General features: G+C 46.8%; 3 protein-coding genes, 1 long non-coding RNA gene and 2 other non-coding genes across 6 annotated transcripts in view; 5 read left to right on the forward strand and 1 right to left on the reverse strand.

Moving 5' to 3' along the window:
- The window catches only part of LOC115805917 (UDP-N-acetylglucosamine--peptide N-acetylglucosaminyltransferase 110 kDa subunit-like), a 14,812-nt gene extending 609 nt beyond the window's left edge, over window positions 1-14,203 (reverse strand). The window contains 23 exon segments of the mRNA XM_030766623.1: window positions 1-678; window positions 785-908; window positions 1,014-1,266; window positions 1,625-1,777; window positions 2,836-3,000; window positions 3,115-3,231; window positions 3,399-3,569; window positions 3,802-3,927; window positions 4,042-4,131; window positions 4,304-4,462; window positions 4,678-4,857; window positions 4,966-5,067; window positions 5,237-5,390; window positions 5,537-5,637; window positions 5,750-5,890; window positions 6,235-6,430; window positions 6,693-6,763; window positions 6,765-6,773; window positions 6,882-6,998; window positions 11,112-11,180; window positions 11,423-11,666; window positions 12,672-12,822; window positions 13,744-14,203. The exon segment at window positions 1-678 is cut by the window's left edge and continues 609 nt beyond it. Coding sequence (XP_030622483.1) covers window positions 498-678; window positions 785-908; window positions 1,014-1,266; window positions 1,625-1,777; window positions 2,836-3,000; window positions 3,115-3,231; window positions 3,399-3,569; window positions 3,802-3,927; window positions 4,042-4,131; window positions 4,304-4,462; window positions 4,678-4,857; window positions 4,966-5,067; window positions 5,237-5,390; window positions 5,537-5,637; window positions 5,750-5,890; window positions 6,235-6,430; window positions 6,693-6,763; window positions 6,765-6,773; window positions 6,882-6,998; window positions 11,112-11,180; window positions 11,423-11,666; window positions 12,672-12,822; window positions 13,744-13,780 — 3,111 coding nt within the window. The 5' untranslated portion in view covers window positions 13,781-14,203 and the 3' untranslated portion in view covers window positions 1-497.
- A 15,597-nt stretch (window positions 14,204-29,800) lies between these two features.
- fhdc2 (FH2 domain containing 2) lies at window positions 29,801-42,666 on the forward strand. Its single transcript, XM_030765587.1, has 12 exons — window positions 29,801-29,878; window positions 35,142-35,666; window positions 36,057-36,118; window positions 38,244-38,346; window positions 38,770-38,855; window positions 39,100-39,200; window positions 39,575-39,645; window positions 39,849-39,956; window positions 40,146-40,216; window positions 40,401-40,518; window positions 40,700-40,864; window positions 41,017-42,666. The coding sequence occupies exons 1-12, from the start codon at window positions 29,801-29,803 to the stop codon at window positions 42,664-42,666; spliced, it is 3,138 nt and encodes a 1,045-aa protein (XP_030621447.1).
- Window positions 42,667-49,404: 6,738 nt separating this feature from the next.
- Window positions 49,405-50,448, forward strand: LOC115806070 (uncharacterized). The gene is made up of 3 exons (XR_004025110.1): window positions 49,405-49,514; window positions 49,967-50,041; window positions 50,377-50,448. It is a non-coding gene; the product is annotated as an uncharacterized LOC115806070 (long non-coding RNA).
- On the forward strand, window positions 50,094-50,296 carry LOC115806225 (small nucleolar RNA SNORA74). The gene has a single exon (XR_004025128.1). It is a non-coding gene; the product is annotated as a small nucleolar RNA SNORA74 (small nucleolar RNA).
- A 43-nt stretch (window positions 50,449-50,491) lies between the features above and the next one.
- Window positions 50,492-50,561, forward strand: LOC115806234 (small nucleolar RNA SNORD63). The gene has a single exon (XR_004025136.1). It is a non-coding gene; the product is annotated as a small nucleolar RNA SNORD63 (small nucleolar RNA).
- Window positions 50,562-64,700: 14,139 nt separating this feature from the next.
- fgfrl1b (fibroblast growth factor receptor like 1b) overlaps window positions 64,701-70,375 on the forward strand; it is a 12,755-nt gene continuing 7,080 nt past the window's right edge. The window contains exons 1-2 of the mRNA XM_030765588.1: window positions 64,701-64,719; window positions 64,827-65,099. Of these exons, the coding sequence (XP_030621448.1) occupies window positions 64,701-64,719; window positions 64,827-65,099 (292 nt within the window). The remainder of the gene's footprint in view (window positions 64,720-64,826; window positions 65,100-70,375) is intronic.

Here is a 70,375-nt window from a genome sequence, read left to right on the forward strand (position 1 = left end):
TTCAACTAAAAACTCTTCTTCCAATTATGAGAAAAAAAAATCACAATTCATTGGAAGGGACTCACTGGTCATCAGGTCCCCTTATAGATCCCACACACAGACAAAGAAGAAAAAGAAAAAAACAAAAACAAAAACAAAAAAAAGCCAGGCCGTCAGGGCCGAGCGTGAATATGTTTCATTCAGAGTCTCAGTGGAGGAGCCAAAACAATCCACAGCTCCTCTCTGGCTCCAGAAACAAAACAGAGAGAGAGAGAGACTTTCAGTCTATGGTGATGGGTGCACAACTGCAGGCTCCATGGAGTCTCTGTGATTTGGGTGAAGATGTGGGGGTGGGGGATGGGCTCAGAGTGGGGGGGGGGGGGGGGGGGGGGGGGGGAGGCGGGGTTAGATGATGCTAAATAGACGACTTTCAGGATGAGGCAGAGCGGTGGGGAGGGACGGGTGACTGGGGGGGGGTTGGGGGGCGGGGCCAGGGAAGAAGAGGCTGACTCAAGAGTTCAGGCGCTCTCGCTGCTCTCGATGGCGGGCAGTTTGACCAGGTGCTCGGGCTTGCCCCCGCTGGCGTGGTGCTCCCACATCTCCAGGTACAGCTTCTCCAGGTCCACGGTGTACTGCTTGGTGTTAAAGAGGGGACTGCAGATGCGCTGCTTCCACACACGGGCACGGATCTTCTTCAGACTGGGGGGGGGGGGGGGAGAGGACACAGGTCAGAGGCACGGTTACAGTCTGGTTCACATAACAGATCAGATATGACACGTCAACCAGAGTAAAACTGTTCACTTACTACTCCATGTCTGTCCCCAGCTTCACGGCCACATCCTCGTAACCCTGGCGACTCTGTGCGATGAGCTCTGGGCACCCAAGACACGTCAGCTGAGACGCTGCCACGCGGGACGCAAGTGTCTCACCTGTGGGGAGGTAAAAAGAGGCGAAAAGTTATGAGCGTTAGATTATAAACTCCTGGTGCAAGGCAAAGCCTCCTGGGCCTGTGGGTGTGACTTAGTGGCGCTGACCTGGCATGGTGACCATGGGGGTGCCAGCCCAGAGGACGTCCATGCCCGTGGTGTGGCCGTTACAGAGGGGCGTGTCCAGGCACACGTCGGCCAACTGGCCGCGCCTAACGTGCTCCTCTTTGGGAGCCACGGGGGAGAAGATGATCCGAGATGCGGGGAGGCCCATGTTCTGAGCGTACTGCTGAATGTTGGGTTCACCCACGGCAGGGAAACGCAGCAGCCAAAGCACGCTGTTGGGCACACGCTTCAGGATCTGGACGACAACAACAACAACAACAACAACAACAATCATCATCAGGGTTTGGTGGATGTTTCCAAGAGCTATTAGTCCTGCCTGTGTATATGTATTAGACTGATATGGTGCATTCTCCTAGAGGTCACTCCAAACATGCGGTACAGTACATCCAACTGTTTCTGAGAGGCAGTGTTTATCAGTTTTACACACTGGTGTCCCCGCCCAAATAATTCATGTTAAACACTCAGGCTCTCCCGAGGCCGCCTGCACTCAGAAGGTCCCAGTTGGACACATCGATAGAACGCTGAAGTTATTTCTGAGATACGAGAGGATTCCCATGTATGGGAAGGAGAAAAGAAAGAAACCCTGCACTTACATTGGCCCACATCTGCAGGGTGGGCGGGTCAATCTTGTAGAGCTGATTGAAGTTGCAGTAAACGATGGAATCCTCAGGGAGGCCGTACTGAGAGCGAGTGGTCACGACAATCGTTCGAGGAACTTCCTCGCCCGTGGCGGCTTTGTTGTTGATCTAAGCATAAATAAATACATATATATACACATATAAAAGCAGGAAACATTAGCTACACAAAGCCCAGTTTAAAAACACAAACACAAACACACACAGAGAGGGAAGGCATGTGCTTTGCTTTGTGATTCTGGTGCCCATTTTTAGACATGCCCTAGTTCCTCCACCTCTAAGCGGCTGAGTGTGGTGTTAAGAGGCCCAGGTGAGGTGAGGGATCTGGGGGGAAGAGGTCGGACAGGGCACGGCCCGTGTGTGCTTCTGCCAGCCGGCCAGAGTGAGCCATACCTGCAGAGCTACAGTCCCAGACACTACAACCTCCTCCACTGTAAAAATCTGCAAAAACAACAACACGGTGTGATGTTCCATCCCCGCCAACTGGCACCGCAGGTTTGACAAGGGCACGCGGGACAGAGAAAGAGTCAGGTTTGCACATTAGAAACGAGTAAAACTGGCTCCCACAAACTGCAGACTGACAGACCGACAGACCAATCACGCGTCATCACCCAACACTCCCACCATCAGCTTGCTTCCGGTCTGTAGCTTTCGGCGCTCGGCTGAAAACCAGTTCGGTTCAATTCGCTCATGGATTAAGGAGAGGCAGACCTCACCGAGTGATTGAGAAACATGAGGACACTGAGGATAAAAGGGCAGTGGAGTTTGATGACAATACTGAGGCCCGTGCAAATTAAGAAAAAGATCACTGAACCGCATTACAACCACAGCAGAGGACCGTGATCACGAGGAAAGAGAAAAATCAATAAGAGCAGATAAAAAATAAAAAAAAACCCTGTAAGGCTACTTTGATCCCAACGGATTATGATTTCCCCCCTCATCCATTTCTGAGCCATGTCCCAACTGGTAAAAAAAAAAAAAACACACACCTGCATCTACTACAATTACTGAAACTGATCTGGTGTTTTGACAAACATGCTGCAAGTGGACAGCAAAGGACAGAGCCATGACCAATGAGAAACAGGCAGAGGACAGAAGAGCCCTCCCTCCTCTGGGCTGTGAGAGGTGATGGTTTGGTGCTGTGCGAGGCTGAAGCTGGCGAGTCGTACCTGCGTGGTGGCCAGGCCGTTGCTGACGGTGAAGCCGTTGATGGTGACCTGGATCTGACCCTGGTTTATCATGTTAATGATGGCTTCAGCGGCAGTGTTCATGGGGATGACTGGCATGGACAGAGCTCCGTTACCATCTGAGCCCTCCTGGTTCTCACACTCCATCTGCACACACAGCGCAAACCACAGGAGAACAACCTTACACACACACAGGACAACTCGCAACGCATACTAATTGCCTTCTGTCTTTTTTTTTTTTTTTTTTTTAAATTCCCTGACCTTGATCACTTTGACGTCCGGCAGGCTGTCCAAGAAAGCTTTGAGGTCGATTCCATTTAGCACGATACGATTGTCGAAGATGTGTCCGTTCGACTTGAAGTCGATCACTGCTTTTTTCTGTGGAGGCAAGTACAAAAGCTCATTTCAACTCAAAGAGGCGGGGACAAAAGACAACGTTCTGAAATGACGCGGAACAGTTTTCGAAACGGCACGCTCAGAATCGATGCGGATCAGGACAGAACAGTTAACGAGGCGGTACAGGGCAGAAGCGGCGCCAGCCTTGCCTTGAGGTGGGGGAACATGTTGGCGTGGTCTCCGATGAAGAAGGTGTTGGGCATGTAGGCCAGTTTCTCAGAGTACTGCTCGCTCAGCTCGACGGGAGACGTCTCCTTATCCGAGATGATGTAGTCCATGAAGGGGGCGCCGCTGGTGCCGGGATAGCCCAGCCACATCGCCTAGGCAACGGGACAAACGGCAACGGGCGATTTTAAAACCCAAAGCATTTCCAAACAAAATGTCACCACAGAAAAAAAAAAAAACAACTCGTTTCCCTAGACCATTAGTCTGGGGACCCTGGGCAACAATGCCAGTATGTCTTGAGCCCCTTCTTCAAGAAACGCTTGCTTCAAAGCTTTACATTACTAAATGAGAGCGTTCACGCAGTGCTCCTGTTTCTGTCTGACGTACCTGAATGGGAGCTGGCCGCAGGGCGAAGAGCTCGTTGCGTGCGCCCTTGGTGTAGCCGTTCATGTTGACCAGGATGTGGACCCCGTCCTGGTGGATTCTGTCGGCAGCCTTCCCGTTACAGGGGATCTGCGGGAACAAAAGGGACCGCAGACATCCGCAGGATGAAAAACACCTGTAACTCTGTGGTTGGGGAATGAGCAGAAAAAAAAACAAAGCAAGAGCAGTGAAACTCCTCCTCACCTGGGACAGGTCGATAAAGTGATGAGCCTCAGCCATGACTTTGACTCTGAAGTTGGTGCTGTCGTCTGGGCTCAAGGCGTAGCAGAAAACCTGAAACACAGAACAAATCAGCGTAAAAAAAAAAAAAATTAATAATTCAACACAACACTGAATCACTGACTGCTCAATCACTGTGAGTTTACCCAAAGAGACAGAGAGTCTGGCCGTTGATAAAAAGTAAAAACGTAAGACCCATCGAGGGTCGGCGGTCAGACGGACTCACCTCAAACTTCTCAGAGTTGTGCATGCCGGGGATAGACTGCATGAGGTGAGAGGTGGGGTGGTTGCCAAAATCCGAGCTGACGTAACCCACACGCAGACGCCCTCCGCTGGACTTCAGGTCTTTAGGATGCTCATAGGGAGGTTTGTGCAAGGCATTGATCTGTGAGGCACCAGCAAAACGTCACATTAACCAAAACACGTACGAGAATAACCTTCCACGACAAAACTGACTAACCGCTTCGTCTAAGAACAGGCATTTCCACATAAAAACACTAGTACACGCTTCGGGGGGAAAAAGGGGCAATGTTTCATGAGATATTAGCTCACTGGGGGTGGATGGAAACAGGGAACAGATTCGGGGTCAGAGGGTCAGACCTTGTCCAGGCACAGGTTGCCGTGTCTCTCGGCGATGGCTTTGCGGAAGCTGTGAGACAGAGGGTAGAGCATGCTGTGGTGAGGGTGCACTGAGGGCAGTCTGTTCTTGTCCAGCTGGTCGGCCACGATGCTCACCAGCTTCTTCATGCGCTCGTCATAGTCCGTCCAGTCGCACACGATCTGCCGAGGGGAAACAGATTCACGGTTTTAAGACTCAAGGCCTCATTCGGGGAGGGCGGGGCGAGGTTTTTTTTTTTTTTGGGACGAGCTCTCGTGAGCAGCACCCACCTGGAGACAGTGGGCCAGATTACAGTAAGCGTCGGGGAAATCGGGCTTGAGCTTCAGGGCTGTGCGGTAAGATGCAATAGCTTCTGGAATGTTCCCGGAGTCCTGCGGCAACAACAAAATCCCACATTTGGTACATGACCAAACACAAACACAAACTTAAAACACGAAACAAGGTCTGGGTTACTGTGTTTCAAATGACGGGCTTGACCTGTGACTGGCTTGTGTGTGTGTGTGTGTGTGTGTGCGTGCGCGTGGGTGTGCGTGGCAGTACCTTGTGTATAGAGGCGAGGTTGCTGTGGGCGTCGGCGAAGGCGGGGTTTATCTGAATGGCGCGTGTGTAGCACTGAAGAGCCCCCTGCACATCCTGCATTTCCTTCAGCGTGTTGCCCATGTTAGAGTAGGCGTCGGCAAACGTGGGGCTGATTCTGAGCGGAGAACAACGCGCACACACCCCGATTACAAAACAATTACAAACAATCAGCTACAATCCATCATCTCAAAGCCACATAAAGAAAAAAAACACCCCACACCAGTGTATCCAGTGAGAGAGAGGATGGATGCTTTAACATACCGAATGGCCTCCTTATAGTGCATGAGAGCCTCCTGCAGCTTGCCCTGCTGCTGAAGGACACTGGCAAGATTAGAGTGGGCTGCAGCAAACTCAGGGAACACCTAAACACACACACACACACACACACACACACAGACAGACAACACTAGGTCAGTCACGGCTTAACATGAGGGATGTTAAAATGCCCTGAGCGTAGTGTTGACGTTTTCTGACCTCCAGGGCTTTTCTGTAGAGCTGCACAGCCTCTTCGATGTTCCCCTGCTCCCGTTTGATGTTGGCAAGGTTGTTGAGGGAGTCGGCGTGTGTGGGACACAAGCGCAAGGCAGTGTTGTAGCATTCTTCAGCCTCAGACACCTGAGAGAACAGACAGGCCACCAGCGTTAACACACGTACCTCCACAGACACAGGAGAGACTCGACACAGCCTGATGAGGGAGGCCGGTTAAACCTAATCACACTACATCTCTTTCCTCTGATCATTTACAGCCAGTTAGTCCATTCAAAGCAGCTAAAAACCTTTCAAAAGACACACTGTATTTCACCGTCAGATCTGACCTACCCTCGTACAACAACACAGCAATACAAACCGTCTTTTATGCTACCTATGGTGCACGTTTAAAACACAAAACATGGTTCTGTCAAGACGGACACACACACACACACACACACACAGACAGACTGAGTATATTAGGGGCTTACATTTCCCTTCTCCTTCAGGGCATTGGCAAGGTTACAATAGGCATCGGGGAAGTGAGGCTGGAGCTCAATGGCACGGCGGTAAGTGTCGATGGCCAGGTCGATCAGGCCCTGTTCGTAGTAAACGCACGCCAGGTTGCCGTGGACGACAGCATGGTTGGGACTCAGGCTCAGGGCGCGGAGGTAACCAGCAACAGCCCTGTCACCGGGAGAAGACCAATAACAATCCAGGTCAGCGATGAAAACGCAGACTAAAATGAGTTAAAGACACACTGCCCGTGACCGTGACCTGGGGACCATGGGTCACACACTAAAAAGAGGGCGGGGCCAACCCCTGCTGGTTTTCATCAATGTGGTATCTAATTGGTTAAGGCATGCGCACACACACACACACACACACACCTGCTATCAAGCCTACATTAAGAGGTGATGACAAAACACACATTAAAAGGAGAGCTCACCTGTCAAAAATGCGGGCTTCTTTCAGAACGTTGCCCAAGTTGATGTACGCATCCAAGAAGTTTGGGTCCAAATGTCACGGCCTGGAAAACAAACGTACAGAGTATTACAATTACCAAAGCCCAAAACCCAACCACTGAAGACAACACGCTACAGCGTTCACTCAACAGGCGTTCAAGAAGCACACTCACCTTCTCAAAATGGTGGATGGCCAACCAGATCTCTCCCTGGGCATTGAACACACAGCCCAGGTTGCTCCAGGCCACGGCAAAGTTAGGCTGCGTCTCAATAGCCTTCAGATAACAAGCCTTAGGTGGGTTAACAATGAAAACCAGAGGAGGAGGAGGAGGAGGAGAGAGAGGCAGAGTGAAGTCGAGGGAGGAAAGGAGGGGAGGGGGCGAGGGAGGGAGGGAGGGAGGGAGGTTTGTAAAAGAATAAAATAAAAAGATTGAATAAAAAGGAAGAAAAGAAAACAAAAAGGGGCAGATAAGACATAGTTAGTGTTCGTTCTCCGCTAAAGCAAAAAGTGAGTCTACAGCGTGGGCTCGCGGGCGCCGAACTCTGCCGCGCTAAGCTGCACGCTTATCCCTACGCTGCGCCAATCCGACCCGCTCCCACACTCAGACCGCCACGGTTCAGTTATGCTCTCCTCCACACCAAGCCTTTGCCACGCTAACAGGATCCCGTCGCTACACCCCTACCTTACCGAATGATGCCCCGGCGGAATCTGCCAAGTTGTGAATTTCGACAGCGACTACGCGTAAAAAACGTCTTGAGACGTCCGAGACCGGACCAGAGCGCTTTGCTCTCTCACAACCTCGCGTGCCGAGTGCTGAGTGCAGGTGAAGGTCCCTGTAATGCCAGCGCAAAATGCCACGCGGGCGGCGGCGGTGGTACCCGCCGCTCCGCGGTCGCCGCCAGCGCTAACTCCGGCTCAGTGCGCCAACCGCAGACCTGGTGCCCGAGACCCTGAGAACCCATCAGACTGGCACACGCTCGGATACCCGCTGCCCTTCAGGACAACCAGGTTAACGAAAGGGGAGGGGGTCGAAAGCGTAAGTCCAGGATCTCATTATCATTTTGCAGAGGGGGGGGGGGGCGGGGTTAGAGAGGAATGAATGATCTTTATTAAAGATGACAAAAACGTGGAACATGCCAATGATGTCCTCTACAGGGACAGGGGTCCGCTGGGTGCCACGCTGGCTGGGGGGGGCAGAGGGGCGTGTGAGGTCTACGGCCGGCAGGCCGGGGGGGGTGAGGGGGTAAAGGGGAGGCATGTGGTGAGCACACGCGCATGCGCCCGCGCCCGCGCCTTTGGTCACGTTTGAAGGTTTTTTGTCGCTGCGCAGCCCTTGCGCCACTGTAGACTCACAGCGCATCATCTGTTCAGCAGAAACGCTGCAACTCCAAATAAAGAAGAAAACAAAACTTCATAAACCCAAAAATCAACAGGACCAAAAAAATAAACAAATAAATAAATAAAACAATAAAAAAAAAAAAATCAATCAACGAGTAAGAGAGTTAGAGGGATCTTACTGTTTGTTTGTTTGTTTGTGTTTTTTTTTTTTGTACTGAATCCAATCCATTTGTCTTTTAATTACTTCTAGAAAAAAAGCTGGCCGATGTTAAAGTTGTGAAAAAAAGAAAAAAAGGAGTGTTTATCATACTTTCTTTCTCTTTTAATTACTTTCTCTCGTTTTTCTTTTGTTCTTCAAAGGTAGCCACAAGACAGAAGAACTCAGGCATGAAGTGTTTTTCTTTTGTTGTCAGTTACAAACCCGTTACCATATTTTGGGACTTTGTCTGGGGGGGCGCCCGCAGCTGGAAGAGGAGGAGGAGACTGTGGCTGCTCTAGTGTTCCTGTCCGCCAGGCACCTACGCGGGGGAATTGTGTCACCCACCTGAAACCTTCTAAATAACAATATCAGTGGTGGAAAAAACCAAGAGAGACAAAATAAGAAAAAAAAAAGAGCGTTAGTAATAGTTGGCAATCAATACATTTGTTTCACATGGACATAAAAAGTATTTTATTCAGAACAAAACAAAGCAAAATAAAATTAAAAAAAAAAAAATAAAAAAAGAGGAAAAAAATGAACTTAACCTATTCTTAGTTTCCAGTCATGCAATGTAAAGGGACTTACTTTACCTTTTTTTTTTTCTTTTTTTTTTAAGGAGAGATCAGAAAAAATGCTAGGGGGACAGGAGAGAAGAAAGGCTTCAAGTGATACTTTTATTTTGAAACCCAAAGTGACTGATTTTATCTTCCTGTTGGGAAAAGGAGGGAGGCTTACTGGCTTGATCTTTCCCCAAATGAACTGATCAACATTTCCTTGGGTATGATAATATTAATAAATCATGGCATACTCAGAGAGAAAACCATAAAAAAAAAAAATATATCAATGATTCTTTTATTTTTTTAATTCTTCTTACTTGGATGAAATTAATACCTTTGTTTTCTTTATCCTGTCCTGTTTTCCTGAATCCTGGCCAATGGGTAAGGGGGGGAAAAAAAGGCTGGGGTTTAATGATTTGTATCTAGAAGCCTCCACAGCTCTGAAATAAAGAGGTCAATGCTTTTGCTGCGCGTGCGTATTTCTCTCTCTCTATCCCCACCTCTGACGCGTGCAGTGGAGTGCAGATTTGGAGCTGTCTGCCTGGCTCAGCCTGGGGCTAACTCACGGTCCTAAAATAAGCAACCGCTCAAACACTCTGTCACTGACCCGGCCGCTCTCACTGGAGAGGCTGGCGGGGAGTTACGGTGGGATGGTGGGATGGGGCCGAATTGAATGGGATGTCTCGTATGAGAGAGGGGGGTATAATGTGGGATGGGGGTGTTCGGGGATGGGGTGTTTCTTGTTTTTGAAGGGGGGGGGGGGGGCGCGTGGTGAATGAGGTTAATGTGGAGCCCCTGTACAATGTGAGCGGGTTTGGCTGGAGGGGGTCAGGCAGACAGCTCTTGAGCGCGCACACTCCACGGTCCCTGTGCGAGCGCGCGGGGGGGCTGGAGCGACCGGGTCATGGGGGGGGGGACACTGCTCGCACCCAGGTGATCCTCCCCACTCCTCCCCCCTCAGGCATCAAATAAGAGGGCTTCTAACCAGCAGGAGGACAACACTGCCGACCAGGTCAAGCTCAATCAGGCCGAAGGACAGAAGGTCCATGCGAGGTCACGGAGAAGCCGAGCCAGGGGGCCGTTTCTTACTGTTACAGAGACAATGCAAATCTGCACCAACTGCTTACAAAACAGCTTTTCTTTTTCTTATTTTGAGTTATCGTGAGTGATGTGGAAGAGTAGCCGTTTATGATTTGAGAGGGGGATAGAAAGTAAATAAACAAATAAATGGAGACATGTTAGAAGCCATCTTATTTTTTGCAGAGCAAAGATCAACTAAACTCCATCAGTCCACTTTTTTCTCGCAAAGACCGAGCCAGCTTTATCCCTCCAGAGGTGCTACAGCACAAGCATGCCAGTCTAACAGTAGGTGTTTTCAGGTCCCCGGTGGGGACAGACTGAGGAGGCCAGCCTTTCTTCCTGTGTGAGGAGGCGCTGACTGACAGCCAGGCCTGGGAAGGGGGGGGGGGAGCACAGTGTATTTCCACTGAGAGAAGCAGAGGAGGAAGAGGGAGGGGAGGCAGAATGGAACAAGAGAATGAAGAGAATGGAGATGCCTCTAGTCTTCACAAAAATAAACAAAAAAACAAAAAAACAAAAAAAGGGAGGTATGACGCTTTCTTCAGACATTATGACAAGGGGGGGCGGGGGGGGGGGGTGTGTAGTTCAGAAAAAAAATAAATAAGTAAATAAATAGATAGATAAATAAAATTCTAAAAAGCAACAACTGGCCTTATCTAGATAGGAGTATCATACCAGCCCATTGGCTGGGGGAATGTTAAAGTGGAGATGGGGAGTTATTCTCTACTCTTCTTCATGTCTGTGTGAGAAAGACCTCCGTGTGTGCGTGTGCGTGTGTGTGAGAGAGAGAGTGAGTAGTGTGTACCTGTCTGTGCTGTATGTCAGAGTGAGTGGAGAGAGAGAGAGAGAGAGAGAGAGAGAGAGAGAGAGAGAGAGAGAGAGAGAGAGAGAGTGAGTGGAGAGAGAGAGAGAAAGAGAGAGAGAGAGAGAGAGTGGGTGTGTGTGGTGAAGGCAGGTGGGGGGTGGGGAGGGACAGAGAGGAGGGGTCAGCAAAAGGTACCACGCTCAGCAGAGCAGGTGGACAAGAGGGTCTACGGGCAAAAAAAAAAAAATTCTCTAGAGACTTCGAGCCCAAAAGGACAGTAAGGGCCAGGTTAGGATGACAGAAAAACACACACACACACTCACACACACAAATAAAAAGAAGGAAAAACAAAAAAAAAAAGAAAGAAAGAAACTAAATAAACACATTACACATGTTCATAGCCGCCGACCGGTTGCAACATACCTTAGCCTCTTCCAAGCGCCCTAGCGCTTTGAGCAAGTTTCCCAGGTCGCTGCGAACACAATACAAATCCTGCACCAGAAAAACAAACATATCACAATTATCAAACACAAACAAGCAGTGCTGTTTTAATTCTATATAAACAAGTGTCTAGTGCACAAGACCAGAGATCCGGGGCCGTAAGCACCACACGTCTCTGCTATGACAACGTGGGATCGGTTTCCCTTTGGGCACAAACAATGGGATGCATGTTGTTTTTGTGGGGCAAAAAAAAAAAACTGATCTCAGATCAGCCTCGTTCTAAGAGCACTCACAGGGTTATACTGTAAGGCAGACACGTAGGCCTGCACGGCTCCCTCCATGTCCCCCGCCGCCACCAGCGCCGCGGCCAGGTTGATGTATCCGTCGATGAAGTCGGGTTTGAGACGAAGGGCGTGGCGGTAATGCTCGATGGCCTCCTGCAGCTGGCCCCGTTCCTTGTACACGTTGCCCAGGTTAGAGTAGGCCTCCGCCAGCATGGGGTTCTGCTTGATGGCCAGAGTGCTGAAGTGAGCTGACCTGTAGGTCAGGACAAAATAAAAAACAAGAACACGAGTGAGTCTAATCAGACGTGCCCCCGAGGCTGGGGAGGGTCTTATCTCCTGCTCCACAAAACTTTCCGCAGGAGAAACAAAACAGATATAAAAATAAACAAACAAATAAAAGCGAGACGCTGCGCTTAAAAGCAAATGAGGGCAAGCGTACTGGAACCAGATTAGATACGATGCTCTTCCCACTAACTGGATATACCCAACTGATGAAATCACCATTTTGGACTGAGTAGCATCACAGGTAACTGTACCATTTCTGCAAAGTCATCCACATTTGCTTACCATGTCACTGAGAGATGCACTGTTGAACTACATCCTTCTGGAAAAACTAACAAGCTCTAATGTTTAAATATTGTCTGACTGGAGTGTTTTGTGACAGGTTGTCAAGACCCAGTTTGACCAGTCAGGTACTCAGTCTCTCAGAGGATTCATGATGTTTGTATATAAACCAAAGACATCACCAGGATCCATTTCCTGTTCATCTGTCCACTTTCAAATTAAACTTTGCTTTACAGACAGGTTACATCCAAATGCAGATTTTAGATATACGTGTCTAACACAATCCATTCACTTTACCAAATAAGGGCATATCCATGCAAGCTCATATCAGATACTACAATAAAGCCAAAGACAGAGAAATAAATTTCCACTTCGTACTAATAACAATAACACCCAACCAGTAACACCCAAACAGTTATATTACACCCACACCCCCCCCCCCATCAAAGACCATTTCAGAACAGCAGAGATCATGACCACCACCGAAGTACAATTAGAACATGGACGCGTGTTGCCAGTGAACCCTGTGGGGGACGGAAGGAGAAGGAGGGGAGGAACTGAAAGTGAAACATCCAACAGACGACTGAGCCATTGAACACCATTCGTTAGCGTGAGCAGCTACAGCCGAGAAGCAGCAGGCCCCTGCACTGTCCAGGTGGCCCAGCCAGAGACTGTGCCGCCCCGCCCACCTCACCTGTCGAGCCTACGGCACTGGAAGTGGATGGAGGAGAGCAGCAGCAGAACCCCGGTATTGTCGGGTTCCTGTCTCCACAGCTGCATGCAGTGCCGCTCTGCCGCCTCAAAGTCGCCCGACTGATACTCGCGGTGCGCCAACTCTGCCAACCCTTGGAAGGAAAGCATACGTTTTGTTGGTTCTGGAGCACCAACGCGAACCCGAGGAGGGGGGGGGGGGAAACAACATGTTAGAAGAAATGGAAATGCAACAAAACATGACTCAAAAATAAAAAAAAAAGAAAGACCAAAATAAGGATGAAATGATATGAAACTTAATCCACTGTCATGACGTATACATTTGATCAAGATCATACATACAGACCAAAGCCTAATCCACTCACAAGAAAGTAGTGCACAAAGTACAGGATGTATTCATGAATTTTAATCGTGCAAATCAGCAATTCTATACTTAGTGTGAAGAAAAACGTGTTCCATTAAGCCGTATATACCCGGGACTGTACACACGTGTAGATTTTAACGCGTTGGTCTCTCTCAAGCATGTTCAGCTTCTACTACTTGCGGCTACGTCAATTTAGCATTTTAAATGCTGTTTTGATGAAAAGCGCGTGGCTAAGCAAATGACATGAAATGCATGAAAAACAGGAAATGTGTTGAAGCACGAATGATGGAGCCCAAATGATGACAAAACAGGGGAGAAAGAAATACCGCAACATTCTTAGACTTATGCCAACAGCTCGTGATGAATTCATAAGTGTACACGCAGTACTTGATTGAAAATATATGATACAAAAGAACTGTCCAATTGACTACTGTGATGTCTCTTTCCTTAAGCATCTTACCTATGCCTATGCAAAAGACATGCTAGTTATGTGTCTGACTACCTACGACAGCTAGCGTTAACATCATAGATATATGACAAACAGGCCCGGTAACCTAATCTTTCATCATGTTAACTGATTAAGGGACAAGAGCGGATCATTCGGCCGAAAACTGACTTAATAAGTTAACTGATTCGTGATTGGTGTTAGTACATTAGCAAAGCTAACATTAAATGTATCTGTCACGTTTACCTGTGCTATCAGCCACGTTTCCCACTGAAGACGCCATCTCCCCTTCAGTCTTCGAGTCTTGTACAGTGGTCGTCAGTGTGACTAAATATACGGTTCGAAGAAAATTAACAAGAGACACAGACTTGCACTTGACGATAAATTCGACGAAGGGATCCGAAGTGGAAGCTACAATATAACATATGCTAGCTAGCTAACTACGCTCCCACTGTTTTCTCTAGATAAGCGACCAAGGGACGTCTCGATACTTGCTAAGCTAAATAGCTAGCTTCGGGTTACATATACATATATCAGACGCCACTGATCACGTTTGGTCTTCTTTTTGATCTTTGGCGTTCGCTCGATAAAGAGAGACACGAGTCTACGAAACAGATAGGTCAAATCTATCGGTATTAAATTCAAATGTCGGGCGCGTCTGAATGTAGCGCTAACACCATCGCAGTGTTTCTGCTAACAAAGCGAATACTCTGATCTGAAATGGCGCATATGAGCGGGACTTCTTTTTCTAGAAAGTTAGACCCATCCCACTACACACTACACTGGCGCTTTAAACAGATAAGATAGCGAATCCCTCGTATAATTTGTAGAGCACTTGAATTTCGAAGATCTGCGTATAACTTCAAGTTTTCATTATTGTAACTGATTCTATTGTTTACGTGAAATTGTTTTTGCTGGAGAGTCTGCCGTGCTTAGGTCTTTTTAGTTGTGTTACTGCGCGAGCCATTGCGGCAAACTGAACACCCTGCCAATCAGAGCGGTAGAAAAAACAACAACTCTGCTAATCTTGCCAACAGCGCCACCGTGTCACGTGTGATTGGACTAGCTGGTGTAAAAGGAGTCGAGGTTGTAATGGTTATGTGTCTGAAGGACGCCTGAACTTAAGTATATATTTTTGACCATTCGAAGTCAACGAAAGTTCCAGTATGACGAAGAGCTAGTGCACTGAGCTAGTGCACTGAGACTTCAAAAGGGAGAGCTGGTTTAGAACCTCTTTGTGGCGCTCTTCCTTGGGTTCCTCCGCTGGGGCAGTCTAGACCGCTTTTGTCGGCGGAACACAAAGTAATGCAAAAATTAGAGCGAGTAATTTATAGGTACAAAGAAGAGACATATCGCCGAATGATATATTTTTGTCTCTGCACGAACCTATGTTAACGTTAAGACGTAAATAGACAGTAGAGGGCAGCTAAACACTCTTGAAGAAAGGTACCCAAAATAAGTACTGTCAATCTTAGACGTGAGCATGGCGCTTTCTGTGTTTTCGGCCTAGAGGTTGTTATTGAACCATCATGACTCCACACATAGTACATTTGAGAATGTGTTATGAACAAACAGGTAAAGGGACGGTTGTCTGCCTAGGGGACGTTTTATACCCGTAAATCGCAGTCGGTTTTTTAATCTCTTCAAGTGCCCGGGTACTGTAGAATGCGACTCAGTCCCTTGTCATCACTCTCTGCATTTACCCTTTAATATCCATTCGCATTCACAACGACGCACGTGTAAATGAACAGCCGAGAGAGCAAACACATCGCAGTCAATTCACAGTCTCCCCCACACAACCTCTCAGATTGACTGACAAGTTGGAAGAGCCCCTGAAAGCGCTGGCCTGAGATATTAGTCTCATTAACTTCCAATTTTGTTCCCAAGAAGCGCAGCGCAACTGTTTGCTTCTCAGTGGTCTGTATGGGAAAGGGCTGACATCATTGCCCGTGATAGTGCTGAACTGTGGGGTTTTAGTGCATCAGGGCTCTTTCTGTGTGTGTGTGTGTGTGTGTGTGTGTACACGCATGCCCCACTTCCTCAGCAGCCCTGGCTTGGCTGTTGCCTTGGGAAATGTTGGCATGGAGAATGATGTCAGGGCCGTTTCTGTGGAGATCTCATCTGACATCTTTTATCTTTGTGCAGGCCTCACTCTGGTTAGGCAGAGCGGACACCTCTGTCCTCTGATCAGCCAGCACTATATTCCCACAACGTGCCCGTCTTCTCACAAAGGCACGAGATATTTTAGGCAACACGCAAAACAGAAAATAAGGGTCAGTCTGACAGGGTGCCGTCCTAATAAAGCTGGTTCCCAACAAAGTGATGTCTGGGGGTTTTTTTTGGGGGGGGGGAGGGATATTCTTTTTTTTTTTTTTTTTTTTGGAAAATAGGGTGGTCAGAGCAAAACAAAACAAAATAAAAAAAAGTTGTTACTTTACCTAAGTCACCCAGAAAAGGAGGCAGCCAAGAAAATTGTTCACCTTTATCACGGAGATCCAGATACTGCGGATATTAGGTTGATATGTACCTGTGCGCTTGGCCCATATAAATTCACCGTTATAGCACTGAGTTTTCAAGCTTTTGCATGAGTCTTTTTGTGCTCAGGTCAACATACCCGCTGTGTGTTTGGTCTGGTCAGTCATATTTTCCACCATTGTTCTTTGTTTACACTGTCTGGGGCTGTTCTAATCCCTCTGGGACTGCTACTGACAGCACTTGGCTGTGAAATCCAACTGAGGAGTTCGCCATTACAATCAAGTACTTTGCAACACACACACACACACACACACACACACACACTAAAATCAAAATCATAACAGCTATACCAGTCGTGAAAACAAAGAGGAAGAAATCAACACAGATTAATCCAAACAAGCAGATATAGTTGTTATCCTAATCCACCATCAATGTTTGCTGTCCATTAAGTTGGATATGATTACTGAAGTTTTCAGCAGTTTTTGTTTTAAAACATTAGATCCAATTCCACCCTGCCAGTACAGGCTCTGGCTGTGCCTGGCCGATTGTGTTTGCCTTCCAGAGTTTCCTTCCCCTGGTCTCAGAATCAGCAATGCCAACATCCTGCGCTCGGATTTGCCTGGACTTGCACGCCGCTCCATTCACCACGCTACCAAGTGCCAGCATAAAACCCCTCGAGCTGTCTGTACAGTGTACCTGAATGTTCCTCTGACACACTTGGCAAATGCCGAACAGGCGATTTGTTTTGAACAGCCAGTTCAGGTCACAAAAAGAATACTGAGATTTGAGGTCAGAGCTCACACAGAGGAAATAACCGTCTTCGGGTTACTCCGGCTTTATTAGAGGATTTGGTCATTGAAACGTCAGCCTCAGCGGAGTCTTTTGTACGGAGCTGGCGTCCTAAACATTCACGCTCATTGCACTTTTCATGCATTAAATGTCATTCAGATTGTGTTGGTAGTAATATGGGTAATACCTACAACTTGCTTGTGGTTTCACATGGAGCATTAATTGCTTTCACTGTTACAAATGATCATTCCCACGATTAGGACGCTAAATTAACTGACTGGGCTCTGCAAATTGAAGCACTGTTACCTGCTTACATTATCATTGATATAAGTATTCAATACAAATATAGAAACTGAATATTCTCATTGTCAACTGTAACAGCAGAAAAAACATTGTTCTGGTGATTTGTACAATACCCAAAAGAGCCTCTAGAGGGGGCACAAAGTTACCCGCCTGTTTCTCACGCTTGAAATGCTCCAACCACACAACCTGTCTGAACAGAGAATGAATCTCTCAGTGAAATCAGATGGACGTATGAGGATTGCACTTTTCTCATGCCGTTAGTGTGTAAACATCCGTTTTCACCGTAAGGTGAGGAGATGTCTCTTTCTGTCTCATACATTCTTATACATTCGTCCAACTCCTATTGAACAAAGGGTTTACACTCAGTGCCAGGTCCGTGAGCTGTGATTTTAGTCAGCGAGTCAGAGCTGTGTTAAGTGCAGTTTTTTAACAGCCGTGCAGTTGAGCTGCATTAAAATGATAGCCCCCTCTGACGTTACCCATCAAACGTGCGCTCGGTCATTATTGGCAGAAACCACTTTGTGAGTGACACATAAAAACACTCAGAGAGACCGCAGAAGCGGCCAGCTGAGACCCTTTAAACATCAGGTGCTGCTCATTTGACTGATGCCTGTAGCTTCAACTTAATGTGTTCGTCAAACATAGCGGCGAGAGAGAGAGAGCAGTGTACGTTTTATGGTCATACATTCTGTGGTTTGGTTTGATTTGCCTGAACAAACCAAGAATGTGGTGGAGAAAAAAAAATCATCCTTTATACCCGAGGTGACTTTGTTTGAAGTTTACAGCTGTTTGCTGGTTTAAAGTGGGGAAACTGGGCCACATTTCCGGAAAATGCAGCACGACTCATAGATTTCAATATGTGTGCCTTGGGCAGTCAGTCAGTCGGAGAACTGAAACTGTAACCGGTACTTAAATTTCCCTCGACTGAAAACACTTGACACTCGTGTGAGGGTCGACGCCTCTCTTGGGGAGAACATCCATATGCCTGCAGAACAAGGCTAAAAATGATGCTGAGGAAAAGCTGTTAATGGTGACTGGTCAGTTACACAGTTCAGGCACATTGCCTCTGTTCTGGATCCCTGGGAAGCTGAATTGTCTTGTGGTGGTGCAGAGGTCCGCGTTGTGGAGGTTTTGCAGGGTCATCCTCGGGTGTCAGGGCCTGGGACCTAGCCCCTTTTAAATCTCTCCATTCATCACTTGCCAAAGCCCTGACTCCCAAACTGCCACCTCCTCCTCCTCCTCCTTCTCCTTCTCAAGCTCCCCCTCCCAAAGACCCACTCGTGATCTTAGAGTGCAAGACAGACTCCACTTCTCACAACAGCTGTCAGTGCCCCCCCCCTCCCCCCCACCCCCGACCCCAGTGGGTTGTCACACTGACCGACGCTTTTGTCACCAAATCCTCAGCTTTAATTCCTTGCCTCACACCTGCACCACAAGTACAGGCCAGGGATGAAACAGCTAACCCCCAGACTGCAGTGATGGACAGTTTTAGCATCTTCACAATCATCATCATCATCATCATCATCATCATCATTTTCATTTTTACCTCAGGAATGCTGTTCTTCATATCCAATCTGTTGTGTTATTTTTCCTTTTCACTCATGTTCTTTTAACAAACAGAGAGAGAGGGAGACAGAGAGAAAAAGAGAATCCTGCTCGTTATTGTGAACTGCGCTTAATGATTAACGTGTGACTCTCTCTTTCATGCTGAGGTGTAAATCCGTTGTGTTTTGAAGTCTCCTCGGTTGGGAACCTCTACTGATCCTGGCTTTGCCATATCTCATTTATGTCGCCCTCTGAGGAAGGAAGACTGAACAGCGTAAACACTGAGAAACGACCGGACTGACATGAGTGGGATTAGAGGATTTCCTTGGATCTCTGAATTGCTTTCTGTATGTGTGTGTGTGTGTGTGTGTGTGTGTGTGTGTGCGCGTGCGTCTACGACTGATGACGTAGAGACTATTGTGGAAATTTCCCGTTTGATGGATGTCATGTCACTCTGACTTCTGGCCTTAATGAGGAGAACGGCTGAAAACTTTGTCACAGGGAATATTGTTTTGAAAGAGCGCTGCCTTTTCACCGTTACTCATCTGAACATAATAGTCTTACCATCTTCGCCGAAGCACTGATGCAGTGACAAATGTTCTACTGGACTCTTTCACACTGTTTGGATAATTGTGTATTTGACACAGATACTAAAAATAATATTTATAATACATCATGAGAGCTGTGTAGTCGACTCTGCACTACATCGTGATTTTTTCATTTAAAAAACATTTTGTGTGTCTGTGTGTGTGTGTGTGTGTGTGTGTGTGTGTGTGTGTATAACAGCTGACATTCCAGAACTTTTCCCAGTTAGAAAGTTCTGGAAGACGGCTTGCATCGAGACTGCGCACAAACATGTCAGGTGCCCTGCCAATGGAAGTCGGGGAATATTTGACCCAGGTCCAACCTTGTGCAAATAGAGCCGTGTTGTCCCTCGTTCTCACGCAGGAGTCGTTCATTTTGCTCCTCTTCCAGAAAAATGGATCACCTCCTAAGCTCGCCCTCCCCTTTCCCCTGTCCGTTGCATAACGGCCCGTACCTTGTGAGTCAGGAGGGACGGGGGGGAACATTGTGTTCAGTAAGCGGGTCATCCTGGTACTGCCCGAGCAGAGAAATCGCCCCCTCAGTTTGACCAAGTCCACAATACCGCTTACTGTTCGACCCGTCCAAATGGTTTCCCCTACACGCCCACTTGTCAGGGGTTTTCCTATTCTGTGATCCATAGTTACCTGTTCCCAACTTAAGGCAATATTGTAAACACACCTACCTTAATGTTTTGAAAACTCTAAAAATTGTGTCATATGAACGTGTTAGTGTTAAAGAGCTGTGTGTTGGGTGTAAGGGCATTTGAATGTTATTTCATGCTGTCGGTGGAGAAAGCAGCTCCGTCAGTCATGGCTTCTCCATTTTTTTTTCTTATTCCTTTTCTCACTCTCCACCCTTCTCCCTTCCTCCACTGGGATCCTGTTTAGATTGCTGTGTGGAAACATAAGGAAACTGGCTCTGAGCTCGGGCCGTCAAAAGCCAGATGTCGTCCAACTGTCAATATTCTGTTAAACATACTACGCAGTGATGGAGCAAGCCTGTTAGTTTCAAAGAAAGATACATTGACCAGGTAGGGAGTCCCTCCACACAGTGCCAGGGTATGAGACTGGTAGAGAGTTATCACTGAGTGTCTGTGCTATCTGTTTTGGTGGGTGTGCTTTGTTAATGCACTGGGCAGTGCAGCCCAGTTCTGTGTGCATGTGAGAACGCTTCGGAACGGAAACCGGGTTGACCGACATCAGCCGTGGAAGTGAATGAATAGGAAGCAGCAGGAAAGGGCGTGTCTACAGCCTGACAAACAGCCAGCTCCACGGTCAGGTTTAAATCGCCCATCTACAACATCAACAAACACCTTAACAGATCATATCTCTCGAAACGCCATGCAAACCTACTGTCGAGACATTTCAGCACAGTTTTATGGACAAGTTACTCCGATTCTGCCGTCCCTGACAGCGTCGATGATGATAAATTCTATGCCGAAGAATGTGTTTGGAAGAGGGGGTTACGACATCTTCCCCAAATCTCATGCTGTTCTGTATCCATCAGAGTGTTCTGGAACGCCTGCTGAGGGGGGTGTCTTTTTTGGGTGTGTTGAGTTTTATTTTGGATTTGTTGTTAGAAATGGCTAAGAGAGGTTAAGGCCTGAGAGGATGGGGGGGGGGGGGGGGGGGGCGCAGAACCAGCAGCCAGCGAGCTATAAGTAGGATCCCAGGGTGACAGCTGTGTGTTTGGACACATGAAACAGGGTTCCACCCTGAGCTGGAAGAGCTTGTGCAGAGTGTGCAAAAGAGGGAGGTACCACTCTTATTTTGACTGCACTGAAATGAGAACAGATCAACTCTTAAAACTCATCTCTCAACTCTAAACATCAACCCTTAAAACTCATCTCTCAACTCTAAAACTCAACTCTTAAAACTCATCTCTCAACTCTAAACATCAACCCTTAAAACTCATCTCTCAACTCTAAAACTCAACTCTTAAAACTTATCTCTCAACTCCAAAACTCAACTCTTAAAACGTATCTCTCAACTCTTCAAATCTATCTCTCAACTCTAAACCTCAACCCTTAAAACTCATCTCTCAACTCTAAAACTCAACTCTAAACCTCATCTCTCAACTCTTAAAACTCATCTCTCAACCCTTAAAACTCATCTCTCAACTCTAAACCTCAACTCTTAAAACTCATCTCAAGATTCAGTTTGACACACAGCAAGTGGAGCAAAAATAAGTGTTTAATGTGGCTACATATAGTTTGTGACGTCTGTGTAGCCTGCTGTGAAAACGGCTGACACATTTTCATGTTGACTATATTATAGGTTATATCACTGTTTACTCAATGTCAAATCAACTGTATATGAAACAAAGCGTATTTATGTTTGGTTATGTGTGGTCAACAGCCACAGTAAAAAAATGGGTTGAACTGTAAATGATCGGTGAAAAGTGATCTGAATCGTTTAAATAATTAAATAGAAAGACAGTAATATTTGAGAGGTGGATTCAAAAGTGTCTGATCATTTTAATGCAAACCGGATTGCTTTTAAATCTCGGAAAAAACGACAGAACTGGTAGAGACAATAATTCCGAACTTGACAAGACAAGTTGAGACCTTGATACAATCTCAGAGGACATTTGATACAAGCCCTAAAGTTAAAAAAAAGGCTCTAAGTGTTTCTGGGAAGTCCTCAGGATGGTGTGTGTCAGGTGGCTGTTGAGAAAGCCAGGACATAGCAGTCCCTACGCAGTCAGTGAGGAAAACCTCTTTGTTGGTGCATGTCTGTCTATGTGGCTGATAAACGCTCTCTGGTCATATGATCGTTCAGTCCATTTAACGGGACAAATGAATTTGTTTTGGGAGAGTAGTTGCTTTATTGTGTAAAGCAGTTGAGAAATACCGGGAAGCCGTCAGCGAACCGTTAAAGTTGTGAGTGTAGATCTGTTTGACACAACCAATACCCTTGACGACTACTGGTATTTTAGGGACTTTCGTCACCTCTCTCTCTCTCTCTCTCTCTCTCTCTCGCTCTCGCTCAGTAACGGCATGACAGAGTGGAATTTAAGGGGATTTTTTTTTTGATACATTTTTTTTTTGGTTTAGTCAGTTCGTTCGGAAACTTCTGCTTCTCATTCACTCATGTGAAGAAATACTTCTGTCATCACCACTAAGCTCGATGCCTCTGTGTGCCAAGGCTGACTGAACACTTTCGCTTTTGGTTTGACCAGAAAAATAAAGCTGATCAAGCAGAGAAACCCGCTGTAGAAATAAATAAATAAATAAATAGGTAAATAAATAGGTAAATAAATAGGTAAATAAATCAGACTGTTGGAGGGCATCTGGGACATCCTGCCTCTTTTTCTTTCATTCATTTGTCAGTGATGAAAAATAATGAACAATCAGCCTTTTCAGTGTGCATCTTCTATAGCGATTACCTGCATGTTCTCACTTGTAAATTTCCATTCTGAGTAATGGATCTAACTGTTCTCTACTGTGACTCTCCGTCATAATTGCAGATACGAGGAGCCCAATACACATCTATGACTACACAGCACAGCTCTGCTTCCTGCCCAGTGGGTGCTGGGATCTCGAGTCCAGACAGAGGAATGAGGAGAAGTCAGGGGGATCCTTAAACCTCCAGGGGTCACAGAAGCATTAGCAGGGGTCGCAAAGGGCTTAGGGAAGGAGATGACCTTTGATCTTGGAGTTTCAAACTTGCAGACAGCGGGTCTGGGTTTTGACAGACTTCAGAGATGTTTTCCTGCTGCTTAAAAGCAGTGCAGAGGTAGATTTCAGAGACACACACCCCCTTCCCCCCAAGCACTCAGATTTGAATCTGTTTAGATCAATTTATAGACTTGTAACAGAAGACCTGTCTTGCATTAAAAACCTCTTCTTTAAACGTTGAGGTAACACTCAGCTAAAGCCAACAAGAAGAAGGTGGAGACTGTCCTATCGGTGCTAATCGATGACATCTACGTTCACGAGAGCAGAGCTCTTGTATAATCCCTGTATTCCACACGTGAGGGCCACACCAGCGACAGCAGATTAGTGCAAGCCCAGAGTGGTTCCTGTTTGCCAAAAAAAAAAAGGCCCCTCCTTACCCCCCCTCGTTTGTTTAATTGCTTGTCTCGGGCTCATTAAATAAACCTGTTCTCCTGAGTGTGTTTGTATCGTTCGGGCCATTCTTCATGACAGCCTGGGTGGAGCGGGTTCTTTTTTTTTTTATGTGTCAGAGCTGAATGAGAGAATGAGAGGCCAAACAGGGAGACCTGTGTAACCAAGGCCGCGCTGGCTGGCTGAAAGTCAGAAAAGGCTTTGTTTTGACAACAAAACACAGAGCACTTTAAGAAATGCTGTTATGACATTATAAAAAAAGGACAACATAGATTTTGTGCGTGTGTGTGTGTGTGTGTGTGTGTTTGTGTTAAATAATACATGCCTTTCAAACAGATGGAAATGCTTACATTGTGACACTTTCTTTTATCAAAGTTGACCTGTCGGAGTACAGAGGATTGATGAGGTCCTTCAGCCTGAATACGCTGTTAAAATAACTATAGGCTCTTCATCGAGTGAGTAAACGCCTCTCTGCTATATTCTGACTCCTCGCATCACAGAAGAATACCTTACAGGAAGTTCCCTTTATGGCATGAGAGTTAGAACAACAAATAGACAAGACCAATGAGCGGAATCTCCCACGGCAACCTTACCTCTGCCGGGACAAAAGCACAACACAGCAAACTCTTTGAGGCTTAAGCCCTCCAGTGACCAGTCCGTCGGCGCTGGTCTCTGCACGTTTGTTCTTGAGTGTCATTCACGTGCTGCAGATGTGCTTTTCAGCCGAGCAGGCCAAGCCTGCACTGGCGCTGACCCGCCGCCGTGGAGAGCTCCGGGTAAGAGCCCATCCACTGGCCTGTATAGAGAGATTAACCAAGTGGAATGGCCATACTGTGGCAGCAGTGGAGCTAGGCAACGGACATGCGGCCATGCCCAGAGCCTGCCGTGGTCGGGGGGGGGGGGGGGGGGGGTTGCGCTGGGGGTTTGTGGTGGGGGCACCATTTTGTGTGCCACTCAGCGCTGAAAGGGGTTCTTCCTTAATTAGCACCGCTTACTGGATCAAGGCCAATTCAAACTGCTGTCACGCCAAAAGTAGGGTCCCACATTAAAAAAAAAAAAAAATCCCAAAAAAAACACATCAAGCCCTTCCGCAATCAGCTGTGTAGAAACACACAGGGAAAAAAACACAGACTCCTGCCAAAGAATCCAGCAGGATTTAGCTGCGGTGATAAGCACTCTGTTCATCTCTCTTTGTTTTTTTTTTTATTTTTGTTTTTCGGGGAGGTTTTTTTATGTGCATGCCATGTTATTAAGTGGCCCTGGGGATTTTTATGGCCTCTGGATTTTGAAACACTCCTCTCCTGTTTTACAGTATGTTCTTATCCGAGCACCTGGTGCTAATTGCTGGAGGTATTAAAGCTGAGTCCGAACCATGTCATTACCGCCTGAGTGGAAGCACTCCTGCTCCTCTGTACTACAACACACAGCCCTGGGCCTCTTCACTCGTCTGCAGAGAATCCTACAGCCACCATAATGCAACACAGTCTTGCTTTTTCTCACACACTGAGCAAAATACTAACAGACCGTGTTCGTTTTATTTAAAAAAAAAAAAAAAAGCCGTTTCTGGATCAACCATCATCTGCGTAGATTTTGCTGGCCTCTTGGATTTTCCAGATAAAAACAGTCATGGTCACCGTTATTTGAGATCTGGTAACGGGCACCTCCGTGGAAATGCAGGGAAAGCAGTTGAAAGAGCTTGTGGGAATGATGTCATTTTTCCAGGTTGAGCTGGTAACCGGCTCTCTGACTCTCTTGCATTCATTTCATTAGAGCAGACACCGCACCAGTCATCATGCATACAGGACTAGATCACCATGACGTTTGCCAAGTGTCCGTTTAGATTAGACCAGAACTGTTTATTAAAGCCAAACTTGTTTTGGGCTCTCTTCATCTATGCCCTACTTTCCACCCTCATACCTACCTCTGCATTTTATAGCTATTAACAGCAGTTCAGTTTGAGACTCAGGACTCTGACACAGTTTTATATTGTATCTTGCATTTGACCACAGTACTGTCCCACTTTTCCAAAGTGCCCTGTTGCATATGGAGCACGTTGGGATGAAGTGCTTCATCCTTCCAGAGACATTCGGATCGGCAGCTCTACAATAATAAGTCAATATACTATACATGCACTCCATTTGGGATTAAAACAAGCAACCTGCTGGCTTCTGGGGCACAGCTGAGACACCAATCCTCCCTTTGAGGTCATGTATCCACTGGTCACTACGGCCCTTGGTTGTGGTGCAGACTAAAACCCACATTGAAATGGAGGCATATGAGAGTAATCATGCATGCTCTGCCCAGGCAAGATCACAGCCAAAGTGACCGCTTCGATTTGTGACCACGGCATCCCATATGAGCGCTCTTTCCGCTCCGCTGGAGCTTGACTGTAACTGACTGGAGTCCCGGCACACAATGTCACTTTTCAGGGAAGCCCTGACTTGACGCAGTACCAGTTTTGATGCTCAGCTGGTCCCATTGTGTGATTCGTAGAGTGTCAACATTTGACGTATGTGCAATGTATTGGGATTGGGGGAGGGGGTGTCTGTTATGGAAATTAGAGTTCTGACACATTTATGAGGTAAAAGAAAAATACAGTGAGTTTTGTGTTTGGATAACTGCAACTTCTACTGAAATCAGTTTTCAAAGTTGTATTACAGTTATATGGAAATATCTAGATCACTGAAATTAGATACATTTTCAATCAAAAAAAGAACTGTTTGAAAAAATGCTGTATCCCATACGTGGACCACATATGCAATGGTAGTTTTTGTCATGTGTGGTCAATGTGTTTTGTCTTAATAAGGATAGTAACAAATAAACTACATCATTCTTTTTAATGTGACTGCTCTAGGTTCACTATCTTTGGCTAACAGTTTGAGGACCAAAACTGAACTCATCAAACACGTCAGTATGCCACACAGAAGATCTTAAAGAGCATACAACGTACAAAACCATCCAGTTTCAAGTCTTTATCGTTCAGGCTCTGTCCTGCTTCGTCCTGCCTTGTTTTTCACTTCACCACGATGAACGGTCTGTTTCCCTGTCATTTCAGACAGTTTAACGTAGCCGACGGGGTCAGCTACTCCTGCCACAGGTCACTGCGTTAAAAGCCCCTTAGAGAGACCGCAACGCAGCGAAGCCCGCGAGACCCATCAGCAGCAGGGCGACATGACTCAGCACCTCCATCCCCCCCCCCCCCCCCCCCCCCCCCCCCCCCCCCCCCCCCGCCCCTGTCCCCGGGTGAGTTCCCTCAGTCAACACCCCCACAGAGCACCCAACACACACATGGACTAGGGGAGGGGGAGCCAAGACCTGTGGACCTGTTTCTGTATGAAAAAGGCTTCCGATAACATTGACGTAGCCCCCATGGCATGAGAGGTGACCGCGCAGCTAGGTGACAATCTAAGTTGTGGCGATAATATAAGCCCTCAGAGATTGACCTCTGACCCCAGCCCCCTTTCTCCCCCGTTGGGAATTTGGCCCCCTGGGAGGGAACTTTCAGCGCAGCCCGAGGGCGCTGTCCTGCTTTTGGTGTTTCTGAAGCACAGCCAGTCTCACTAATCCAGGCCGCGTCTCTGGTTTCTCCTCTGCACCAACAGAGACTTTTCACATCAGATAACTAAAAAAAAAAAAAAAGAAAAGTGAGTTTGGTGTGTGCACATGAGATGTAAACAAGAACACATGGCTTTGTTTAACACATAGCAGCTGGCACGTCCTCACTCAAACTGATACTGTTCCACATGGAGCTAGTGAGGAACTCAGACGTTCTCATTGTTGGTTATCAACGCTACAGAGATAGCACATTTTCTTCAGCTTTAAGAACAAATCCTGAATTATTTAAACTGCCCCCCCCCCCCAACCCCCTTCTCATCTGTTTCATGACCAAACAAACAGGCCAAAGGAAGAGGTGAGCAGACAGGGCTAACAAGCTCAGATTTATCTTTGAGGAGGCCCAGTGTTGGCTGAGTGAGTGAGTACAAACTGCAGGGGGGCTTCTAGTCTGGTCACCATGTTTTTTATCATATTTTCCATCATCACAGGCCACACAAACAGTAGAGAAAGTTTAGAGGAAAAAAAAGAAGGAAGGAAAGAAAGAAAGTAAAGACTAGACAGGAATGTTGTGTGCATTTGGGTAAAAAGTGCCATGAGTCATTGTGGGAGAAATGTCTGTTCTGGGAGAGAAGGTGTGAGCCCCCCCCCCCCCCCCCCCACTCTCTGATGGAACAAGGTTAGATCCAAACACCACTGCAAAGCCTTAGGGTGAAAGTCTGTATCATGAAATCTTTCCATTTTGCTCAGTAGTTTTTGGGGGTTTTTTTTTCCATTCCTCTACCCTAAACCACACCACAGTTATTCCTATTCCCATTGCCCTGGTTTGACCTAAATATAGTGAAGCCTTTGGTCTTAGAGGCCGTGTGTGTGCTTGTGTGTGAGTCTTGGAGACTAAAGGGGTAATATTTGATAATAGTGGGTAATAACTCTAATTAGGGCTGATGGTTGTCCTTATTGTGAATGGGGTTTCCTCAAAGAGCCTGAGTCTTTTCACTCTGTTTAGTCTTCTCTGATGAGGCAACCCAACAACAGAATATCCACTTTGCTCGGTAAAGCCCAGATCTCTGTTCTGCCTATCTCCTGCTCTCCCTGCTTTGGTCACTCCTCCTTTTGTGCCAGTTTCCCTTTCTCTCCTTGCCAAACATGCTGGAGCTCTTTTTGTGAGTGGGGGACTCCATGAGTATGCTCTCACAAAAGCAGAATAACTTGACACAAACACACACCCAGTGCAGTCATTGATTTTATTGACTAGTCACAGAATGCTATTGTGCCCTCATTTCCTCTGCATAATATTTTTTTTTTCCATCAATATACACAGCGAAAGTGTGTCATTCAACGCGTGACTTGAGCACAAACGCTCGTCCTAAACGAATTAAACCATCGCAAAAACCAGAACACGGCACAGTCACACTTTTCCCATTAAACTGCCCGGTGCGACTGGCTTTAAGCCGGAACCGCACTGAACCACACCGAGAGCATGGTCCAGCGTCCAGGCTCTCGTGCTGGTGCTACCCGAAGGCCAAGGGAGGCCAGGGGAAAGCGGTCCTCGTCAGCGGCCCGAGGTGCAAGGGCGTCTTGTTTAACCAACAGCTCTGCAGCCCAGGCAGAAGGCAGGCCGCATTGTTATGTAACAGTTTAGCTGCTAATGAATGGGGGCCCACAGGAAAAAAGGGCCTGGTGAATGGAGGGCCCTAGAAGCACCAGGGAGGAAGAATAGAGGGTTAATCCCAGGAGCAGTCCCTTCCCGAGGTCCTCCTCACATCTCCGACATGTCTGCCATTCACACTTAAACACAGTGCCACTAACAGAAACCAGGGAACCGGGGGTAAATAAGGGGTGTTCTTGTTTAGTGAGGCCAGGAACGGTGCGCTCTCCGAGGGGGAGAGCTTAATCCCTATGGTCCTAAGCTCCGGGGCCAAGCTCCGGCTCCCCCTCTCTCTCTTTTCCATGTGACCCCGAGGGCCAAGGCACCTCGCCAACAGCTCCTCTGTCTCCATGAGAATGACATCACTGCTTGGCAAGAGAGGGGCCGCTGAGGGGGAGAGGAGGAGTAATGAGGATGAAATGTCCACACCAAACAGTGTGTGTGAATGTGAGAGTCTATACGCCGTGTGGATCACGTAGATGAGCTTTCCCTATCTCAGGCCCTTACAGCCAGAGAGAATGGGACGAGGTGAGAAACAGACAGATTACAGACGACTAATCAGATTAAAATATAACGAAAGTACATACAGGGGAATGAGAGCTGGGTTTTTGTTTTTTGTTTTTTTTATTACAAGGAGCAATAAGCAACAAGATATTAGAGCGCTTGCAAAATGAATGACTAAATAAAGTTGTTGGTGTTGTTAATGTGCAAAATTCCAACACTGTGAATTTTAGATTATGGTTGCAGAGAGAGAGAGAGAGAGAGAGAGAGAGAGAGAGAGAGAGAGAGAGAGAAAGAGCAGGATGAAGGGCTGCAGGCTATAGTGGTGGGGGGGGGGGAGACAGGGACAGGAGCTGGCCTATGTAAAATAACTCAACATGGACTCTATACAGGCCCATCGTACCAAGGGCCTCCCTGTCTGTGCTTTATGCACAGTCCATTTGGTGACGCCTCATTGTATACTGGCCATGCATTGAGAGCTCCTTTAGAAGACTTCCTTTACAAGACACTGGGCTTTGAATATTAACTGTGATCAGTCTTGCCACACAAGAAGACTCCTCCAGTGCCCTCTGTCAAAATAGCCAGGCTTCAGCCAAGCACTCTCCTCTGCTCATTGTTCCCTCTCTTCTCAGGGCTGGATGTTTAATTATACAGAGGCTCTTGAGTTCACTCAATAGCCAACAGCAAATTTCAATTCTGCCCTTTGTACCATTACAAACATTACAGAATCATATCAGTGTAGCCGATATAACAGACAAAACATTCAGGCAATACTCAATAGGCAGTGGAAGTTAATTGTGTGTCTATTTGAGATGGGGAATACGACAGTGCGGACAATGGGAACGGGATTTTTCCGTGTCATTGTGACAGGGCCGAGCGAACCCTCAGTCCTCAGCAAAGCAATCGCTGCGACAGTGAGAACAGGAAGGGGAGCAGGGGCAGGGAGAGCACTGATGAGTGTTTGTGAGGCCCAATAATCTCCTTTATTGAGTCTCAGGAAATCCTAATTAGAGTCGGAAGTGTTCCGCGTAGACAGATGTGCAAAAACAAATAAGAGGTGACTACCCACAGAGCCACTGAACGCCCCTCTCTTTGGGTGTGTCTGTGCACACACACACACACACACACACACACACAAACACTCACACACACACACTCACACACTCACTCACACACACACTCACACAAACACAAACACAGTCTCTAATAGCACTCTATTAGTTAGCAACTGACCTCCTTCATCAGGTGGTTTAAATTTCTGGATGGGATTCAAATCAGTATTAGTGGACAAAAATGCTTTAAAATCCTTTTGAAGCTGCCAAAAAAAAAAAAATGTTGAAAGTCTGTGTATGAAACGAAAAGCACTATCAGTGAATTTTCTTATCCTCTGTCTTAATTGAGAAAAAAAACTCTGGTCTCTGGTTGCGTTAAACAGAGCTTTCTCCTGCCACACAGCTCAAAGAAGCTACTAAGGTCCAGCTTTGTCCACACATTGATTAAGACAGGGCTGTCTCTAGAGTCCCCATGCCTGAGACAACCACCATATAGTTTATAAAACCCTATAGATACAATTTCCCTGCAGAACAAAAGAGAGTTAAAAAAAAAAAAAGTTCTTGTTTATCAACCGCCAATCACTGGGCATGAGGCCAGAAATGGCTTACTGAAATAACAAAGGAGTAGGAGAGACTGCTGAGAGACCATCCGCTAAGGTCCGCAGGCCTGGCAGTTTAAGGGCCTGTCACGTCACTCGCTCTACCATCTCTCTCTCAGCAACAGTCCGTTTATTTGACCGATCGTCTGCCCTCTGCTTGCCGGGTCTCTGTCTGTCTCCATATGTTTGTATCTGCGTCTAATGGCCTGTCTGTGAACCAACCAAATTTCCAGCCCACCACCCCCACTGTTGCCACTCACCATTTTTGTCTTTTACTGTCTCTGTTCCCTCCACCCCACCCCACCCCACCTCACCCCATCCCATCCCACCCCACCTCACCCCATCCCATCCCACCCCACCTCACCCCATCCTCCAATCTCTGCTCAGCTCCTCTTTCACCCTAAGCCATGTCTTTGTCTGCTGTTTGTCTCTGTTTTTTTTTGCATGAGAGTTGGCTTCAGTCGTGAGACAGCACCTGGGTTCCATTAAAAGGTCCGATGTCCCTCGATCTCAGATCAGATACAGGTGCTCAGAACGACCCCCTGCTGATCCACTCACTCCCCGAATTCACTCGGCCCACGTCCCCAGCAGAGAGGAAATACAGCACGCACAGTGAAAATACTGCAGTCCAAACCGGCTTCAGAAGGATCATGTGTTTCACATTTTCTCCAACTGTGAAGTTATTGTTGACCCGATTATTGGTGCTCACTCTAACAGATTTTGAGAAGGAACCTGACATCTGTGACCTCTTTTAATCTGGGTGCACAAAGAGACTAATCAATACTTTTAATTCAGAAAATACTTTCACACCAAGCTAATTACTGTACGGGGCACAAGGAGAGGGGAGTAAAAAAAAAAAAAAAAAAATCAATTCCTGGTAAGTGCTTTTTGTTTTGTTATGGCGCACAGTTTAAACGACTTTGGTCTAGAGCTTAAAGTGAAAAGGCTACTTAGCTTTAATGACACTGAGGACCTGCTGTACGGTTCAGGGACAGAGGCCCTGGCCAGAGAACGGGCTACGGCGGGTCTACAGGACGCTAATAGGCTAACCTTTATGTAACCCTGCAGGAACTTCAAAGACAGATTTAGATTTCAAAAGGGCAGCCCCGGTGTAATCCAGTGCTCGAGCCCCCGTCAGTCTGCCTCACAGCACTAAGCCATGGGCCACCTTACCCCTCTCTGCCCTAAACGGGGGGCGAACGCGGGGGGGGGGGGGGGGGGGGGGGGGGCAGAGGGAGAGGAGAAAGCAACTCCTCTACAAATGCATTCTCACGCTCATTTGCCGTCACTTTCTCACAATCGGCTCATGAAAGAGCCATCCGTGCTCCTCAGCGTGTTAACACTCCACATCCTCGACGCATGCACCGCTTCCACCCCTCAGAACAGACTGCTGTTCCTAAAAAACTCCTCATGCATTCACATTCAAAAGAATGTCTTTCATTCCACACGCGCACGCGCGCACACACACACACACACACACACACACACACACACGTGTTCCACAAAACACACAAACATACATTTTACTAGCCTCACAAACCAATCCAAAGGGCTTTCTCTTGCTGGTTTACAAGTCTGTGTTTTTTTTTTTTTCCACTTGGCATATCAAGACAAATGTAAATTGACCTTGTTTAAAAACACAAGCTGAATTTATTTGTTTTTACATCTATATCTCAGAACTTTAGTCTTCATGAACCTGAGTATGAAACATAACACATAGAAGCGCGGTCTCTCTCTCTCTCTCTCTCTCTCTCTCTCTCTCTCTCTCTCTCTCTCTCTCTCTCTCTCTCAGGATGGTGGCGTTTCCTTGAATTCTCAGAGCTGAGTCCGCTAAAGAAAAAGAACAGCGGTGAATAACCAGTAAAAGTTTCCTGACAGAGGTTTATTCTGGCACCGTGAAGCACAAAACAACTGAAAGATCCAGGGCCGTATCCTGGTAATTAATGGCTACCCTGTTCTGTTGATCTCCACCTTTCAACATGCTCCGTGAGCCGGTTCACCTGAGAACGCTGCTAACATGGCACAGGAGAACTTCCAGCACCTTGAATGAATGGGTCACAAAAGAGACTCAACACTTGCACTGCTATCTGATCTGCTCTCTCCCTTTTTTTTTCCACCTTTCCCTCGACTTCTGACTCCTTGGTTTTCTTTCGCGTTGAAAACGTCAGGCTAAGAGCATGTCCTCACACGAGTTCCCAGGGTCTCCCCGTACCTGGTGCTCACCTGAACCCCCTCCCTTCTAGGTTCTCAGTGACCCCCTGATCAAGGCACTCCACACTAGGTCAGTCACATCACAGCTGCCTGGCTCAAAGACAGAAAAAAAAAGAGATTTATCAGCCTTCAGAGTACTGATAGATAGATGGTCTGTCCCTCATCAAGGTCCCCCTGCGGACAAGAATAAGAGCTGACCACATTCAGCTCATTCAAAGAGTTAACTCAGACGCGTATCGGTAATATGGTGATTCGACGTCTTGTTTGTAAGGATAAGATCTCAAAATCGAGAATAATAATCGAATTTAAACCAAGAACTGAAATCGCATGGACGAAGGTAAAACGCAGAAAGTAACCTTAAGTAACGTTGCTATTTTTCCACAATATGCACAGAAGAAGCACTTTTCCGGACAACGTCAGCTATATGCAGTACTGTATACGGTTAAATTAGAGGACGTTTCTTCAAATCGTCGAAAAGTGGCTCGAAACAGGCCTAACAAAATCAATATCGAAACATAAATGTTCAAATCTGTGCTATTCGAACACCGTGATTGGTGAGGGAGACACCACACCTGTTTGCTCCCGAATGTAATTTCTCGTCGCTGTAAAGACCCAATGAGGCGTTTTGACTACACTGCGCATGCGCGTTCTTGCGAGTGCGCTCTGAAAGTTTTCATAGTTCAACCGAACGCCCCAGTGAGGGTAACTGTATGAGACGAGGGCGGTGTGGTAGAGATGAAGGGAAAACCCATTTCACGGAATTACAGAGTAGGGATGAACACTAAGAAATTGTGTTGAAAAAGCGTGGCAGATTCTACCATAAATATTATAACGGACAAGGTAAGTCATAACACTTTATTTAAACGTGTTTTGTTCTCTTTACAGAGTCTTAGCGTAACATTTAAAACCAGGCATCTTACATCTTGCTTTAAATAATCCAGATCTAGCGTTATAGTTTGCAGAGAATTCAGAAGTTATGGCAGTTTATCCAGATCTCTAACTGACATCAAAGATAACTTTTTCTCGTTGTACACAACCCAAGGCATCCCAGCGAGGACTCATCGCTGCATTTTGTTTGTACGTGTTTTTTTGGTAAATGGGGATGGTAATTTTGAAATGGGGCTTTATGATTGATGTAGACTACAGACGGTGGTCGTCTGTTTTTAATTATTTGTATCCAACAGTCATTACTGTATTAAACAGTGGTCTTTCCAGATTCATCAAATTCACACTGACCGCTAGACGCTCTTAATATCTTTGACTTTATCCGGATAACTGTAACTTTTTTGCGTCTGCTGTTCTGCAAAGTATCCAATTCAGTTCCGTGAAAAGTCAGAGTCCGTTTAATAGTGTTGAAAATATTTTAGGAGCAAGCAAACTAAAGTGCAAAACCGACCTGTACCTTAAGTTTTGTGGTCTTCAAAGTTTTTGTAATTTGATTCGCTGTTATCTGGGATCGCTAGAGATAGCGCGCTCATGTGGCACGTCAGGGAATAAATTTGGCATTCACTCAAACGTTTACGCGCATGAAAACCTGTAAATGTTTAATATGCAGTTCTGCAGAACCGCCTCTATTATTACCAGTTAGATGTTTTTGTACAAAAGGAATCAACGTATTCTACCCTTGTTTTGCACACTCCATCGATCGATAGCTTTACTGGATTCATATTTTTCAATACCCGTTGATATTCCAACTGTCACTACTATATTTCAGCCCTTTCTCGCTCTCTCTCCCTCTCTCTCTGATGTCTTCGTTCGTGTTAATTAGAAGGCAGGTTTGAAATAGAGCCAGGTCTTGTTTGGTTGAGGTGTGGATCACAGCACAGGTAAAATCATGCAGGACTAGACAAGCTGTTGAGATCGGGAGGGTAAGGGAGGGATGAGTCAGAACGCTCTCCTGCCACGTGCAGTAAATATATCCCACTACCTTGAACTCTTTTCTGAAAGTGTAAAAGTTCAAAAATGACAGTTTAAACGTTAGCTGGCTGCTTCTCATTCAGGAGAAGACCATACTCATTACAGACACACTCATGTTAATTACAGGACCAGAGCTGCCAGGTGTTTGAACCCACAGCCTTCATCAGTGCAGCACTTTCAGCTGAATTTCAACAGTAAACAACTGAACTGACACACTGACCCTCACTGACAGGCACTGGACAAGGCAGTCCTGTCATCTTGTGACTTGTGTCTTGACACCTTTTGTTCAGCAGTGGAAATGCATTAAAAGTAACTTGGTCATAAAGACATTAACTGACTTCTGATGTGATTGTTATGAATAGCTGTCAGCTGTTAATTTCTGTTATTTTTCAGATCAGAAATCCAACGGGAGAGACAGAGGCAAATTAGTAGGACTGTGTATCGTGAGCAACAGAGGACTACGCCTACTCCTTCATGGAGACAGGCCAATTTCTGTGCACATTAGCCTGTCAGTCAAAGCCAAGGAGTCCTGGAGGAGCGTTGGTGGAGCGTTGTCTGTTGGCCCCTGCGGCTCCGTTTCGGAAGTGACGGCCATGGATGCAGTCCCCGTCCCCCCACCCCCGACCCCCCCGCCGCCCCCACCTCCTCCGCCGCCCCCCACCGCCTCCATGACCCGCCTGGACTCTGTGCGTCGCCAGAAACTGCGGAACCTCAACTGGGAACGCATTCCGAAGGAGCGCGTGGAAGGTCGGAAGAGCGTGTGGAGCGGAGCTGCCGCCGGGGACGACGACTTCCCCATCGACCTGCACTCTCTAGACGAGCTGTTTGGGCAGAAGGAGTCTGAGACCAGACTGGACCGGACCAGCGGCTTCAGACGCAGCCTGCTCCGCTGCAGGTCGCCCCAGGAGGCCAGCGTTGACAAGGTGAGTTCGGCCGATTCAATAAGACTGAAACGTCTCTTTACCATGTGCGAAGTGGGTCACTTGACCGTTTTCATAAATCAGGTTTACACACTTACCCATGAAAGTTCTAAAGGTTTTACTGTGTCCAAATTCACTGATGCGAATTACGCTGCGGTTGTAGAGTCAGCCCCAGATGTCCCAGAGAGCTGTACAGTTAACTTATGTGTGTTATCACCGTTTGTCTTATCACTGTGACCTTTTTTTGATGGAAATACTTCTGCCCAATGACGCACTCATGCGCATAAATTGAGTTATGCTTATTACATTGCTAACGAATGACTTGCACTGTAAACAAAGCAAGATAACAGAACAGCACGTTGGGTTTTTTTTTTCTTTTCTCTCCCTTTGTAGATTTCGCTGCTGGACTCCAAGCGAAGTATGAATGTGGGAATTTTTCTGCGCCAGTTCAAGACGTAAGTGACTGATTAACGGCCTGTGCACTTTGATACGGTGGAATTACAGTCTGAACTTAAGGCTTTGGTCAACAAAAGAGAAAGTCCTGATGTTATTTCTTCAGAGAGAGGGAGAAAGAGAAAAAGAGAGAGAGAAGGAGAAAAGAAAAAGGAGAGAGAGGGGGGGTGAAAGAGAGAGAGAAAGAGAGGAAGTGGAGGTGTCTTGAATTGCACAACAGGGGGAAGTACTTAACACTTGAGATGGGCAGTCGTGGGGGGAGTGTATTTGTCCGTGTGGGAGATTACCCTACTCAGCGGGGAGCAGTTAGAGTGAACGGCGATGGGGGGGGGGTTTGGATGTGGTGGTGTCAGGCTTGGAACGGGCCGTGTTTAAATGAACAGGTGCTGAGGCCATGGCATCTTAACGTAAGCAGCTGGGTTTGACGGTCAGAGAGGGGGGTCAAAGGTGACACCTGCTTAGGGCACTAAACGCTCCCTCGGCTGGCTCTGACGCCCCCTCCCTACCCCAGAAACAACAACAACAGGAAATCACCTTTTTGGATGTTTAAAAAGGCTTTTAAAAGTTATCACGAGGCAAGTTGTCTTTTTTTTTTCCCCCTTTTATCTGTTCTGTGTGCCCCCCCCCCCCCCCCCCCCCCAACTAGAGGCTCTGTGTTGGCTTTGTATAGTTCTTATTTCAGTCTCTCTTCTTTAGGAAGAGAGTTTGGAATAGACAATACTTTAAACCGGATATGGCAAAGCGAGCTTTTAAACGTCTGTGTGGCGCTCCGTTTTTGGGAACGGCCATGGCTCATTTGCCAAAGCATTGCTCTTTCATGTCTGTGCTTGTACATGCCTTTGTATGAGGGCTGCATTGGGCCACATCCTAATTGAAGAGCGGTTCTCTGGAGCTAAGATCTGTCAGAACTTGTATGGAGAACCATTGTCAGGAATGACTTCACCAGGCACACACACGCACAATAAAACCATTAGTTTCTACTTATTTTTCAAACGTTGGTACACTGGCAGTCTATTGTTAAGGTGTGTGAGCTCAGGAATTGTGTTGTGGTATTTAAAAATAGAGTCTTTGTTTGGCATGCTCCTGAACCTTTTCATTAGTGAATATCAGCTCTTTACGCTCGCTCTGCAACCTTCAATATTCTCTCTCGTAAACAGTGATGTGCAGCTAAACTATTCTCTTTCAAAGCATACCCAACTAAGGCAAAGGAGCCATCTGCGTGTGTGTGTGTGTGTATGTGTGTGTGTGTGTGTGTGTGTGTGTATATCACGTGTTGGTATAGATTTGGCACAAGTGGAAGAGAGTGGGAGGCGAAGAGAAGAGTGAATAGGAAAACAAAACTGGGGTCTTAAGCAGGATGTGTGACCACAGGAAAAGAGAGTGTGTGTAAGAATAACTGATGAACGTGTAATAATAATTATTACACTGTCAGCGGTTTGGTGTTGAAAAGAACGGAGGGCTATTCTTGTGAAAAGGTCAAAGCAAGGGAGAATGGAAGACAACATCTGGTTAAAGGTGGTATTTGTAACGAGGGGATTGACAACACTGTTTCTTCTCTTGTAGATAATGCCTTTTTTTCGCCTGAGGGCACAGGGTGACTTTTAGGAAGTACTGCATGTTTGCATCGCACCCTTTCTCTCCATTCCGTTGGCCTGTGTGGCGTCTAAGGGTTTTTGTCCCATACTGTTACCCAGATAAGCTTGATAAGCTCTCTCTCTCTCTCTCACTTTCTCTCTCTCTCTCTCTCTCTCTCTCTCTCTCTCTCTCTCTCCCCCTCTCTCCCCTTGTCATGTGTGGGTGTGGGTGTGTGCAGTATGTCTGTCCAGTACGATCAAGAGAGAGCAAAGCAAATGCATTGAAATTTCACCTAGACTTTTGTTTTATCTGTCAGTTTCATTTGTTTCTCCAGTAACGAGTCATTAATGATTAAACATCCGTTGTTGTCCAGCGACGCTGGGTGTTTTTTGAGAGCCTACCCTTTTGAGGACCCTCTCCTACCCGCCCCGCCCCCTCCCCTCCACACCCCCCCCCCCCCCAGTCAGAAATCGCAGCTGAAGTCGATAGTTTAACGCGGAGACGTCGTGAAAAAATGATGTCATGCTGATGAGCCGTTTCCTTTTTCCACAGGCCTGCCAAGGAGATTGTGGAGGATATCAGGCAGGGGGCCGGGGAGCGCTACGGGGCAGAGAGACTGACAGAGCTCTGCAAACTCCTGCCTGACAGTGAGGAGGTGAGTATCCCGCTCAGATTGTCCTGCCTGACTCGCTGTACCCCCCCCCCCCCCCCCCCCCCCCCCCCCCCCCCCCCCCCCGACCAGCTGAGACGACGCCTCCTTTCATCTGTTTCTCGTTAATGCGATCATAGATTCGGCCATCGTGTCGTCATGCAGGAATCTCCCTGCATCAACAACACGCTGTATCGATTTACACTGAACACCCCTGTCTCAGCCAGGCGCACGCTGGTCTGTCCACACACAATCAGGCCTGCATGAGCTGGCCAGAGAGAGAGAGAGAGAGAGAGAGAGAGAGACAGACAGATAGACGAACAGATAGATGCATGGATAGATAGAGAGCGAGAGAGAGCACTGCATGTATGAAAGGCTCAGTTAGTTTGGTCCTCCCTGTTCTGATATTCTGCCCTGTTTCCTGTACAGGAGGCCCGTATGAAAAGATTTAATGGAGACCAGAGTTTACTGGGAGAACCAGACCTCTTCTTGCTGCTGTTGGTGAATGTGCCGAGGTAAGTGACGTGTGACCCCCCCCAACTCTGACCCCTCTGGTCAGGAAAAAAGAGAACCCAGCCCTTTTCGCATTCTTAACCTGTAACGGAACCCCTCTCTCCGATCCGAAAGCGTTACCCTTTATCTCAGTGTAGCCATCTGCTGTCCTCAGCTCAGCGTAAACAAAGACACCGCAGATCCATTTTAGCTTTCCTGCTGACTGATCCGTCCCTCTCCCCTCCCATCATGCTTTGCGTCCACCAGCTTTCGCTTGCGTCTGGAGGCCATGATCCTGCAGCAGGAGTTTGACCCCGCTGTGACCTCTCTCTGTGTGGCAGCCAGATGTCTGAGGGAGGCAGCCAGAGGTAAAGTGTCCGTGGGGGTAGGAGTATTGGGTGCAGAAAGGGGGTGGGGGGGTGGGGGGGGCGCTGCCTTTTCACTGGGCACCATTTGATTCTGTTGCACTTTGAATTTCTGTACCCTGCCTGATAAATAATATTCATATGTCTTTGTTCAACCACAAAGCATCTAAAAGCAAAGCAGCTGTTCAAAGCATTTCCAAAGAAACCCGTTTTTTTTTGTTTTTTGTTTTTTTTTTTCTTAAGCCTTCCTCTGAATGTTTTAGAGGAGGACATTGAACGTTGTGAAGGGTGCTTAACGTGGAGATGTGCAGGCTTTTCAGTGACGCTCTCCCATTGACCTCCTTTTTTTTCTTTTTCTTTTTTTTTTTTTTAAACAGAGCTGCTGAGCTGCCAGGAACTGCACTCCATCCTACGCCTGGTTCTCAAGGCTGGAAACTACATGAACGCTGTGAGTGTTTGTCTCCAATAGGCAAGCCAGAACTCTATGTCGTTTTTTATGTCTGTTGGAAAAACTCGGCCTGACGGAGCAGGGGTTCGGTGAAAGGCATCGTTCAGTCAGCGCCCTGGACACGGGTCCCGCTGTGGGCCTTCTGTCTGAGGTGTCTCACACACGTTGGGCTGACCTTTTCCTTGTTTTTTTTTTTTTTTTAGGGAGGATACGCCGGGAATGCGGCGGGATTCAGGATCGCCTCTCTGCTCAAACTGGCCGACACCAAAGCCAACAAGCCAGGCATGAACCTGCTCCATTTTGTTGCGATGGTATGTTCTTTCAGCTCTATTCCTTTTTGCCTTTTCAAGCTTATACCCAGTGTGGGTATCGGTGTGGAACATTTTTACTGCATGTGTGTTCAGAAGATCATTCATCACTCACTGCTGCTGCTGATCTGTGCGCTTTAAAATGTGAAACGGCGTCTTACAAACCAAACCTCATAAACCTTAATTTTGCAGGAGGCAGTGAAGAAGGATGTGAGTTTGCTGTCGTTTCCAAACCAGCTCACCCATTTGGGTCCAGCCTCCAGGTATGTGCTCTGCCAACCTACTGATTGTATAAGACTTTCTATTCAACATAACATTTCTGACTAGTCAACACTAAACATTAATCAGTCAACAGTAGAGAAGAGGCACTGCATGTCGTTTATATGCCATGGCAGAAGAGAAGCCGGAGTTTAATTGAGTTTTGTCCCTTCCTCTGTGTCTGGCCAGGTTATCAGAGGAGTCAGTGTTGGAGGATCTGTCACGGCTGCACAGCAGGGTGGCCTCTCTGAGAAACAGTGTGCAGACAGAGCCAGAGATCCAGCAGCACACCAGACCCTTCCTGAAGGTGAGAACGGTCTTGGAACAATGATGCTTATCTCTCCGATGTGGACGTTTTAAGTGAACAGCGTGTGCGGTAATCTCACGGCGACAGGCCCGTGTCTATTATGGATGCCCTAGTGTGCTCTGTGTGTCGTCCTTCTCAAAGTGGAAGTGGTGTGTCATCCTGGTTCATTCTCCACGTGCAGGTCGCGGAGGAGAGGCTAAAGGAAGCTGAGGACGAGGTGGAGAACTTGAGAAAAACCAGTCAGGCACTGGTGGAGTTTTTCTGCGAGGACGACAGCTCTTTCAAACTGGAAGAAGCATGCCGCATCTTCCACGGTTTCTGCCTTCGCTTCCAAAAAGCTGTCAGGGTGAGTAAACACATACAAACGGTCGCTTTTAGCCGCGTCGTTAAACATCAATATTTATCTTCAGCCATTTGTGTCTCTGCTTAGATCACTCTAACGGTCCGACTGCTTTTTGCCAGGTCAGTCTGTCATTTCCTAATGTGGTGTCTTTTTAGGAGAACTCCGACCGGGAGCTGAAGGAGCAGAGGAGAGTGGAGCGAGAGCGGGAGAACGTGATGAAGAGGCGCTCGTTGGCAGTGTGCGTCGGGGTGGAGCTGGACGGAGAGCCAGACGACCTGGAGCGAACGCTGGAGAGGAACCTGAGCTGTACGTGGAGTCGTCGCAGCTTGCGCAGACACTCCCAGCACTTCAACCCCGAGGGGAGGAACTCTCAAAACCTCAGCACGGAAGGGAGGAAAACCTTCCGGCCCTTTAACACGGAGGAGAGGAACTCTTTCAACCTCGACGGTTCTGAGGAAAAAAATTCCCCTCGCCAACACCTCAATTTAGAAGGCTTTGGCCGACAATCCACACTAAGCAGGCAATCGCTGAACGCAGAAACCACTAACACTACTGGTTTTCTACGTGGTCTTCACACTGATACAACATTATCCCAGCAGGAGCTGACCACAGACTCTACCAGTGGCCACGCCATTATTACCCCCTCTAGCATAAAATACAATCCAGGGAGAGCTTCGCCCAGGGACACCTTTTTGCCATTAACACCATCCAACGTTTCCTTATGTAATCAACAACAGGAGACGACCGGTGCCTCACAGCACGCGGGGCTGTCCCCCAACGGAGTTCTCAGGACTGAGACGCTCGTTCAAGAGACTTCTCAAAGCGCGTCGCCAATAGAAACGGATGCGCCTGCCCCTGTGGTGGAGCAGGCCGAGCCTGGCCCCCTGCAGCTGCTGTCTGAGAGAGGAGTGACTCCACAGACATGCACTGAGATGGCCAACCGCCCAGGAGGGGAAACCTGGCTGAGCTCCTGCCTGTCTGAGTCCGCTCCGCAGTTGGCTCAGGAGGCTGGGGCGGCCAGCCCGGACAGGGAGTGTAACTTTCCGCGGGTGGGAGAAACCGTGGAGTGCCACACGCTGGTGAGGGGACTGCGTTCGTACGAGAACCTCACGCCTTCCGCTCCCCGGTCGGCGTCCAACCACTGCTCCAAGTGGAAGAAGGAGAGGGAGGCGGAGGAGAGGGACGGAGCCTCCTCCCCCCATACCAAGGAGGACCCTCGTAGTGGGAAGACCCCCACACGCGGGCCCAAAAGGACCCTGGTGCCTCGCAGTGGGCCGTCCAGCAGCACCAGCGCTCTGAAAGTCCGTCCTAAGGTGGAACTTCTTCCTGCGGACGGGCCGTCGAATCCGCGCGCTACTTCCCTAACGCCTCCTCGTACCTCCTCGCTACGCTCCTCGCCGATCACGCGCCCCACCAGCGTCCAAAACGAACTCAAACGCAGCAGCAGCGTGCGGGAGAAGACGCAGACCCAGCCCGACCAAACGGTTAAGCAGAACCGTCGGCCCGCGGAGAGAACCGTCGCGGAGAGAGAAAAGGCGACCGCTGTCCGCGAGCCTTTCGTCAGGGGATCCACGTTACGAGTTTCCAAACGTCTGGCTCCCAATCCCGAGTCCCAGATCCCTTCCCAGCCTCGCCCCGTCGCCAGTCCGACGGCCACCACCGCGAAGACCATCCGTACGACTGTGATTAACGCCGCCAAAGCCAAAACAGCCAAGGGCTCTGAGTCCGCCTCCTCCAAAAGCTCAGGGACACGAATCCCTGGCTCCAGAATGCCACGCCCTGCAGCCCAACGCACCTGGAGGTGATGCTCGATCCAGTCAACACAAAGCTTTGCGTTGTCCAGCTCTACATTATTTGAGTACGTGTGTGTGTGTGTGTTCGTGCTTGGAGGTGCCTGTAAGTGAGCGGGTATTGAAATGAATGTGACAGCGAATGAACTGTGTTGTGTTTGAAAGAGGCTTCATTTACCTGTGGACTGAATGTTTTTTTTTTTTTTTACTATCACTGCCAATCCAGCACTATTGCCCCTCCTACATCTGTTTTTGCTCCCAAATGACCTTTGGATAAAGGAGCTATTGGTTCCCTCTAGTTTGGATAAAAGAGCTGTTTGATTCCCTCTGGTTTTGAAGGTGAATCCAGGACAAAGTAGCAGGGACTCCACCTGAATCAGGAGTCCTAATTTTCAGGATTGCGTTTGTGAAGGATGTGCACGGTAAACACAAAAAATAACAGCACTGCTTTTTTCTTTTCTTCTTCTTTTTTTTTTTTTTTTTTTTGGGCATCACTCGTTACCTCTGACTTCAAAGTGCGTCCTGTGCAGGCTGCAGGCCACTTCAGGAGGGAAAGCGACAATAACAACAAAAACCCATCTGACAGTCTCTTCACTTTTCTCTGTGGACATTTTTTTTTCCCCAGGAACCAGAACCCACATGTTCATCAGGAACCCTTCAGCTCGATCCTCCAGCTCCCTGCCAGACCACATGTTTCTGTGTCATATCTGTATGCTGTGGGTTCTTCTAGACAGTTTTTTTTTTTTTTTTGTTATTCGTACATTTATCAAGTAGAAACACTGAACTGTTATGTAGTCTCAGATGTTAATCAGTCAGGTCAGCCTTCACAAACATATTTCTCTCCAGCGTGGTCTTGCGTACCAGCCTGATGTGTCGAAGAACTAGATGACGGTGGCCCAGTAGGCTAGTCAAGAATTAAAAAAAAAAAAGTATGACACGTGAGGAGTGTGAATGAGACAGCTGATTTAAAAAGCGGTGAGACATAGATAGGTCATACGGTGTTATTGGTCATAAGGTGTTATTCCAAAGCAGCTGAGGCAGTAGGATTAAGGATCTGTCCTGAGTGTCTGTCATCCGTCACCTGTTTTGTCAGCGTGCGGATCACTGCCAGCCGGTACTACGTTTGCTGTGGAGTGATTCTGTTTGGTTCTCATCACTCTGATGCACTTTACAGACTAAAGAGAGACTGAACCAGGCGCAATGCTTTCATGGTACTCTACTGTATTTGTGGGGTTTTTTGTGTGTGTGTGTGTGTATATATATATATGTGTGTTATTTGTGTGTGTGTGTTTAAGAAGAAATATTAACTTAACAGAAATGAAAACATGTGGTGTCTCCTTATATTTCTATGCATTTGTACATAAAAGAAAACGAATAAAGAAAATAACTTAGATGTCGCATTGCTTGTGTGTTTTTGTACTCTGATTCGACACGCCCTACACATGTCAGATGTTCAGGTCCAATGATTACACAATTTTGTTTTTTTGTTTTTTTTTATAGCCACTATTAAACAGGCTCTATTACAACGTGTTTTTTCTAACTGATTTATGTTGAAATCTAGGGCAAATTAACCAGGCTGGCTCATTTTCAAGGCCTTGAGACTTCCTCCTCCATCTTTGCCCTTTTAAACAGACTATTGTGGCCTACCCTTCAGCTCCACTCAATATCTCCCTCACTCCTACCCTCTGTCTCTCGACAGAGTCACCCCGACTTGTAAACGTTGTCATGGAGATGCTCCCGGTATCACGGAGAATCCCCGCAGCAGAATGGAGAGAGAGAGGGGCTGGGAATATGCAGGTCTGGGGTCTCAGTGGGAAAAGTTCCCTTTATAAGGGCGGAATGACGCCAGCGCTCTTGGGAAAAGCAATAAACTGGTGCCTCTTTGTGTTTAAGTGGCCGGTTGTCAATCACGGCGACGAAAGAAAGTCAATAAACGTATGCGTGTGACATCACTGGAAGCCCGGAGAGGCACAGAATGCAAAGCGTAATGTCAGTGCCTTTGTTTTAAGGGCAACCGTCAGACAGGATGGTGCGCTACAATGGGTAAGCCAGCGTCATAACCGAAAAAGAAAAACTCGCAGTGTGAACATTCATGTTGTTTCTTACTGGGAACGTGACGACTTTTGAAAATGAAGTTTATTTTCTGCCAGAGGTAATCAGAAAAAAACATGCAGTTACAGTGACGAGGACGAGAATGATTTTTCTACCTATGCTTGTGATGTATGTGCTGTGATATATGTGTGGCATCTTAAAAATAAGATTATTACAAACATAGTTTCCTTTTTTAGTAGAATGTTTGTACATTCATAATATTTTATTATGTATATTGATTATAACATCTACTATTAAATTCCTTTTCCTACTTTCAGCTGAGTTCCTCACATATTCTATGGGGGGCATTACACATCTGCATGTAGTTTCCCCAAACTCTGGTCTCAATAGCGACACCTAGTGTATGGCAGGCTACATAACCAGTAATGAAGAACCTCAGATGATGATTTTACGTCTTTACTTTGTCTGAAGAACTTTCATGTCCAACTCAGTTATGCTTAACACTATAAACCACCATGCCTGACAGGATGATATCACTGATCACGTGTTTGCCACTCATGTTTCACAGGTAGAGCAGTATTGTTTAATTACACAGGATGTGTGTTTGAGAGTGTGTGTGCATGTGTGTGTGTGTGTTTTGTTTTAAAATAGCGTCATGATGCATTTTTTAAAAAGCCAAACATATCGTGACTGGCAGCAGTTACCGAAAACATTGTATGTGGACTGGGAGCTATTGACACACAGTACACACTGTAGCAATTACTGATCTCCAACAATGATTTTGGGTTCTCACCTCAGGCGATATTTCCTCATTGTTGACAGTTGCTAAGGTTTTTGTTATGTGAGTGATTTGTCATGCAGGTTGCAAAAGGCAGATTGAACTGTTTGTACTGAACTTTTGACCCACTGGTCATGGAGCTCTGATGTTTTCAAACCTAAGTTTGAGAGCACCTGACTGCTCCTCTGTCTGACTGCTCCTCTATTTGACTACTCCTCTGTCTGACGACTCCTCTGTCTGACTACTCCTCAGTTTGACTACTCCTTAGTTTTACTGCTCCTCAGTTTGACTACTCCTCTGTCTGGTTGCTGCTCCTCAGTTTGACAACTCCTCTGTCTGACTACTCCTCTGACTGCTCCTCTGTCCGACTACTCCTCTGTCAGACTACTCCTCTGTTTGGCTGCTCCTCTGTCTGACTACTCCTCGGTTTCACTACTCCTCTGTTTGACTACTCCTTGTTAAGCATGGAGCCATCTTCAAATCATCTTCCAAATTTCAGATTGGCTGTAGGAATGATCACTAAGTCACTTGAGGACACTGTTTTCCTCTCTTACTGCTGTCTCTCTTTTCGTTTTCTTCGTTACACAACACACTCTGTATTTGTTCCACTCCACTGCCTTTTTGCCATAAATATGATGAAACATGAATATCAGCCTTCGTTTCAGCTTTCAGAGAGCAGACCGTTTCCCCATGTTTGTCTTCCCTTCCATTTGGACCAGTAACCCAGTCCAGTTCAGTCCAGTCCAGTCCAGAGTGACTCTGAGCTCAGGAAGAAGCAGCTCTACCACCACCACACCTTTAACAGAGTAAAGAATAGAAACAGCTCCCAGCACAAATCCGGTTCTTTTAATTACGTGTTACAAAGTCGGTGCCAAGCAAAATGATATGCATTTCTTGCCAAAAAATTTATGTACTTACCTTCTCTCATAAAACATTTTGCAACATGGTTGTATAATCTGGTAGCTATTACCTGACAAAAAAAAAAAAGAATTAATATTTTAAATGTCTGCACAATGTTTTTCCACTACTATGTTACTATAAGCAGTGCACACAAAATATATGTATATCATTTTGGGGGCCACAGAAAAAAAAACCAAAGTATTAAGATTTCAATAAGGAGTTCAGACAGAGAGCTTTATGTTCCTGTTTTTTTTTAAGCGCGGCAGAGGGGACGTGAGAGAGCCTTGTTACATTCACAAACATACTCTGATACATATTATTCCCTCAAATATCAATCAAACGCAATGACAGAGGCTGAGGAGACAGGAGTCTGCACACAAACAGTTTTAAGTCATTATGTAATCAGAGTTGGGCACACTTCGATGGTTTTCCTTTGCCAGCGTTCTCTGTAAGGGTGAGGAGTTGGCCGCAGGGTAATCAAGGCATGTACTGACTAAACAAGAAAACGGTTAAGTAATCGAAAGGTTTTTTCCTTAGAAATAGTCTGGATTATGAAGGAACGGGTCTCCTTTTCACACTGTATAGTTTCAAGAGGATTTATCGAACCACTTAATACCGACAGAGATTAGAGATTTACAGACGAGCACGTTACTACGGGTGCCCTGTGGAATGGAGATTTACCAGAGATTTACTAATATTGATCTCAGTGTGATTTCACTTCTCAGATATTTAACAACACCACTATTACTGCACACTCACAGATCCAGCTCAGTACCCTGGTTTTATTCTGGGATTGCTTGCGGGGAAGCAGAATTTAAAAGCTGAATAAACTGGCCTTCAGTTCTTCCACTTTATAGTGACTGGATGAGTCTGTCTCTCCTGTCATTTTCATTTTGAATCATGTTGCACGGTTTCAGCTGTCATGCAATCAGAAACACATTTTGTTTGGTGGTCTCACTGCCTTGAAGGCAGTGGTTGCAATGCAGTCTCCATCAGTGGACCTCCACTGCTATAACTGTAAATACCATTGATATGGAGCCATTAACACAGGTACACGGGACTAAGCAAGAAATTACGCAATGTGTGGTTATACAGTTAACGAACGTAAAAGTATTCTGTTCTGATTACTTACCAATTTACAATTTACAATTTAGTTATTTGGCAGACGCTTTTTACCAAAGCGACTTACAATTGGTGCATCAGTCGGATTTCTAATACCTTCAACAGAGATCATAATAAGACTGAGCGTCAAATTGCCCTTTCGCATTGCGCCCCTGGAATACTTTTACAAACAGAAATACAAGACAAAGGTTTTTTTTTTTTTGTTGTTTTTTTTTTTTAAAAACCACACATTAGATATACAATTTCTTGAAATATATATATGTGTGTGTGTGTGTGTGTGTATGTATATACACACATGTAAAATTTATTTATTTGCGTAATATAGAGGAAAAAATAATATACCAGTAATCAGAATCAGAATCAGGTTTACTAGCCAAGTATGTTAACACACACAAGGAATTTGGTTCTGGTTATTGGTGTCTCTCTAGCACAACAGGCAATATACAGACAATGTACATATTATTTACAGACTACACAATATACACGCAATATACATAAAGTGTGTGTGGTACTGCAAACAGTAGTAATGTGCATCACGTTTGTTAATGAAACTGTGATGTATGAGTATTTGTAAAATACAGTATTCACAGATGTGAGGCAGGGTCAAATGACTATCTGAAGAAACGAGACTAGCTATGGCATAGCAGATGATGCTGGTCAGCTATTCATGAGGGTGATGGCATGAGGAAAGAAACTGCTCTTGTTTAAGTTCAAATTTCAAGCTCATTTAGAGCCCAGTATTTCTATTTAAAGCCTAAAAGCGCTTTACATGCCCACAGCAAACAAAACAGGATGGCACCCCCTGACTTAATCATCATAGCAGGCAAGGAAAAACTCTCCAAAACCCCAGACGAAACAGGGGAAAAAATTAAGAAATCTTGAGAGGGACCACAGAGCAAAGAGACCCCTTGCTGGCCAGACAGGTGTGCAATAGATGCCGACCCAGTGCTCAGTTACAAGCAATACAATCATAAGGCAGAAACACTAGCAGACAAAATAAAGACAACGAAAGCAGGATGAGGGGGGTAGTGATGAGGAGGAGGAGGCTGACAGGGAGGGATGAAGAGGACAGAGGGGAGTGGGGCACACCTGGGAGGAAGACAGTCACACTCACACTAGGTGTTCATACTCCAGCATATGAGACACACACACACACACAGAGGATGAGGGGGGTAAAGAAGAACATTAGTGGGGTGTCAGGATTTAATAAAGCAAATAAAGAATGTAGTGCATAGATGCGTTAATTATGATTAGTTATCACAGACAGAGGAGAACGGGTTAGTGTGAGAGAACAACACGGACGATTTAATTCTATCGCACTATTTTTAAGCAACAACGCCACACCTAAACATCGCTAGAGGTATATAAGTATCGCTAGAATACTGTGCTAAGTGTCTGGTAGTCCTGGTATACAGGGTTCTGTAGCGGCCGCTGGAGGGGAGGAGTTGAAATAGGTTGTGTCCAGGGTGCGAGGAATCTGTGATGATTTTCCCTACCCGTTTCCTGGTTCTTGAAGAGTACAAGTCCTGGAGGGTGGGCAGGGGAGCACCAGTAATCTAATCTAATCTAATCTAATCTAATAATGACTGTTACGAAAACTATGCAATTAAACTATGCTACTATTGTTGTTGTTGTTGTTATTGTTGTTGGCGACACGTTATTTTGCTTGCTGTCACAATGCTGAAACATATGGACACTGAAAGAAAACTTGACCTGCGACGTTTTCTCGAAAGTCATCGATGCCAAAATTCTAACCTCCGAGGTGCAGCTCTCCAACATCCCTTCATGCATTGCGAGGCCGTCCCCCACTTTAATATTCTATGGTGTGTGGCTATATATACGATGCTTAGCTAAGTTCAGCTCTCTCGCAGTCGCACGCAGGCAGGGTCGGGTCGTGAGTTAGCGCGATTTAAATCAAATGCACGAGGAAAAGCGGGAGCATGTGCTGCTTCCTGCAGCATTTCGCCGGGCAGCTCTGTCCACGTCTGAAGTAACCTGAAATAATGGAAAGGTATTTGTGTGTGCGTGAGCGGGCATCATGCCGTATATTAGCAGTTTAGTGCAGCTCGTGTGAGTTCATGTACCTCTAAGTCAAATGTTTGAACTGATCAACTAGTGTCCCGTGTAGCTTGCCGGCTTAGCCTTATTGTGCGCTGGATATAACGAATCTTAGTCACAACTTCGTGTTTTTGATCAACCTAATTCGACGGTGCAGCGTTTTGCTCTGGTTAGCATGGAAAGTTGAACTGAAATTCTTCTGAAAGCGATGCTAAAGTTAGTCTGTACTTAGGAACACGTGTTCTCCACTTATGTGACCAAACGTTTAACAAACTGCACTACCTTGGGTTTTGGGCTCTAGTTGTATATTTACGTGCCGCTAAAATATAGTCGATCATCATTTATGCATAGTCATGCATGGATTTATGTTCAGAAGCATTGAAAAATGTTTCTTTTTGTCCCCAGATGGCGGTGTTGATGACTGCGTGTGACTGAAAACCGGCGTCTCCATTTATGGACCACACTTTAAGAAAGTCTTGAGTAAGTTCTCTGAATTTTTATTTGTACTGAAAAGTAGGACGTCGCAGGGAAACCCAGCGGTAGTCAGCTGCGCAGGCCTTCCCGTGCCTGACTCGGTGTTACTCTGCTGGAAGAGGAAGGCGCTGCCGTTCCGGCCTGGCTCGGTAGCCGCTGTTTTAGTAGTTGCTGATGCTAAGCTAAGGCAGCGTTTTACCCCTCAGAGAGTGGGCTGTGTCCACGCTTTCTGGAGCAGCCCTAGTGTGGGGGGCGAACAACTCTACCAAAAACTCACATCGCATTTTATAGAGCAATCTCTATTAGTGTCCAGAATCTAACAGTGTGTCTCTGTATCTCAGATTATCCAAGACAGGGACGGTCTCCGAACGAGATTGGAGGAAACGCTGTCCCCACCCTCGCTTGTCCGATGGTAAGGATTGGTTCACTAAGCACACTGTAGATTAGATATTGACTGTGCTGTGATGATCACTTATCAACACATCATTCTTAATGTAATGTGAAGAATTCTCAATCACTGAGCACAGAGTGCTAGACTTACAATACAATAAACTTTTTCCTTAAAAGGGTGTCTGAGATGTCACTGTCCTCTTCCACAGGAAGCATCGAGATAGTTGGCTTTTGAGGAGAGACTGCAGACTGATCACTGTGAGGTATCTATCCATATGTTTCACCTCCAAGAGTTTTCACATCCCCAAGTCGATACCACCACGGCAGAGTCGCTGTCTCTGCTGTGGTGAATTTTTACCCTTGGGACAGTAAACACAGGGCTGGCACAGGTAGATGTTGACTCCAATACGACTATTACCTGACAAGAAGACCTGTGACAGGTTGCTTTAATTGTTTGGTGTAATTTAATAAACATGGTTTAACTGATGAACGTGGAAGCTAACCCCATGTCTCCCGTCCACAGGAGCGCTATGGAGGAGGAAATGTCGGCTGTGCAGTTGAGGACTTGATGTGTGCCTTTGCCCCCCCCCCCCCCCCTTCACAAATGTCTTAAATAAACAAAAATATTTTAAGTCCTTTCTCTTCATGGTCTCTTTCTTTGTGGCGCTTTGGCTGTTTGATATGAAATGTGTGAATGGTCTCCTCTTTAATGAAGAAATATTGGTGAAATTTAAAAACGTGTATATATCGGATTGCCCTGTTTGAGTGAAAGGGATGAGTTCAGTCTTAGAGTCTTGTCACACAGCCTCATCATTCTGATGTGACTATCACAGTGGAAATGATGTTTCATTGTAAACACACACAGAGCCCTCCAAATCTGATAACCAGTGTTTCTCAGAGCTCAAGGAACTGTGTGTTCTACACAGCAGTCTGTATATATACACATATATGTAGACTTATCGAAATGTGATGGTTTGTCATGTTTCTTTTCAGACCATAGCAAACACTTAAATGTTTTTTTGTTGCTGTTTGTTCTTCAACAGGTCTTAGTCATACATCTTTCTTTTCTTTGACATGTGCTGCTCCACTGTTAACAAAATTATGACTTGTCTGTTCACTGTGAAATTAGTGGAAAATTAGAGTAGTATTAGTGGAAACAGTTGTACCGTGTGTAGAATTCTGGAGAATTTATCTTGATATACCTCTCCTTACCTTTACCATTTAATGTTAGGATACAGGCAATGGAGCTGCACCAAAATCAGCATTAAGGGGCGGGGACTGCTACCACGGCTTCTCACTGACCGTAGAATTTAAAAGTAGTGACTCATTTCTCCACTAGAGGGCGCGCGAATTTTACCTGTCGCACTCGCGGATAAACTCCAGCTGTTGAGATGGCGATGGATACGGACTGGTTTCTGATTGGCTACCAAAACTCCACAGCTGTAGTCCCCAGAAGTTTTCCATGGCCAGGGATGCTGACGGACCATTTCGATAGAGGAGGATGAAGCGAGAGAAGTTTAACAGACTATGGACTTTACTTCTTTTTACATCCTGTAGCGTATAATAGTTTTCCAAAAAAGTACAGCGTCGCTTAAACAAAATTTTAGCCCCCTACGTTAATCGCAAAGGTGTTTTAATTCAGGTCGTTTTGCCTTGACGGCGCATGGTTCTACGTACCTGCGACAGCGCGAGACGTGAGTAAGTTTAGTGAAATGTAAACTGTGTTTATGTGGTCACCATTTCCAGACGTCTGACATCCATAGGCTATATAATTTAATGCATGGGACTACGTAACACTCACTACGGTTTGGTGGACTAACTGAATTTTCTCTGTGTGCTGGTAGCGGTGGTAACGATGTTCAGTGAAGGAGGACGTCTTGCCTTAATCACCGGGATATTGCTTGTCGCGCTATCGTGTGAGGCCAGAGGTGAGTAGCCTAATTATGATTTTAACGCTGAACGAATATTCGGAGTGTTTAGCATCTACAGTTTTGACGTGAACGTTTATTCTTTGAATGTAGCGAAAGTCAGTCGTTTTCTGGGCTCGTAGAAACTGATTTAAAGTCATCCTCAGTGAGTCTTGTTGGTGTCAGGAAAGCAGCCACTTGAAAAGAGCTCTCTCTCCTCCCATGTTTAATTCAGAAGAATTATTCTGTAATTTGGTGGACGCCTGTCCTTCGCTGACCCAGAATTAAGGTAAACTTAAAGGTCGAGCGAGTCTGAAAATTCTTTGAATCATGATGAATTTGTTTAGTGAATAGTGAACATTCGTTTTGGTGCATCAGGGAGCGTCCGCGTTATGTGTTTACCGACACAGCACACTAACCACTGGCTTCACATAAAAGCAGCTTTTTGTAGAAAACAATTTTGATCTGTTCAGACTCTTTAAGAGCAAACACGAGGCCCCTTTTCCTGGAACTGGGGTGGAAATTTAGAGGTGCGTAAGTTTGTTTCCCTTGCCAAGTTAAAAAGCAGTTAACATGAGTCACCGCGAGCCCGGTGAGAGGTCCAGCGCTGCAGATTGTGTAAATCAGCAGGAACGTTCGGCTTTATGCTGAAGGCAGCTGTGGACCCTCTCTCGCGCTCCACCACCATCCTGCTGACTGGAGCTGAGCAAAAAAGGAGAAAACAAACCGTTACAAACAAAAAGCCAGCAATGATTATGTTATCACTGTTACGGTCCATTTTTCGCATCTAAGATATGTTTATAGTTACGTTGTACTTTTACCATGCATATTAAAAATTACAACCTTCGTTTATCTCAAGAATTTAAAAAGCTTTCAGCTGGACGTGTTATTTAGTTGTTACTGTGGAACTACATTTATATTTTTTTCTCTTATGTTTATCTTAATTTGGATAAATAGATTCTTAGCAATGTTTGCATTATAAAGCCTCTATTGTTACTATTACACCATCACTGGATTCTGCGAAGTGTTAGATTCACTCGATGGACTTAACGCTTTAAAGCCATAAAACTTAATGGCTAGGATGTGTTCCTCAATCTGGCCTGTTAATACAATGGGTGCATCAGTTAGACCTGCTGACAATCAGTGAGGCTGTAAGAATGCCAGCGTTAACAGGGTGGACGGGTCTTGACCTCTCAGAGCAAACACCGCGCTCCCTTCTGCGTTGACCAGGGCATCTGCTGATTGTTCTTCTCTCACGCTGTTTGGCGAACGCGTCTGCGAACTGGGCCTGCGGTGGCGGCAGTGTACACGGTCTTTGTTGTCCTTGGATTGCTCCTTTCCTTTTTGCCTCGTCAGACTCTTCCCTGGAATGTTGGAGCCCGGAGACTTCTTGCCGTCGTTGCTTTTTCTGTGTGGAGAACGGAGAAGCGTGGCGGGGAGGGCGAGGAAGGTCCATAGCGCAGGACCAGAAACAGCAGATGTGTTTTAATACAGGGATCGTAGCCACATAGAGTAAGTAACATGAGTTAACCCCGCGGTGCTCATTGTTTTAAGGATATTTGTAGTGAAGGATTTGGAATACCAGTGATTAATGTGAGTACGTGTAGTCAGTATTAGTATGACGAGTTCAACTGAGGCTAAGGCGGGACGCGTTATAATCTAAGGAGCGTCTATGAAACATCCGGGCCATTCATTCCTGATGACTCTAATGACATGTGAGGTGAGAGACAGGAGCGTGATACTGGACGCTTTGTTAAACGTGGTGGAGGAATGTGGTTTGTGGAAAGATCAGTCTGTGTAGTCACGGTGCATGGACTCTTCCCAGCTCAGACTCCAACTCAGGCTCCCAGGCTGTGTTCAGGGCAGTGCCGGGCACTGAGACAACAGTGTTCCAGAACCACTCGCCCACACTGCCGAGGCCAGATTAAGTGTGAACACAGACTGCTCAAGGAATGTGTTTCGGTCTATTACTCTCCCTCCTGCAGTTAGACAGTTCCTGCCCGTCTCTCTCTCTCTCCATCTCTGCTGCTGTCTGCGTAGCTTGGACCTAAAAACACATGGACTAAGGCAGTGAAAGTCTATAAAGGGAAGGTCTGAAGTCCTCATGGCGTCACAACTAGCCTGTGTGAGTGGCCGTTTGTTTTTTAAATCAGAGGGAAGCAGACCATACCCAAACTAATAAATAGAGCGCTTTGATTTACACAGACGACTGGCCAGGATACCTCTGTCCCCTGCAAAAAAGCCAAATGTTTAGAGACACATAAACACAAACATCAAAGGCCCGCCTGCAGACGTCAGCCTCTCTGTTTCTCCAACATGCTCCCAAAACTCGATTAGTGGGGAATGAATTCAATGTACACACAGGACGGCATAGTTCACAAAGCTTTGGGTCTATGCACCAGGCTCCTGCTACGCCACAGGTTTCTCTTCATCAGATCCACAAACAACCCTGTGATTGTGAGAAGGTTCAGCTGATGGACGGTTCAGACGTAGGCGGCCTAATGGGAGAAGCTGAGATTAATTGTGAAGATTCCTGTGATAGGTTGTCTTTGTTTGGAGGAACTCAGCGTTATTGTACTGTTAACCTTGTAAGGGAATCGCAGAGCTGTAACATTCTCTTCTGTTTGCTTCTCTCAGCAGGTGTCAGCCTCCCCCAGTTCATTAGGCAGATAATGTCTCTCTGCAGGCACATTGACTTATCACACTGGTGATAATGGAGGTCTCTGCTGGAGCCATTGTGTGTCTGTGGTCTACCACCCCAGCACCAGTATAACAGTCTATCTCCAGTCTGTCTTATCACCTTTGGGATAAAGGGTCCCATTGCTGGGGTGTCTTGTTTATAAACTGGTCTGTTTGCACACTTCATTTGGTCCAGTAACGCTCGCTGTAAAACCAGTGGTAATCAAACCAGACCAGGCCTTTTTTTTTTTTTGGACCATCTGGCCCGCTCTGTCTGGATCATACCTGAATCAAGTAATGAAGAGCCTCAGTGATGAAATGGCTGTTTGTGTCAGGTGTGCTGATGTTGAAATTTAAGACACATGTGGAATGGCTTGTGCGTGCACGTCTGGCTAGAGTTTCAAAGGCCGGATTGTAGAAAAACGCGTTTCGCAAAAAAGCGCCTCATCTCTTATCTGCTTACGTCTTGGGTCGAAATCTGTTTTGGGTTATCGTTTTTTATTTTTGTTGTAGCGTTTCCTGGATGTTTATGTTCGTGCGGGATCTTGATGAGACTACGGTGTTAAAGCGTATCCGTTACCTGGGCGTCACGGCCGCGGACTAATCGTGCCAGCAGACACAAACAGCAGGACCTGTAATCTGAGTCGTGTGTGGGTCTGTGCCCACGTGTCGGAACAGGACTTGGACCTGGTCCTGCTGCCTCAGTCTGCCCGTCCTGCACCTGGTCACAGCGGCAGAGAAGTAGGTAATACTGCGTGAAGATCCCAGAAAGATGGTTTATCTAAACATGAACATGGAAATTTAACTGGTAGAATGAGGTGGATGGTGCGTTTTTTGTTTTTTTTTTTGTTTTGTTTTTGTTTTTGTTTTTTTTTTGTGGGGCTTTATTTTGTGTTTGTTAGTTTGGACTCTCCTTTGGTTTGAGGATGAAAGAGAATAACTGTCGTAATTGAACCGTCTGCCAGAACAATAAGTTACAAGATTTCGAAACTTCAACATCTATCTTAGCATCCATGGTGATTTCAAAGGGAGTTCACTAATGCTGCAATTTATATTTTTCTTTCCCTTTTTTAGTCAAGGAAAGGATTTTTTGGCAGAAATGATTGTGTGTGGGTGTATCTATATATGTGTGTGTGTGCGCGTGTGTGTGCGTGTGTGTATGCATGTGAGTGTGTGTGTGTGTGTGTTTTCTGGCACTGTAAACGCAAGCTAGTTAACCAGCATGTTTGAATGGGAAATGGTATAGTTATTCAATTTGAACATGATGTTCATCATGGCAGATCTCACTTTCTCTCTCTCTCTCTCTCTCTCTCTCTCTCTGTGTGTTTGTGTGTGTGTGGTCAGAGAACACACACAAACACGCGTACACACACACACACCAGCATCTTAATGTCAGCCCCTCAGAAGTCTACATGCCGTCAGTCTCGCAGCCTGGCGTTCTGTCTTACCCTATATTTTCTTTTTAATCCCAGATGGAGACCAGAAATGCTTCCCCTTTATTTTTGTTTTGAAAATCGCAAGCCTCGTCTTTGTAGCCGTGATCTATGTTAAACACGCTCGCGCTGCTACGAAGGACGTCGCTTTTTGTGGGTGAAAAGCCAGTTTACGTAAACAAGGCAGTTAATGAGACGCATTTGGTCGTGCCGGATTGCTTTGGCACATAGCGTTTTGAAAAGTGTTGGTATTTATAGACCAGGCTTTAAAACACAAAAGGAAAGCGGCAGGCCTTTGAAACGTGTTTTTATCGGGGCTTAGCGGAGGCCTGCAGTGGTGAACGTCTCTGTAGAGTTCAGCGGTGTGTCACAGTCTCTGTGTGTGTGTGTGTCTATGTGCTTTGTCTGTGTGACCAGGCAACAAGGAGCTGTTTGCACAGGTGGGAGATGGCACCTTTTGCACTGACTGACAGACTGAGAGCTGTAGCGCTCCATTGTTCAGCTCTTTCCAGTGGACTGAGCCTGTCAGAGGAGTGTCCTGGTACAAGACCGGGCCCGGCATTCGTCATGTATAATTTGTTCTGTATGGGAGGCAAAACCCCTTCAGTGGGAGAGGCTTTGTGCGAGTCTCTTTATCTTCCATTTAAAGTAAGGGATTACACCGCGTTTAACTGGAGGAATTACAGGTGTCCTGTCAAATCAGCACCACCCCTGACAGCGTCAACTGTGAAAGAGGCGCTTTTTTGCTTTTAGAGCGCCTCTAGAAAAGAGCGCCGAATATCCCGTTCCGTGCCTTCGTCCAATTGACTAAGGGGTGTGGAGGCCTTTTTTTCTTTAGGCTCCTGCGGTTTTTTTCAGAGCACCGACATTCCTGGCCTTTAGAACCTGTGGCTCAACAGAAGGGCCTCCTTAATGGCTTTTGTTCTCCGGATCTCTGCCATTCACCGGCGACTTGGGCCCACTTTTCTTCGGTTCATTGCCGAAGGTCAAAGACTTAGGAGTAGGCAAAGCGCCAAAAAACATGAACTTTAACAAGTGACCCCCGAAGACCAACAGCCTAAGAATGACTGCATGTCATATATCCTGGTGAGAAAGAGCAAGAGAGAGCGAGAGCGAGAGAGAGAGAGAGAGAGCGAGAGCGAGAGAGAGAGAGAGAGAGAGAGAGAAAGGGGAGAGAGGGGAGCTTTTGTTTTGAGGGTTGCAATGTTTGTAAAGAGGAGCACAGAGACACTCCGATCACTATCAGTAGCCTCCCGCTGTAGCTGTGTGCCGTCTTGTCTAGATCTCTTGTGCAAGCAGCCCCTTGTCTCAGCTCTGGCACGCAACCGTTGTCAGCGACAGAGCGGTAGCTGCAGTAGCCTCCTCTGCAAAGACAGAGCTGAACATGCAAACGTTTCAGCAGAGCGAGAGCGAACGGAGCGCCCGCCAAAAGCGGGATTAGAAAGCTTGCGTGTGATAGCTGTCGGACGGGCTTTTGACACAAAGGCCGCGTTAAACAAGGCAGGTGCTCATTAGCGTGCAGGAGCCCAGGTTATACAACGTTCTCCTGAAACCCCCGTGGAGCTGTGGTTCTGTTTATGAGGGCAAGTTTGGCACAACGTTCGCCTCTCCCTGTGGTCTGAACCGCTGGTGGTCCTGCACACCGGGAGGAAACATCTAGGGGTCCTGTCCTACAGCGTGTGACTGATAGAGGGTATGGTGCTCTCACCATCACAGTGGTTGGTCCAAAAAAACACCTCAAAAACAAAAAAAAAAAACTACAGTATACTGAAAAACAACAAAGTAAAAGGAATTTGAGCTCTCTATTATTCAGTGCAACATGCAGAAAGAGGACTGCCTCCCTCCAGTGAGACACAAACTAAGACTGAAAAGGAGGTCTTAGGGGTTGGTGTCCAACTCTTTGTGTGCGAGGAATTGGAACACACGGACTCGGAATAGCTCTAGTCAGGCCGCGTCTCTGTTAAATGGCTTCTTTTCTTTCTTTTTTTTTTTTGAGAACCCCCAGACGTTGAAAGGAACAGATCTCACCTGGTGTCTGCCTCCCCCTCTGCAGCTGCTACTGTGGATTTAACGTTGAGCTAGCATTAGAGGGCGAGCGTGTTGCCGCGACGACAGACGCGGACGCTCGGAGGAGCGCTCCGGGCCACGGCTGCCGCGTGTATCTCATCTCCAGCTCTCAGAACACCCTGAGAGGGGAAAGGCCGTGGGCTAATGAGGCTGGAGACGCGGACGGGCGGACGTCTCGCCAGCCGCTCAGATATTTACCGTGTCGCCAAGAGATAGCCCAGCTCAGGCCCACTGCCCGTTAATTAGACGAGTGAAGTGTGGCTGGACCTTTAGAAGAACGAGAGGTCAAGACGACTCCAGCTCTCTCTCTCTCTCTCTCTCTCTCTGTCTGTCTGTCTGTCTCTCTCTGTCTCTCTCTCTCTCTCTGTCTCTCTCTCTCTCTGTCTCTCTCTCTCTCTCTGTCTCTCTCTCTCTGTCTGTCTCTCTCTCTCTGTCTGTCTGTCTGTCTGTCTGTCTGTCTCTCTCTCTCTCTCTCTGTCTCTCTCTGTCTCTCTCTGTCTGTCTGTCTCTCTCTCTCTGTCTGTCTGTCTGTCTCTCTCTCTCTCTGTCTCTCTCTCTCTGTCTGTCTGTCTGTCTCTCTCTCTCTCAGTCTCTCTGTCTCTGTCTGTCTGTCTCTGTCTGTCTGTCTGTCTCTCTCTCTCTCTCTCTCTGTCTGTCTCTCTGAATAATGGGACGATGGATGAAGGGCAGCTGTAAATCCACCCCCAGATTAACAGCTGGCGGAGGTGGGAGTGGTGGGGAGAACTGGAATAAGGCTTTATGTAGAGAAGGAACAAGCTGGAGTGGAGAGATAGTAAAGCAAAGGAAGAGTACAGAGGGATAATAAAGGAATGCTGTGATTCAGACACGGGCTCTAGCGAGAGGGCGGAGTTTAGTCTCGGGTTAGATAACAGCAATAGATACAGGGTAAATGGATAGGAGATCTCTCCATAGCTCAGATTATCCGATTACCTCAATTTCATTAGGCATCAAACAGCAAACAGTGTCAGGGGTTGTGTGCGTGTGAGTGCATGTGCGCGCGCGCGTGTGTGAGTGCGTGCGTGTGTGCGCGTGCGTGCATGCGTGCGTGCATGTGTGTGTGTGCGTGCGTGCGCGTGCGTGCGTGCGTGCGTGCGTGTGTAGGCTTGTTTCCTATCGACCCATGCACACATAAACGAAGAGGAATTGAGGTCACTTGTTGACTGAGGTTCCCCTCCCGTCTCACTACTCTGTGTGACAGCACAGGGCTCAATGCAAACAGCACACACATCAGTTTGTGGCCTTATCTCTCAGATAGAGACACATTCCTCTCCTCTGACCAGTAAATGCAGTGTTTGGTCTAACCGTCCTATCAGTGAGGAGACAAAGGCAGACTGACACACCTCACCTCCCCTATTCCAGGATGTTAAGAGTGAGATAAAGTTACTGCTTCAAAAATCCACATGGCTGGCAAGAGATCTAACTCAGCATGTATGAGGGTATAAGTGGGAGGATGTTTTGCTGTTTGGCTGGTTGGCTCCTCTCTGATTGGCTGATGGAACTGCATTGTTTTTTGTGTGTGTGTTTGTGTGATTTGGTCTCCTGCCATATTTTGTCTCAGAAATGAACACAGTGTGGAAATGTTATGTAAGAGGCTCAAACAGAAATTGTTTAGGTGTCACGGGCTCGTGGCTTAGGCCTTAGCGTCAGGAAGCAGAAGGTTGTTGGTTTAATTCCCAGGAGAAGTACATAAGGATGTTCACCTAGGACAGATGATCATTCCAATGTCTCTGCTCTTCATCTCATTTCTGCAGTTCTGCGCTTGTGCAAGGAGCTTAACTGCTAAATTAAACCTGCAACCCTGGGCCGTGAAAAAAGACCAAGGGCGACCCATGGCACTACCGTACTCTTGTAAAAGATTTAAAATAAGGTCATCGCTGTCTAGTTTAGTGTTGGATGTACGTCACGGTAAGAATGATAGACGTTTCTGGGACCCACTGAATGTTTCTTTATCCAGGGAACACCGTGTTCGCGCTCAGTCGAACAGATTTCGGTGAGAGCTCTGAGGATTTAAAGCACGCAGAGGCGTGACTTCCTGTTCGGGATGGACATGTGTTTCTCCTGACGCACGATCGCTAACAGGTTCCGTAGCCACACCGCACTTTTTTACTCATCTTCATTTCTGCGGTGCTCTCCTCCACCCGCACCTCCTCATCCTCCACCTCCTCCACCTCCTCATCCACCTCCTCCTCCACCTCCTCCTCCTCCGCTCTAACAGGTCTTCTCTTTCTTTCTTCCCCCACCTCATTTCTCTCTCACAACACACTCCCCGCCCCACTTTTTTTAAATTTTTTTTTTTTTTTTTTTTTTTAAAGCAGTGCCACTTCCTCTGTCAGAATTATTTATCAACGGCAATCGCGTTCGAGGTCTGTTTGAAGCTCCCTGTGTGACACCAGCTCTGTTCAGCTGAGGCTGTGGAGGCACCCATCACTTCAAAGTGCTGTGGTCTGAAAGGCCTCGTGTCCATAAATCCTCACCCCCAAGAAATCAAAACCCCCCTGATCCTGGTGTCTGAGACAAAGTGGTCAGAGTGGAGGGCGTGCACATACTCTGAGGGGAGCTTTTGAACCGATCTCTGGAAATTCCTGACGTGGCTCTCTCACTTACACAGCTTTAACTTACCGGTAGCGGGAAAAAAAACGTTCTGTCCCCGGCCACGTGACCCGCTCACAGACTATTAAACGTCGATGTATTTGTCTTTGGCTCTTCCCTTTGACATTTATTGTCTGCGTTGTAGTGTTCGCGCCTTGAGTAGTTCGAATGAGCCAGAACTCGAACGCGGGATAGCATTTGGCTGCTGTTTCCTCGTTTCCGTGGAGATGTTTGGCCGTTGGCTGTACTGCTGGGAGGTCTGTCGGAGGTTCTGTCAGGGATGGCCACATCTGCACATGTGAGTGTGGCTTCACCGCTCTGTATCCACTGCAGAGCTCTGCGGCTACACTGACACGGGATAAAAGACACAGGGGATCTCGTAGGGAGACAATCAACGCCGTGTGACAGATGAGAGACAGAGAGAGAGGGAGAAGGAAATCTGCCATCAATTTGACATCAAGTGAATCAGCGTCAAGCGTTTGCAACACCGCGTGTTTATGAGTGTTTTTCATCCACCCGTTCTGTCGGTCCCCTGTCCCCATGGGAAAGAAGAAGGAATCCCTGCTGTGTGTGAGGTCAGAAAAACAGCTTTTGGTAGATGGAGGTCTTGCTCCGGGCTCAGTCAGTTCAATTCAAGTCACTTCAATCCTGTCCCATTCAAGTCATTTCAGTTCAGTTCAATTCAGTCCGGTTCAATTCAATTCAATTCAGTTCAGCTTAATGCAGCTGTGGCCTAATGGTTAGAGCTGCAGACTTGTGACTGGAGGGTTGCCGGTTCAGTCCTTGGGACTGGCAGGAAAACCCTGGGTGGGGGAGTGGGTGAACAGCGCTTTCCCCTCCCACAACATCCATGGCTGAAGTGCCCTTGGGCAAGGCACTTAACTCCCAACCGTGGGTATGCTGCCCAGTGCTCCTGCTCCTGGTGTGTGTAGGTGCTCACTACTGGTGTGTGGAGGATGTGTCTCTAAATTCAGTTTTATTTGTTTTCTTTTCCCAAAGAGCAGTTTTACAGGATGCTGTCACTAACAAACTGCACGGAGGATGAACGACGGAGGTAGAGGCCTTGATTAGAGGGACTTAAGTTAGTTATAAGCAGGAAGAGCTACATCCTTATCTGGCCCTTTGACTGAGAGAGGCACACAAGCCTCATATGCTAAGGCAACAAAAGATTCTCGATACCCCCACCCCCCTCTCTCTCAGCACCCAGTTATGTCTCGTCCACTCCACTCCAATCGGTATAAGTTTGTCTGATGCCCCCTCTGCCAACGGATCTAATCAGGGGCATGGGCGTGTGACGGGCCAAGTACATCTCTTCTCGAATCTGATTTGGTTTATGGTTCCACAGTCACCCAACAGCACCCTGCTTGGTTCTCTCCGTACCACATCAAAGCCTCGCTGTCAGCGCCTACACGGTTCGCATGCCAAGTAGACACGTTGAGTGATGGAAGGAAGCTATCGTGAGTGGCAGTCTTCCTTTATCCTTTCGCTCTCTTTCATTCCGCTCCTATCCTTCATTCTAAATCTTGCTCACGTATGCGACTGGAGCGGACCATGTGTACGGCAGCGGGCCCGAGGATGGGGAAAGCGCCGGAGGACTGATCGGTTCCGTCAGATCAGCTAAGACTGTCAGCGGCCAGGTTGTTTTTATAAAAAAAAAAAAAAAAAAGAATCCTCAAGAGGACCACAAAAGCGTCAAACCAGTCCTCTCTTCTCACAGTCTGTCAACGTCAAGCGACTCCACGGCCTCCATCAGGCCCGGTTCTCTCGTGGTGTTCCTGAACCCTTGATCTCATCAGCTCGGATGAAAAGACTTATTGTTGTCTCAGAGGACACCACCAATTACGATAAATCTTTTCCGCGTCCAGAGAGTCTGTTTTCTGTCAGTCCGACTCGTCTTTTCGGCGGAAAGCAGTTCTGCGAATTCCGTACATGGTGTTCCTGCATGTATGATGTGGTCCTGGGATGTTTCTTTCGCTGCTACCTTTCTGTGCTTCATTTGCGGGAGAGGAATTTTCAATGCCATACTCGGTACGGTGCGGAGTACATTCAGAGAGAGAACTTCTTCGTCTAACCTTCTGGAATGTGCTGTAATTTAACTCCTGTACCAAAACAACCTCTACTTTCCCTCCTTCTACACTTATGGCACTTTCCTGGATAGCAACCAGTGACTCCAGGTGAAAACACTTCACTCCAACCGAGAGAGAAGTGAAAGAGAAAAGAGAGAGAGAGAGAGAGAGAGAGAGAGAGAGAGAGAGTGTGTAAAAAAAAAAGAGGGGGGGGCAGTTTCATTTTTCAATTTCCATAGCACTTGGTGCTTCTCGGAGCAGCTGCTGGTACAGCAACAGGATGTGACAGTACCAGGCATGAATGAGCCGTGCCTTCCAACATACACACTCTCCAGTGCTGAAGCAGCTCAGACGGGCCAAAGGAAATGGAAAGCGAACTCTCCTGGGAGTCTCCCCAAACTCAACACAGAGCATGAAAAGGACCTTGTGCACGCAAAGGCCCGTGAAAAAAGAGTGGGAAAAAATTCCCCACCCCACCCTCCCCCTTTAAATAGTTGAGCTGAAGCCCCTGAAGTTCTCATTCCTTATTTTATTTATTTATTTATTTTTCTTGATTGGGACGTTTAAAAGTATGTGAGTGATAACTGTGTATGCGGACTGATGCTGTGTTCCCATGGCTAGGAACATTGAGCCACTTGGTAAACAGCGAGTCTTTACGAATGTCGCTTTAACACTGAGCCACTTGGTAAACAGCGAGTCTTTACAAATGTCGCTTTAACACTGAGCCACATGGTAAACAGTGAGTCTTTGCGAATGCCGCTTTAACACTTAGCCACTTGGTAAACAGTGAGTCTTTACGAATGTCGCTTTATCACTGAGCCACTTGGTAAACAGTGAGTCTTTACGAATGTCGCTTTAACACTGAGCCACTTGGTAAACAGTGAGTCTTTACGAATGTCGCTTTAACAGTGAGCCACTTGGTAAACAGCGAGTCTTTACATATGTCGCTTTAACACTGAGCCACTTGGTAAACAGCGAGTCTTTACAAATGTCGCTTTAACACTGAGCCACATGGTAAACAGCGAGTCTTTACAAATGTCGCTTTAACACTGAGCCACTTGGTAAAGAGTGAGTCTTTACATACAATGCTTTAATACTGAGCCACCTTGTTAACAGTGAGTCTTTACGTATGTTGCTTTCAGGCGGTTGTCCTCTGAGGAGCATTTGAATCATGGGTGTGTCCGTCTAAAAGCTCCTCATTCACTGAGTTAGGTGGAGGCCACAGCCTTCCGAATTCCATTTCTTTTTTCACTCACTTCTCACCAGGGTCCTGAAGTTCATATTTTTCTGATGAATATAAGGAAAATGCTCAGAGTAAATTAAACCACAGTGCTAAATATACTCCCAACCAAATCTCTCGGGTTAGAAGAACACAGTGGGATTACTCAGTTCCTAGACTGACCATCGACAGCTGCTTTATAAAATGTATGTAAATGTATGTCAGTTTAGAGTGTTGGTCATACAGTTACATAATTAATGATACACAGTACCACTGAACACTTGTTTAGAGACGATGAATGTTCATGCCCAAAGTATTTACAAATCTCTGAAAACAGTGTGAGGACGACTTGTTTAGAGAAGCATGTTGTGATTCGACGTCTCACTAAAACACTCCGCCCCCCCCCCCCCCCCCCCCCAGGTCCCCCGTGGGTGAGTCGGCCAGTGGAGGAGAGACAGACTGCGAAACTGGGCCGGACGGTGCGGCTGCCCTGCCCGGTGGAGGGAAACCCTCCGCCGCTGGTCCTGTGGGTGAAAGATGGGCGTAACATAAACTCAGGGTGGAGCCGCTACAGGGTACTGAAGCAGAGTCTGAGGATCAAAGAGGTGGAGCTGGACGACGCCGGCGTCTACATCTGTCGCGTGACCAACGGTTTCGGCAGCATCGCCCTGAACTACACCCTTATTGTCATCGGTAAGAGGCGCGGCCATTTCCTATAAACTCCCAGGTGGATGGAGGTTTTTATTCCCAGGTGGTGATGGAGGTTTTTATCCCTTTTGACCATGTTCTTCACTGTTTCCTCATAGTTTAGATTGTTACGTCCCTCCAGTGTTCCTCCTGGTCTCTCACACTCCTCTAGTGTTCCGTTTTTTTTCACTTCTTTCAAATCTTCTCTGTATCAAATGCTCTGGAGCGTGAGCTGGTCGTCTTCCATTTTATACCAGCCTGAGCACGACAGATGGTAATCCAGTCTCCAAAAATAGTCCTTAGCCAACCAGTGTATGAGCTTTCACCCACGATCAGCCAGCAGTGTTTTCTGCCACTCTCACAAAAGAGCGATTGTGGAAACAGGAAGCTTAATGGTCTCATGTCGGACCAGTAAAGAATTAAGTTTTTACATGAGTGATGGGACTGGCAGGCATAACGCCGTGAAAACGAACGCCGCTTCATTTACTCGGAGTTAGATGAATAAGCACAAGTGAGCATTGTACCGATGGAAATTTATGACTTGTTAGCATTGCGTCTGGCCCGCGTGTCGTTTCAGAGTTTCATTATCAAATAGGCAGAACAAAGGTGGACTGTCACACAATACCTGCAGTTGTTTATGAGGCCTGTAATCTAACACAGTGTTCTTCAGTTTATAGGAACACTGGGGATTTGTCTTTTCCTTTTTTTCCCTCTTTTTTTTTTTTTTTTTTTTTTTTTTTAATTTATTCCAACTCCTAACAGACTGAGAAATCACTGCTGACATCCCTTAACAAAAAAGCATGTGTTTCATCGAAATATATTTGCATTTCGGTCAGAGCCTCTGGGTTCTTTCTTTTTTCTTTTGTGTTGTTTTTGTTTCGCTTTGGGTTTTTTGTTGTCGTTGTTGTTGTTGTTGGGTTTTTTTTTGTTTTGTTTTGTTTTGTTTTTGTCTTTGACGTTGGGAATGCTAGGTGTTCCTGATGACTGTTCGGGGAACCGTGAAGTCGAGGTTCTCCCCTAGAGCGCTCCTCGAGGACAGAGGAGAGAGACGAACTGCCGCCTCCACCGCCATAAATCTGCCCTGGTCCAGTTCAGCTGAAAGGCTCTGAGGACACAGAAAGCCTCCCTTGCCCTTCCTTTGTGGCTTTCACAACCAACAGGAGTTAGGCAGGCGCTGAGGCAGGAATTACCCGACTGATGACTGGAGTCATTTAATAGTCCTTTCCAGGCCTGGGAGGACTCTGAGGACTCCCACCTCAGTGCGTCCTCCGTGTTTGGACGAGGGGCCTCAGAGTCACGGGGCAGTGGTTGTCATGCAGTCTTCCTGTTTTGTGCTTTTAAGCTTTGTGGAAGTCGAGCGTTATGGTGCATGACTCCATATGGAATGCTAGTTTACCAAAGTCATTAATGGCAATTACCAACAGCCGTTGAGCTTAGAGAGAGAGAAAGAGAGAGAGAGCGCAATCCAAAAGCACTTCCTTTCTTTCATCGTGTGCGACTTTCACTGGGAGACATAACGCTCTGAGAGTTGGCCATGTGGGAAGTGGTTTTAGATTCTCAATTTCATCCAATGCCAAAGGATGTGTCTTTGGTCTCTTTGAGTGAGTTCATCAGCATCACGCCAACAGAGTAATTTATACAATAACATCGATTCATCTGAAGGATTAAAACTGATCTAGTTTAAAAAAAAAAAAAAAGGAAAAAGGGGGGGGGGGTTGCCAACTGCCAGTCAGAGATGGCAGCTTTTTCTCTGGATGTCCTTGAAAGCAAAACCATAATGCAAATTTCTCTCAGCAAGTGGCACATCAGGGGAACTCCAGGCAGACTTGATTAAATCAGGACAGAGAGGAGTCAGGTGACATTCGATTCTACCTGCTGTCATTACAACTGCTCCTCTCTGCCGGGCTCCGCCCCAAGCATGCATGGGCAAAGCTGCTGTTAGTTCACATCGCGCTTTAATGACTGCACCAGCATACCTGCGAAAATGTGTACCTCTCATAAAAATGTAATTTTAGCTTTTGACTGATAGTCAGGGCCTTGTCAGACTTGGCCACTGACAGACTGGTGTAAATGTTTGGCTGTGATACCCAGGCTGAGGTAATGACTGAGGCATAGTATTTTCACTCTGACTACACACACACAGAAAACACAGGGGTCTTTTTTTTTTTTTTTTGGTTGGATTTTTTTTTTTTTTTTTTTTTTTTTGTTCTTTGCTGTACACAAGCATAAATAGAAACATGTTTTTCTCCAAACCGTTCCCACGTTTTACACACACATGAGGGAAAAGAAAAAAAAAAAAGCTTGTAGGTATTAAACGTAAACAGCGTAAGGGCAGCTTTTTGCAGCTGCTTGCTCTGCTTTAACAATAAAAATAAACGCGGTTTCTAATGTCACACAGCAGAAACGCCGCGTTGGGTCGTTTACCGACATCACGTGTCGGCCCCGTGCGCCGTGAGGCTTTTAAACATTGAACTTTTTGAACTTCGTAGCCATAAAAAACGGTATTTAGTCAAAGAGGTTTATGACATTTGGAAGCTGTCGGAGGTTTTGAGCAGAGGGACTGCTTGTCCTCTGGCTCGGTGCTGACCCCTGTCCACACTCATTCTCAGCTTCCTATGGGGCTGAGGGACCCATCAGTCAGAACACTGTTATGTCTCTTTGGCTCCAGCGTCCCACAACACCTTGGCCTGCGCACTACACCCTTGGCCCTACTTGTATCACACCCCCAGTGGCGTCCCTGCCTGTCGGACCCCATGGTAACCTGCTGCTCTAAAGGCACACTGCACACTACACACTGCACACTGCATGCGTTGACAGTGCTCAGCAACTCCTAGCCAGGAGCCTGAAAAACATCCCCACCTCCTTCTGGACCCATCCAGAGCGGTCTAAAGCCGTTAGTGCTAATGGCCCACACAAAGGGCGACGGCCGATAGCTAGAGCTAGAGCTGAATTATGGGAAACTGGAGGTAGCAGTTCGCTAAGATCAGCGCACGGCCCCTGAATGCCAACAAGTCCTTGGCTCGATGACCAGCCCTGTAAACACAATCCCCATGTGCTCCTCTTGCTTCCCTGGCCACACAGAATCATATGCCCTCTTTTCCCATACGCTCCCCCTTTTTTTTCCCCCTTAAGTTTTTTATTTTACAGGGATCACTTCCCGCTTCCCTACATTGCATTGCTCTGCTGGTTTTCTCGGGCCGATCTGGGCCAGCAGCCCTGGTGTCACTGTGGGAGGGAGCCGTGGCTTTTGGGTCAGACGGAGGTTTGGGCTGTTCGGTTTATGGAGTGAGCGATGGAGTGCTTCCAACAGTCACCTTTTGTTCTTTGTTTGCACGCAGAGGGTTACATGTGTTGCAGTTTAGCCCGCGTCCTGCTCACCTAAATGGTTAATTGTGTCCAAATTACATTCACGGGCTGGTTTAGACTTCTGGAGGGACGCGGAGGGGAGGGAGGTGCCTGCGAGAGGGTAGCCAGGCTATCGGTTTGAGACCACAGTGTAGTTTTATTATTGCATTAGAGAAGGCTTGTGGCGTCGTACCACACAGTCTAGGGAGGGGTGGCCTGGCTGGGGTTATAGACGTGATGCTGAGAAATGACAGGGAAGGCCTACAACCCACACACACACACACACACACACACACAGTGGTCTGAACACACACACACACACACACACACACACACACAGTGGTCTGAACACACACACACACACACACACATAGTGGTCTGAAAACACACACACACACACACACACACATAGTGGTCTGAACACACACACACAGACGCGCGCGCACACACACACAGACGCGCGCGCGCGCACACACACACACACACACACACACATAGTGGTCTGAACACACACACACACACACACACATAGTGGTCTGAACACACACACACACACACACACACACACACACACACAGTGGTCTGAACACACGCACGCGCACACACACACACACACACACACACACACACACACACACAACACACACTGCAGCCTCACTCTTCTCTCTCTTTCTGCAGTCAGGCTCCTGTTTATATTTAGTCTGATTTACACACGTGTTCCGTGACAGACCCTTGTTTGGTTAATACATTTTTTCAGAGTCTGTCCGATTAAAGCGTCTGAGAGGCAGCGCTCAGGAGGCAGGAACACGTTCAGGGAGGAGGGGGAGACAGCTCCTGACGACACGCGGTATTTATTTGGTTCGATACGACAGAAGCGAGAGACAGGGCCGCCGTGAAAACGGGAAGACATGCAAAAGAGAGGCAGCGGCTGATTTCGATCAGTTTTACGCTAGTGTGACAGCGATTTCATTTTTAATGCTAATGTGAGGCAGAGTTGCACAACACGAAGAATTCACAATGCGCTTGTTTTTTTTTTTTGTTGTCCCCCCCCCATCCTCTTCATTGTAGGGAAGTAATGTGGGATAAGTTCAAAGCATACACACATATGGACACAAATGAATCCATGCTTGGGAGTAGCAGAAGAAAGCCCTTTGTTAAAAAAAAAAAAAGGAAAAAAATAAAAAAAACAAAGATGAAAGGATGTTTGATGGAATTGAAACCATTCTAGCCTCACATCAAATTAAGCTGAACAGAGAAAGACACACACACACACACAGAAAGAGTTTGGGACATGGAAGTTGATAGGAGAGTGAAGAAGAAGAAGAGTCTCTCTGTCTCTCCATCACTGTCTTCTGCTGTAGCATTTAAACACACGTCTAGGATGCAGCTGAGCAACAGACAAACAGATTCAATCAGTGTTGGGTGTGAGAAATATGGAACCGTTTCCACACTCTGCTCCCAACCTCCATCTCAACTTTTTGTAAGCGAACAGAGCCACAGAAGACCCAGGGGATTCTCTGTGTGGCCAACCACACAACTTTTCTCTCTCTCCCTCTCCCTCTCTCTCTCTCTTAATCTCTCTCTCTCTCTCTCTCTCTCTCTCTCTCTCTCTCTCTCTCTCTCAGCTGCTGAGGTTTCAGTGAAACAGGAAGGATGAAAATTATCCACCTTGGATGGTGTTGCACATTAAAGAGCCTTTCATTAAGCTCATTAGACAGGCTGGATGCTAGCTCCGCCCCCGTTGGATGCACTTGGCCACGCCTCCCTCACGACAGAGATTAAAAAAAAAGAAAAGAAAAAAAACAGACACACAGCGGAGGTGGCGTAGGTCGAGGGTTATTTCCTCCCGAGTCGCCATATGCCTGACGCTACAAAGTGCTTATGGCTCTATAAAAGATACAGGGAGACTACTAATTACCCTCTCTCCTCTTCTCCTC

Source organism: Chanos chanos, chromosome 2, assembly GCF_902362185.1.
Source record: "Chanos chanos chromosome 2, fChaCha1.1, whole genome shotgun sequence".
Classification (NCBI taxonomy): Eukaryota; Metazoa; Chordata; class Actinopteri; order Gonorynchiformes; family Chanidae; genus Chanos; species Chanos chanos.

Excerpts from the sequence above, each read along its gene's own strand:
- fhdc2 (XM_030765587.1), top strand. The coding sequence starts at position 29,801 with ATGGGAACGGGATTTTTCCGTGTCATTGTGACAGGGCCGAGCGAACCC. Across the intron at positions 38,856-39,099 it reads CTGTTGGTGAATGTGCCGAG|CTTTCGCTTGCGTCTGGAGG; the intron begins GTAAGTGACGTG and ends TGCGTCCACCAG. Across the intron at positions 39,646-39,848 it reads CTGGAAACTACATGAACGCT|GGAGGATACGCCGGGAATGC; the intron begins GTGAGTGTTTGT and ends TTTTTTTTTTAG.